This window comes from Puntigrus tetrazona, chromosome 5 (genome assembly GCF_018831695.1).
Source record: "Puntigrus tetrazona isolate hp1 chromosome 5, ASM1883169v1, whole genome shotgun sequence".
In the NCBI taxonomy this organism is placed as follows: Eukaryota; Metazoa; Chordata; class Actinopteri; order Cypriniformes; family Cyprinidae; genus Puntigrus; species Puntigrus tetrazona.
The window spans coordinates 25,773,345-25,845,433 of NC_056703.1; the positions used below are offsets into that span (position 1 = coordinate 25,773,345).

At 44.9% G+C, this 72,089-nt stretch overlaps 8 non-coding genes across 8 annotated transcripts; all 8 read left to right on the forward strand.

Moving 5' to 3' along the window:
* The first annotated feature begins 18,773 nt into the window (after nucleotides 1-18,773).
* Nucleotides 18,774-18,844, forward strand: trnag-gcc. The gene has a single exon. It is a non-coding gene; the product is annotated as a tRNA-Gly (tRNA).
* Nucleotides 18,845-22,435: 3,591 nt separating this feature from the next.
* Nucleotides 22,436-22,506, forward strand: trnag-gcc. Its single transcript has one exon. It is a non-coding gene; the product is annotated as a tRNA-Gly (tRNA).
* Nucleotides 22,507-24,835: 2,329 nt separating this feature from the next.
* trnag-gcc lies at nucleotides 24,836-24,906 on the forward strand. Its single transcript has one exon. It is a non-coding gene; the product is annotated as a tRNA-Gly (tRNA).
* A 1,576-nt stretch (nucleotides 24,907-26,482) lies between these two features.
* trnag-gcc lies at nucleotides 26,483-26,553 on the forward strand. The gene has a single exon. It is a non-coding gene; the product is annotated as a tRNA-Gly (tRNA).
* Nucleotides 26,554-29,953: 3,400 nt separating this feature from the next.
* Nucleotides 29,954-30,024, forward strand: trnag-gcc. The gene has a single exon. It is a non-coding gene; the product is annotated as a tRNA-Gly (tRNA).
* Nucleotides 30,025-32,349: 2,325 nt separating this feature from the next.
* On the forward strand, nucleotides 32,350-32,420 carry trnag-gcc. Its single transcript has one exon. It is a non-coding gene; the product is annotated as a tRNA-Gly (tRNA).
* Nucleotides 32,421-36,209: 3,789 nt separating this feature from the next.
* trnag-gcc lies at nucleotides 36,210-36,280 on the forward strand. Its single transcript has one exon. It is a non-coding gene; the product is annotated as a tRNA-Gly (tRNA).
* Nucleotides 36,281-41,174: 4,894 nt separating this feature from the next.
* Nucleotides 41,175-41,245, forward strand: trnag-gcc. Its single transcript has one exon. It is a non-coding gene; the product is annotated as a tRNA-Gly (tRNA).
* The last annotated feature ends 30,844 nt before the right edge of the window (nucleotides 41,246-72,089 follow it).

Consider the following 72,089-nt stretch of genomic DNA (forward strand, 5'->3'; position numbering starts at 1 on the left):
TAGAAATGGCTTCTTCTTTGCACTGTAGAGTTTCAGCTGGCAACGGCGGATGGCACGGTGGATTGTGTTCACTGACAATGGTTTCTGGAAGTATTCCTGAGCCCATTCTGTGATTTCCTTTACAGTAGCATTCCTGTTTGTGGTGCAGTGTCGTTTAAGGGCCCGGAGATCACGGGCATCCAGTATGGTTTTACGGCCTTGACCCTTTCTCACAGAGATTGTTCCAGATTCTCTGAATCTTTGGATGATGTTATGCACAGTTGATGATGATAGATGCAAAGTCTTTGCAATTTTTCGCTGGGTAACACCTTTCTGATATTGCTCCACTATCTTTCTGCGCAACATTGTGGGAATTGGTGATCCTCTACCCATCTTGGCTTCTGAGAGACACTGCCACTCTGAGAAGCTCTTTTTATACCCAATCATGTTGCCAATTGACCTAATTAGTGTTAATTGGTCTTCCAGCTCCTCGTTATGCTTAAATTTACTTTTTCCAGCCTCTTATTGCTACTTGTCCCAACTTTTTGGGGATTTGTTGACACCATGAAATTCTGAATCAATATATTTTTCCCTTAAAATGGTACATTTTCTCAGTTTAAACTTTTGTTTCGTGATTTATGTTCTATTCTGAATAAAATATTAGAAGTTGGCACCTACACATCATTGCATTCAGTTTTTATTCACGATTTGTATAGTGTCCCAACTTTTTTGGAATCCGGTTTGTACTTTACCTTACCTGAGGATAAACAAAATAAGGTAGAAGTTGCAGGAGATTTGCGCACCATAAAACAAATGACAGGGATATATAATGACGAAAGTGACCAATTTGTTATTAAATGCAGAGACGGTCTCTGTAATCAATTCGACGATAATCACTAGAAGTTACGTGTCCCCAACAAAGCAAGCCAGACGCGACAGCAGCAAGGAAACAAAACCCCATCCATACAAAATGGAGAAAAAAAAACCTTGGGAGAAACCAGACTCAGTTGGGGTCAGTTCTCCTCTGACCGGATGCCCAGCACTTAACTTCCAGTTCAATTTTAAACGCAGCTGTGTCAGATAGTGTAAATGACTTAGAGTGTGTGTGTGTGTGTGTGTGCATCAGGATCTGGTGATCTGTCCACGGGCGCATCTAGGTTTTCTGGTCTCTGATGAACATAATCTCTAGGTGCTGATCCACCATCTAGTCTGGATACAAACTGTGAAAACAGATTGAGAAAGAGACAGGACTAATATTAGCGTACATGCCATTCTTTTTACGATGTCACAAGTACTTCGTATTTTAGGAGTAGTGTTCCCGGTTCCAGCAAATCTAAGAATGCAGCCTAAAAATCCTTTAACGGATTTGAATAATAAAATGTATGTTGGGGTGTTATGTGTAGGCTAAGTTAAAAAGTCTTTAATCTAGATTTATACTGGCATAGTGTGTCTGCTTTCCGAACAGAGTTAGGGAGATTGTTCCAGAGTTTAGGTGCTAGGTAGGAAAATTATCTGCCGCCCGCAATTGATTTTGATATTCTAGGTATTATCAAATGGCCAGAGATTTGAGAACGCAGCGGACGGGCAGGACTATAATGTGATAAGAGCTCGCTCAAATATTGAGGAGCTAAACCATTCAGGGCTTTATAGGTGATTAATAGGATTTTAAAATCTATCCGATGTTTGATAGGAAGCCAGTGCAGTGTTGACAGAACCGGGCTAATACTTCCTAGTTCTAGTAAGGACTCTGGCTGCTGCATTTTGGACTAGCTGAAGTTTGTTTATCAAGCATGCAGAACAACCACCCAATAAAGAATTACAGTAATCTAACCTCGAGGTCATAAACGCATGAATTAATATTTCTGCATTAGAGGTTGAAAGCATAGGTCGTAATTTAGGTATATTTTTAAGATGGAAAAACGCAGTTTTACAGATGCTAGAATCATGGTTTTCGAAGGAAAGATTGCTATCAAACAGCACACCTAGGTTCCTAACTGGCACCTAGGTTCCTAACTGACACCTAGGTTCCTAACTAGGACACACACCACACTACGGGCTGATCTGGCTACAGAATTGTGCCTTGTTGTGTTTTGTCACTTTCCTTATATACTCAGACCAGACTAAGAGATCCCAAATGTAGTTGTAAAAACCTTTTGGTGTTTAGGTTCCCGTGTTCCAGGGTCACACCTGGCTGGAACACTTTCAGAGACCCAAAAGGAGGACACACCTCTTTCTCAACAGAACACAGTTCTACCAATTTTTAATCTTTTCCATAATATAAGTGATTACTGTGAAATTGAGACCAATTTACCAATCACACTGAGACTTTTCAAATAAGATGAAACATGAAAGTGAAGAACAATAGGTTCATAAGACACATGATATATAATGCCTTAATCCAAAGGAACTTTAAACCAACTCTTTTAGGCAGAATGAAGAGAAGCAGGAAGAGCAGAGGTGAGGAGGGTGTTATAAAAGCAACAGGGGGGAGTGTGTTGTTTACTCTCTTTTTGAAGTCCTTTTGTTACATTGAATATACCTTCTCAGATTAGTCTTATTGCATTATGGGTTTTTGATTCAACTCATTAAAAATGATTGTATCTGTGTGTTTTTAGGGTTAGGGTTAGGTTTAGGGTTACAGATAGTGTAGGGATAGAATTAGAGTACATATGTCATACATATAAGATTAATGATTGTTTCTGTATGTGTATGTGTTTATGGTTAGAATTAGGTTTAGGGTTAGGGTTAGGGTTAGGGTTAGGGTTAGGGTTAGGGTTAGGGATACGGATAGGAAAGGTTTAGAGTTAGAGTACATATGTAATACATATAAGATTAATGATTGTTTCTGTGTGTTTTTAGAATTAGGTTTAAGGTTAGGGTTACAGATAATAATAGGGTTAAAGTTAGAGTACATATGCCATAAATATAAGATTATTGATTGTATCTCTATGTGTAAGATTAGAATTAGGTTTACGGTTAGGCTTAGGGTTAGGGTTAGGGTAACGGATAGTATAAGGTTAAAGTTAGAGTACATATGTCCTAAATATAATATTAATGATTGTATCTGTATGTGTTTAGGTTTAGAATTAGAATTAGGTTTAGGGTTAGGGTGAGAATTAGGGTTAGGGTTAGAGTTAGGGTTAAAGATAGAGTACATATGTAATGCATATAAGATTAATTATTGTATCTGTATGTGTTTATGGTTAGGGTTAGGTTTAGGGTTACGGATAATATAGGGTTAAAGTTAGAGTACAAATGTAATGCACATAAGATTAATGATTGTATCTGTATGTGTTTAGGTTTAGAATTAGGTTTAGGGTTAGGGTTAGGGTTACGAATAGTATAGGGTTAGGGTTAGGGTTTGGCTTAGAGTTAGGGTTAGAGTTTGGGTTAGGTTTAGGGTTACGGATAGTACAGGGTTAAAGTTAGAGTACATATGTCATACATATAAGATTAATGATTGTTTCTGTGTGTGTTTAGTGAAAGAATTAGGTTTATGGTTGATTTTATCGTTAGGGTTTGGGTTAGAGTTAAGGTTAGGGTTAGGTTTACAGATAGTATAGGGTTAAAGTTAGAGGACATATGTCATACATATAAGATTAATGATTGTTTCCGTGTGTGTTTAGTGTAAGAGTTAGGTTTAAAGTTAGGGATAAGGGTTAGGGTTAGAGTTAGGGTTACGGATAGTGTAGGGTTAAAGTTAGATTACATATGTCCAACATATAAGATTAATGATTGTTTCTGTGTGTGTTTAGTGTAAGAATTAGGTTTAGAATTAGGGTTAAGGGTTAGGGTTAGGGTTAGTGTTACGGATAGTATAGGGTTAAAGTTAGAGTACATATGTCCTAAATATAAGATTAATGATTTTTTCTGTGTGTGTTTAGTGAAAGAGTTAGGTTTATGGTTGAGGTTATTGTTAGGGTTCGGGTTAGAGTTAAGGTTAGGGTTAGGGTTACGGATAGTATAGGGTTAAAGATAGAGTACATATGTCATACATATAAGATTAATGATTGTTTCTGTGTGTGTTTAGTCTAAGAATTAGGTTTAGAGTTAGGGTTAAGGGTTAGGGTTAGGGTTATGGATAGTATAGGGTTAAAGGTAGAGTTAAAATGTTCTATATATAAGATGGATGCTTGTTTCTGTGTGTGTTTAGTGTAAGAATTAGGTTTAGGGTTAAGGTTCCCTTTAGGGTTGGGGTTAGAGTTAGGGTTAGGGTTAGGGTTAGGGCCTGAGTTGTTGCAGGATGTCGAGAGATACCGGCTAGAGATAGTCGGGCTCACCTCCACGTGCGGCTTGGGCTCTGGAACCCATCTCCTCGAAAGGGGCTGGACTCTTCACTACTCTGGTGTTGCCCGCAGTGAGAGGCGGTAGGCTGGTGTGGGCTTGCTCATAGCTCCCCAGCTTAGCCGCCATGTGTTGGAGTTTAAGCCGGTGGATGGGAGGGTCGCCTCCCTGCGACTTCGGGTTGGGGGGAGGACTCTCACTGTCATTTGTGCCTATGGGCCGAATGGCAGTGTAGAGTACCCGCCCTTCTTGGAGTCCTTGGGAGGGGTGCTGGAAAGTTCTCCAACCGGGGACTCTATCGTCCTGCTGGGGGACTTCAACGCTCACGTTGGTGATGCTAGTGACACCTGGAGGGGCGTGATTGGGAGGAACGGCCCCCCCGATCGAAACCTGAGTGGTGTTCTGTTGTTGGAATTCTGTGCTAGTCACGGTCTGTCCATAACGAACACCATGTTCAAGCATAAGGGTGTCCACCAGTACACGTGGCATCAGGACACCCTAGGGCGGAGGTCGATGATCGACTTTGTGGTTGTATCATCTGATCTCCGGCTGCATGTCTTGGACACTCGGGTGAAGAGAGGGGCGGAGCTGTAAACTGATCACCACCTGGTGGTGAGTTGGATCCGTTGGCGGGGGAGGAGGCCAGACAGACTTGGCAGGCCCAAACGCACTGTGAGGGTCGGTTGGGAACGTTTGGCAGAGACCCCTGTCAGGGAGATCTTCAACTCCCCCCTCCGGCAGAGCTTTGACCGGATCCCAAGGGAGGCTGGAGACATTGAGTCCGAGTGGACTATGTTCTCTACCTCTTTGGTCGACGCAGCCGTCCGGAGCTGTGGCCATAAAGTCTCCGGTGCATGTCGTGGCGGCAACCTCCGAACCCGATGGTGGACATCGGAAGTAAGGGATGCCGTCAAGCTGAAGAAGGAGTCCTATCGGGCCTGATTGGCTCATCGGACTCCTGAGGCAGCTGACAGGTACCGGTGGGCCAAGCGGACCGCTGCCCGGGTGGTTGTGCAGGCAAAAACTCGAGTCTGGGAGGAGTTCGGGGAGGCCATGGAAAATGACTATCGGACGGCCTCAAAGAGGTTCTGGCAAACCGTCCGACGCCTCAGAAGAGGGAAGCAGTGCCCTGCCAACACCGTATACAGTGCTGGTGGGAACCTGCTAACCTCGACCTGCTAACCTGCTAACCTCGTTCCTCGTGGTGTCCTGTGGGGGGTGCTCTGGTAATATGGGGTAAGGGGCCCTTTGCTAAGGGCTGTCCAATCCCTGTATGATCAGAGCAGTAGCTTGGTTCGCATTGCCAGCATTAAGTCAGACTTGTTCCCAGTGCATGTTGGACTCCGACAGGGCTGCCCTTTGTCACCGGTCCTGTTCATTATTTTTATGGACAGGATTTCTAGGCGCAGCTGGGGGCCGGAGGGGGTCTGGTGACCACAGAATAGCTTCTCTGCTTTTTGCTGATGATGTTGTTCTGTTGGCTGCATCTGGTCAACACCTACAGTGTGCGCTGGGGCGGTTTGCAGCTGAGTGTGAAGCGGCTGGGATGAGAATCAGCACCTCCAAGTCTGAGGCCATGGTCCTCAGTCGGACAAGGGTGGCCTGCCCCCTTCAGGTTGGTGGGGAACTCCTGCCCCAGGTGGAGGAGTTTAAGTATCTTGGGGTCTTGTTCACGAGTGAGGGAAGGATGGAACGAGAGATCGACCGACGGATCGGTGCAGCTTCTGCAGTAATGCGGTCGCTGTACTGGTCTGTCATGGTGAAGAAGGAGCTAAGCTGCAAGGCGAAGCTCTCGATTTACCAGTCGATCTTCGTTCCTACTCTCACCTATGGTCATGAGCTTTGGGTCATGACCGAAAGGATGAGATCCCGGATACAAGTGGCCGAAATGAGTTTCCTCCATAGGGTGGTTGGGCGCTCCCTTAGAGATAGGGTGAGGAGTTCAGTCACTCGGGAGGAGCTCGGAGTAGACCCGCTGCTCCTCCACATCGAGAGAGGCCAGCTGAGGTGGCTCGGGCATCTGTTCCAGATGCCTCCAGGACGCCTCCCAAGGGAGGTGTTCCGGGCATGTCCCACCGGGAGGAGGCCCCGGGGAAGACCTAGGACACGCTGGAGGGACTATGTCTCTTGGCTGGCCTGGGAGCGCCTCGGTGTTCCCCCGGAAGAGCTGGAGGAAGTGTCTAGGGAGAGGGGAGTCTGGGCGTCCCTGCTTAGACTGTTGCCCCCGCGACCCGGTCCCGGATAAGCGGAAGAAGAAGAAGAAGAAGAAGAAGAAGAAGAAGAAGAAGAAGGTTTATAGTTAACGTTAGAGTTAGTGTTAGGGTTAGAGTTAGAGTTAGGGTTACGGATAGTATAGGGTTAAAGTTAGAGTACATATGTCATACATATAAGATTAATGATCGTTTCCGTGTGTGTTTAGTATAAGAATTAGGTTTAGGATTAAGGTTAGCGTTAGTGTTAGGGTTAGAGTTAGGGTTAGGGTTAGGGTTATGGATAGTATAGGGTTAAAGTTACAGTACATATGTCATACATACAAGATTAATGATTGTTTCTGTGTGTGTTTAGTGTAAGAATTAGGTTTAGGGTTAAGGTTAGCATTAGTGTTAGGGTTAGAGTTAGGGTTAGGGTTTCAGATAGTATAGGGTTAAAGGTAGAGCACATATGTCATAAATATAAGATTAATGATTGTTTCTGAGTGTGTTTAGTGTAAGAATTAGGTTTAGAATTAGGGTTAAGGGTTAGGGTAAGGGTTAGGGATAGGGTTAGGGTGAGGTTTCGAATAGTATAGGGTTAAAGTTAGAGTAAATATGTCATACATATAAGATTAATGATCGTTTCTGTGTGTGTTTAGTATAAGAATTAGGTTTAGGATTAAGGTTAGCGTTAGTGTTAGGGTTAGAGTTAGGGTTAGGGTTAGGGTTAGGGTTTCAGATAGTATAGGGTTAAAGTTAGAGCACATATGTCATAAATATAAGATTAATGATTGTTTCTGAGTGTGTTTAGTGTAAGAATTAGGTTTAGAGTTAGGGTTAAGGGTTAGGGTTAGGGTTAGGGTTAGGGTTAGGGTTTCGGATAGTATAGGGTTAAAGTTAGAGCACATATGTCCTACATATAAGATTAATGATTGTTTCTGTGTGTGTTTAGTGTAAGAATTAGGTTTAGCGTTAACGTTAGCGTTAGTGTTAGGGTTAGGGTTAGGGTTAGGGTTACGGATAGTATAGGGTTAAAATTAGAGTACATATATCATACATATAAGATTAAAGATTGTTTCTGTGTGTGTTTAGTGTAAGAATTAGGCTTAGGATTAAGGTTATTGTTAGGGTTAGAGTTAGGGTTAGGGTTAGGGTTATGGATAGTATAGGGTTAAAGTTACAGTACATATGTCATACATATAAGATTAATGATTGTTTCTGTGTGTGTTTAGTGTAAGAATTAGGTTTAGAGTTAGGGTTAAGGGTTAGGGTTAGGGTTTCGGATAGTATAGGGTTAAAGTTAGAGCACATATGTCCTACATATAAGATTAATAATTGTTTCTGTGTGTGTTTAGTGTAAGAATTAGGTTTAGGGTTAAGGTTAGCATTAGTGTTAGGGTTAGAGTTAGGGTTAGGGTTTCAGATAGTATAGGGTTACAGATAGAGCACATATGTCCTACATATAAGATTAATAATTGTTTCTGTGTGTGTTTAGTGTAAGAATTAGGTTTAGGGTTAAGGTTAGCATTAGTGTTAGGGTTAGAGTTAGGGTTAGGGTTTCAGATAGTATAGGGTTAAAGGTAGAGCACATATGTCATAAATATAAGATTAATGATTGTTTCTGAGTGTTTTTAGTGTAAGAATTAGGTTTAGAGTTAGGGTTAAGGGTTAGGGTTAAGGTTAGGGATAGGGTTAGGGTGAGGTTTCGAATAGTATAGGGTTAAAGTTAGAGTACATATGTCATAAATATAAGATTAATTATTGTTTCTGTGTGTGTTTAGTGTAAGAATTAGGTTTAGGGTTAAGGTTAGTTTTAGGGTTAGGGTTAGAGTTAGGGTTAGGGTTAGGGTTAGGGTTACGGATAGTATATTATTAAAGTTAGAGTACATATGTCATAAATATAAGATTAATGATTGTTTCTGTGTGTGTTTTGTGTAAGAATTAGGTTTAGGGTTAAGGTTAGTATTAGGGTTAGGGTTAGGGTTAGGGTTACGGATAGTATAGTGTTAAAGTCGAAAATAAAGGCGAAATAAAACACAAGACAAGTTCTTTGGAATTTTTAGCTTGCAAGGATTGCTCTGTTGGTTGCAAGCGGGAGAAAAGCAGGTTTCTCTTTTTTGCCTCCCTTTGCCTCCGAAGCTATAAGATAATAGAGGAAAGGACAGGGCAAGATAAGTAAAAGCAACTGGCAAAACAAAGACTTCAGACATGTTCGTCACATAAGTTATCACTAGCCACATATCTTTTGCACGTCAGAATCTTCATTCCTTCAGATTCTCCCGGTGCCTATACCAGTCTAAGATAATATATAGAGGCCATGTCATGTCATGACCTAGAACAAGAAGTGTTATACCAGATGGAAGCTGAAACTGAAGGGTCAAAGGTGCATAATGTAAAGACACAACTCCAACATCTCCCTCCTGTTTGACATTTAGCATCTATTAAAAATGACATAACAAAGCATATGCATGTTGAACTACTGATTACTTGATTAAATAATCGATGCTTACTTTAAACAGCAAGGTTGGGCTAAAACCTCAGTATCTGAGGAAAAATTCCCAACCGACCCCCAAGATATTACATGGGCGATCACCTGTAAGGCTTGCATCGTAATGTATACAAATTTAAAAATAGAAAATGAGAAAAATAGGAGGAAAATGTGAAAATAAAATGGAAAGAAAAAATGGAATAAAAACAGTGCCTCTTGTTCTTGGCACGGCTACTGTAGCTTGTCAGTGTACCTTTTGTATCACAACATCAGCACTCAGCCATATCACAGCTGTGGTTTAAACTGAGACTTCATACATGATACTAAAGCTCTCCATTTCTCTCTTGGTGGAGAAGCATGGTAAAACTGAAAAACGTCTGCCTAATCATCAATCAATCAATCAATCAATAATTTTTATTTATATAGCGCTTTTAACAACACAGGTTGCATCAAAGCACTGTACAGTATAATGACAGGGATGTATAGTGACGAGAGTGACCAATTTCTTATTAAATGCAGAGACGGTCTCTGTAGTCAATTCAACGATAGTCACTAGAAGTTAAGTGTCCCCAACCAAGCAAGCCAGAGGCGACAGCGGCAAGGAAACAAAACCCCATGCATACAGAATGGAGAAAAAAAAACCTTGGGAGAAACCAGACTCAGTTGGGGTCAGTTCTCTCTGACCGGATGCCCAGCACTTAACTTCCAGTTCAATTTTAAACGCGGCTGTGTCAGGTAGTGTAAATGACTTAGTGTGTGCGTGTGCGTGTGTGTGTGTGTGCATCAGGATCTGGTGATCTGTCGACGGGCGCATCTAGGTGTTCTGGTCTCTGATGAACATAATCTCTGGGTGCTGATCCACCATCTAGTCTGGATACAAACTGTGAAAACAGATTGAGAAAGAAACAGGACTAATATTAGCGTAGATGCCATTCTTTTTACGATGTCACAAGTACATCGTATTGTAGGAGTAGTGTTCCCGGTTCCAGCAAATCTAAGTAATGCAGCCTAAAAATCCTTTAACGGATTTGAATAATAAAAGGTGTGTTGGTGTGTTATGTGTAGGCTAAGTTAAAAAGATGTGTCTTTAATCTAGATTTAAACTGGCAGAGTGTGTCTGCTTCCCGAACAGAGTTAGGGAGATTGTTCCAGAGTTTAGGTGCTAGATAGGAAAAAGATCTGCCGCCCGCAGTTGATTTTGATATTCTAGGTATTATCAAATGGCCAGAGTTTTGAGAACGCAGCGGACGTGCAGGACTATAATGTGATAAGAGCTCGCTCAAGTATTGAGGAGCTAAACCATTAAGGGCTTTATAGGTAATTAATAAGATTTTAAAATCTATTCGATGTTTGATAGGAGCCAGTGCAGTGTTGACAGAACCGGGCTAATATGATCATACTTCCTAGTTCTAGTAAGGACTCTGGCTGCTGCGTTTTGGACTAGCTGAAGTTTGTTTATTAAGCGTGCAGAACAACCACCCAATAAAGCATTGCAATAATCTAACCTTGAGGTCATAAACGCATGAATTAATATTTCTGCATTAGAGGTTGAAAGCATAGGTCGTAATTTAGATATATTTTTAAGATGGAAAAACGCAGTTTTACAGATGCTAGAAACATGATTTTCAAAGGAAAGATTGCGGTCAAACAGCACACCTAGGTTCCTAACTGATGATGAAGAATTAACAGAGCAGCCATCAAGTGATAGGCTGTGTTCTAGATTATTATATGTGGGGTTTTTAGGTCCAATTATTAGCACCTCTGTTTTTTCAGAATTTAACATTAAGAAGTTACTCATCATCCAGCTTTTTATATCGACTATGCATTCTGTTAGATTTTCAATTTGGTGTGTATCACCAGGCTGCGCTGAAATATAGAGCTGAGTATCATCAGCATAGCAGTGAAAGCTAACACCATGACTCCTGATAATATCTCCCAGAGGTAACATGTAAAGGTTGAAAAGTAACGGTCCTAGCACTGAGCCTTGAGGAACTCCATATTTCACTTTTGATCGATATGATACCTCCTCATTTAATGCCACAAACTGATAGCGGTCAGATAGATATGATGTAAACCATGCTAAGGCGCTTCCTCTAATGCCAACATAGTTTTCTAGTCTATCCAAGAGAATGTTGTGATCGATAGTATCGAATGCTGCGCTAAGATCTAATAGCACTAATAACGAGATAAAACCACGATCAGATGATAGAAGCAGGTCATTAGTAACTCTAATGAGAGCAGTCTCAGTACTATGGTACGGTCTAAAACCTGATTGGAAATCCTCACAGACACCATTTTTTCTAAAAAGGAATACAGTTGTGAGGAGGATACTACCTTTTCTAGTATCTTTGACAGAAAAAGGAGATTAGAGATTGGTCTGTAATTTACTAAGTCTTTGGGATCAAGATGTGGTTTCTTAATGAGAGGTTTAACTACAGCCAGTTTAAAGGTTTTGGGAACATAACCTAATGACAATGATGAATTAATAATGTTCAAAATAGGATCTATGACTTCTGGAAGCAGATCTTTTAATAGTTTAGATGGAATAGGGTCTAACATACATGTTGCTGGTTTAGATGATTTAACAAGTTTGTACAAGTCTTCTTCTCCTATAATAGAGAAAGAGTGTAATTTTTCCTTAGGGGATCTAAAGCTCATTATCTGATGTGAAACTGTAGTTGACGGCTGCATAGTTACAATTTTATCTCTGATGGTATCAATCTTAGAAGTAAAGAAATTCATGAACTCATTGCAGCTATACTCTTGGGGCATATTAGCACCTGTTGATGCTTTATTTTTTGTTAATTTAGTCACTGTACTGAATAAATACCGGGGGTTGTGTTTGTTTTCTTCTAAAAGGGATGAAAAATAATCAGATCTTGCTATTTTTAATGCTTTTCTGTATGACAGCATACTCTCCTGCCAGGCAATACGAAATACTTCTAATTTGGTTTTTCTCCACCTGCGCTCCATTTTCCGGGCTGCTCTCTTTAGGGTGCGTGTGTTTTCATTATACCATGGAGTCAGATTGTTTTCTTTTATCTTTTTTAAGTGCAAAAGAGCAACTGTATCTAAAGTGCTAGAAAAAAGAGAGTGCATAGTTTCTGTTACATCATCAAGTTTTTGCATCGTATTGGATGAGCTAAGGAATTGAGATAAGTCAGGAAGGTTATTTAGAAAGCTTTCTTTTGTGGTGGAAGTGATGGTTCTACCATACTTGTAATAAGGTGCAGAGTTTACAGGTTTAACTATACAGAGTTCACACAAGACTAGATAGTGATCTGAAATGTCATCACTTTGCTGCAGTACTTCAACCATTTTAACATCTATTCCATGTGACAGTATTAGATCTAGAGTATGATTTCTACAATGAGTAGGTCCAGAGACGTGTTGTCTAACCCCAATGGAGTTTAAAATGTCTAAGAAAGCTGATCCTAATGAGTCTTTTTCATTATCAACATGGATATTAAAATCGCCAACAATTAAGACATTATCTGCGGCCAGTACTAACTCAGTTAGAAAATCAGCAAATTCTTTGATGAAATCTGTGCTGTGCCCTGGTGGCCTGTATACAGTAGCCAGTACAAACATGACAGAAGATTTATCACTAGCACATGATTCTGTAGATAATGTTATATGCAGCACCAAAACTTCAAATGAGTTATACTTAAAGCCTGCCCTTTGAGAAGTACTAAGAATATTGTTATAAATTGTAGCAACACCTCCCCCTCTACCTTTTAAACGTGGCTCATAAAGTGCTTTTGTGGAAAGTGATCTAATATTTAGCGAGCCAAGTTTTATCGTTTGCTTATTTGAATTATAGGTAGTTTTAATTTGTTGGACATTATTGCTTTTGATTTGGTTTGGACGTTCTCTCCATATTCTAATTCGGGGAACAGACACAGTCTCTATAGTGTGATATCTAGGTGAAAGAGTCTCTATGTGCTGAGAATTAACTGCCTTCTGTGACGTAAGGCAGCTACCAGACGGTCGGTTTAGCCGGTCTGTCTGCTTCCTGACCTGGGCACTAGTTGGTCATGTTGGAGCTATAAGACTATATGCCATATTTCTAGATAGAAGAGCGGCACCACCCCAAGAGGGATGAAGACCATCTCTTTTCAACAGGTCAGGTCTGCCCCAGAAACTCATCCAATTGTCTATAAAGCCTATGTTGTTCTGAGGGCACCACTTAGACATCCAGCCATTGAGACCCAGCAATCTGCTGTAAATCTCATCACCCCGGTAAGCAGGGAGGGGACCAGAGCATATTACATTGTCCGACATTGTGCTTGCAAATTCACACACCTCTTTAATATTATTTTTAGTGATCTCCGACTGGCGAAGTCGAACATCATTAGCGCCGACGTGAATAACAATCTTACGAAATTTACGTTTAGCATTAGCCAGCACTTTTAAATTTGACAAGATGTCAGACGCTCTGGCTCCCGGTAAGCATTGGACTATGGTGGCTGGTGTCTCTATTTTCACGTTCCGTACAATAGAATCGCCAATTACTAGAGCACTTTGATCAGGTTTCTCAGTGGGTGCGTCACTGAGTGGGGAGAACCTGTTTGATGTTCTGATCGGAACGGAAGAGCGGTGTTTTGACTCGCGACAGCCCGCCTCACGGTCACCCAATTGCCCTGCTGCACGGGCTCTGAGGCTGGAACCGAACAATGTACACGATTCATTGTACTAGTCGCATCCAAAGCAGTATCTACAGCCCTCGCATTCTTACTGTCCTCAATTAAAGTTTAGATACGTGTCTCTAATTCTAAAACCTTCTCTGTCAGCCTAGCTATTTCCCTGCATTTATCACACGTGAATCCCTGATCGCTAATAGAGAAGGATAAACTATACATGTGACAGACGGTGCAAGTGACGATGCAGGGAGAAGCCATTTACTCACCGTAAGGATTCACTTACCACTGTTTTGATGAGCTTGTGAAAATGGAGGCGAACGAGCGCGAGGAACAAATGAACAGGAGCGGGGAAAAAAAGCCCACAATCGGCGCGAAAACGCGGGTGGGAGCGAAAGTGAATCGGCTAACGAGTACTAACTCACCGCCGAGTTTTAGATTAAAGCGAACGAACTAACAGCAGTCTAATTAGTTAGATTAATTTAATAGTATCAACGATATGTACACAGTTGAATTATATTTGATCGTTAGAGAAGAGGTGATAAATTGAAAAGCGAAGCTACACGCAGCTACAAACAAACCAACCTCTCAGCAGACAGGAGCAATCGAGCCTCAGACAGGAGCCATTCATTTTGGTAATCATTGCCCTTAAACATGGTAAAACACAGATCATGTATAAACATGTTCAAATCAAAATGAGTTTTTAGTTCTTGTTGTTCTGTGAACCAGTCGAAATTCAATTCAAATTCTTGTTTCCGTTCCCCTTTATCGTCTCTCATATGGCCACCAGTGTGACCGTCACTGCTGCAGTCAGGTTTAGAGCAACTCTCCAGCCCTCACATGCTCCCAATGGGGGCGCTATAGCTGGGAGTAAGGGATTAGTTGATTTCTCCAGCAGCCAAGGGTTTTGATACCGGCCGACTTCCACCCCTACTCAGCGTCCTCCCAAGGTGTTAGCAGTTTGCAATGGCTTTGGTGGATCCACGTAGATCTCTCAGCGATTTTAACTGCAGTGGGTGTGGTCAGGATAACGGTGAATGGTCCTTCCCACCTTGGCGACGACCAGTTCTTTCTCTTGATAACTTTGATCAGGATGCTGTCGCCTGGTTTCACTCTTGAGGCCTGTGGGGACAGAGGTATATCTGGCAGATCATTTGCACTCACAACAGTTTTAAATTTCAACATTTTGTTCATCCATTCTGCTAGTGTATGCTGCTTTTGTGGTTTCTCACACACGTCATCACACAGCGGTAAACTGAACGGTCTGCCATACAATATTTCAAAAGGTGTTAGCCCTTTGTCAGTGGGCGTTATTCACATATACATTTTGACCAAAGTCAAACATTCAACCCGATTTCTGCCTGTCTGTTCCATTGTTTTCCTCAACCTGAGTTTAACTGTGCCATTAGTTCTCTCAACCAATCATGCTCTCTGCGGGTAATAAGAACAATGGTTTTTAAGCTCTATGCCTAAATTAATGGACATCTGAGTGACTACATCATTCACAAAATGTGGTCCATTATCACTGTACAATCTCTGAGGTACTCCATGTTCTGGAATGATTACCTTACACAAAGCTTTAGCCACCGTTAGTGCCTCAGCATGTTTACTTGGCACTATTTCAATCCATTTGGAGAATGGATCTACCAGCACCAAACAGTATTTGCACTGTTGGCAAGGTGTCAGTTCAATAAAATCCATATGGATAAACTGAAAAGGGTAGTCTGGCTTTGGAAATTGACCTCTCTTAGGTCTGCAGTTGCCCTGCAAGTTATGTTTACAGCAGATCAAACAAGATTTACAAACATTTTTTGAGTAGTTATTAAAGCCTGGTGCATAAAAGTACTGTTCTACCCTATGCACCATCCCTCCTGTTGACACATGTGCTTGCTCATGTGTCAAAATTGCTGTTGTTTTGTACAAACTTTGTGGAAGGCACAGTTTGCCTTCAAGTCTGTATGTGTCATCTGACAATTGTTAACCAACTTTTGTTAACCACATCTGCTTCTCAGATGCTGGTGCTTGTTTTTGCATGTCTGATATCACTGACACGTCTAATGTAGTTTCTAATGATGTTACTTTGTGTATTTCACATATATCTAACTTTCCTTGTGCAGCTTGCTTAGCTGCTTCGTCTGCCTTTGCATTGCCAAGTGAAACTGGGTCAGTACCCTTTGTGTGTGCGGCGCATTTACACACTGCAATTGTACGAGGGAGATGAATGGCTTTTAATAAATCTGTGAGAAGGGCGGCATGTTTTACGTTTTGACCACTAGCAGTTTTCATGCCCCTTCGCGCCCATTGTGCTGCAAAATGATGTAAAGTAGAAAATGCATATTGGCTATCTGTGTAGATTGTGACGTCTTTTTCTCACGATACTTGGCACGCTTTTATTAACACTATAACTTCGGCTGCCTGGGCTGAGTAATGTGAGGGGAGTTTCCCTGCAGTCACTATCTCTTTTTCTGACACAACAGCATAACCACATTGACTTTCACCTTGGCTATTTTTAGAGCATGAGCATGAACAGTGTCTCTCCCTTAGTTAATGGAACATCTTTCAAGTCAGACCTAGGTTTGTAATTCTGTTTTGTGCTGGTCAAGCAACAGTGTGGTGTACTGTCATCACAAGTTGGAAACAGAGAAGATGGGTTTAATGCTGTACATCTTTTGATAGTGAGATGTGGCTGTGACATTAAAATAGACATGACAGCTAAATGTCTTGCTGGTGATAGGAATGACATTTTTGTTTCAGTTAATAGTGCGTTGACTGAGTGTGGGACCAATAATGTGAGTTAATGCAACAACACTACTTCAGCTGAGGCCTGGACTGCTAGGGCTCCTGCACATACAGCTCTCATGCAAGGTGGGAGTGCACAAGCCACTGGATCCAGCCTCTTAGAGTAGTAAGCTACTGGTTTGTTCTTGCCCCCTGATTCCTGTGTCAGCACTGACGTCATAAATTTGTCTTTATAGTCTACTGTCTGATTAAATGGTTTGGAATAATCAGGTAAACTTAACACTGTGGATTGAATCAATCCCTCCTTTAGCTGTGTGAAAGCTTTCTGCCCCTCTGGGGTCCAGCTAATCTTATCCTTCATGGCGGTAGGAATGCCATAAATCATGTCTAGCAGGGGCTGTGTTAGGATGGCGTAGTCTGCAATCCATTGTCTGCAGTAGTTACACGAGCCTAGAAATTGCAACATCTGTTGCTTTGTCTCTGGTTTTGGTGCTAGCTGTATAGCCTCTTTTCTGCTATCAGTTAGGGCTCTACCTAGCGGGGTTATTTTGTGACCTAAAAATACTATTTCCTGTCTTGCCCATTGCAGTTTGGCCAAAGAAGCTTTGTTCCCGGTCGCTGCTGAAACACTTTTACAGCAGCTTCTTTGTTGTGTTCTTGTGTGTCTGAGGCAATCAATACCTCATCGACATAAAATAAAACCTGACTGTGGGTTGGAACTGCGAGGGGTGACAGACAGCTCGTTAGTTCTGATGAAAAGATTGTCGGGCTATCAACAAATCCCTGAGGAAGGCGGGTGTAAGTGTATTTTTTACATTTGTAGGTGAAACCAAACCACCCCTGTGAGTCTTTATGCACTGGTATGGAGAAAAATGCATTGCTCAAATCCACTACTGTAAACCATTTCATTTCAGTTTTAACTGATTCAACAATGTGTGGGCAAACAGCATTTCCTTTTCTGTATGTGTATACTGTGCTCAATGTCACATGCTGAGGGCCTAGCCTCGAAAATCTTTCTGAGTAGGCTGGGTCAGGCACTGGGTCTCGCTTGTAATACATAGTCACATGAGGGTCACTTTCAGTTTTAACTTCTATCTTTGTTTTGGTAACAAATCTAGTAGATTTTTGTTATACCTATGCTCAACCTGGCTATACCTTTGTTTAGGACTGTAAAAAATGGACTAACGAAACCGAGAAGTATTTACAAACCTGCTTCTCTCTCACCAATTGGACTGTCTTTGAAGCTGCTGCCACAGAAACGGTAACGTCATATATCAGTTTCTGTGAACAGAGAAGATGGGTTTAATGCTGTACATCTTTTGATAGTGAGATGTGGCTGTGACATTAAAATAGACATGACAGCTAAATGTCTTGCTGGTGATAGGAATGACATTTTTGTTTCAGTTAATAGTGCGTTGACTGAGTGTGGGACCAATAATGTGAGTTAATGAAACAACACTACTTCAGCTGAGGCCTGGACTGCTAGGGCTCCTGCACATACAGCTCTCATGCAAGGTGGGAGCGCACAAGCCACTGGATCCAGCCTCTTAGAGTAGTAAGCTTTAAGTTTCTGTGAGGACATATGCATTCCTACCAGAACTTATTTAATTTATAACAACGACAACCAGATTTAGCTGACCTTAAAATTGAACTAGAGATTAAGTGCTGCTCAAAAAATACCTTTAAATGTCGTTCTGTTGTTTTAATTTCCTTTATTTCAGAATTGTGAGTCTTTAAAACTCTTCTTAACGCTAAAGCATGCTTTGCTTAAGGGACCTTCGTCTTCCTTTTAAGTCATGTGACTCATCAGATCCTTTCTGTTTATCAAAAGCCAGTGAAACCTTTTCAGTTTATCTTTCAGTTACTCAACTTTGGCATTGGTCCATATTGTCCTCTTCGAAGGCAAGATTTGTTTTGTTTTTTATTTCAAAATAAGTGCTTAGTGCTCCCTCTGTTACTGTTATTGTTTGAACAAGGCTAAATGTTTTGCCTGTTTACATCTCTCTGCAAGCGCACGTGAGCCTGGCTTTACAAAAACTCACCGATCTGATCACAGAGACTGAGAAACAAGCCCGGGACTCTGTTTTGGTCATTCTCGAGGATTTTAATAGAGCCAGTCTGTCAGGTGAACTGCCAACATTCAGAAAGCATGTTTCCCGTCCTACCAAAAACAGTAACACACTGAGTCATTGCTAGCCAGCAATAGAGAATGCGTAACACTCTGTCCAACGAGCTGCTTTGGGAGTTTCTGATCACTGTTTGGTCCATCTCAAATCAACAACTGGCAGAAGACCTGAATGAGTTTTACTGCAGGTATGAAAAGAAACCATTCTCACATCCTGTAATCCCCCACACCTGCCCTTCAATTTAGCGAAGAGGACGTGTGACCAGTCAGCAGACGTTAAGGTGTTTGACTCAAGCACAATGGTACACACCCCAGCCAAAAGGTGCGCATTGGTGGTTCAGTGGTAGAATTCTCGCCTGCCGCGCGGGAGGCCCGGGTTCGATTCCCGGCCGTAGCAGGCAGAAGCAGTGGCGGATGAAAACGCAACCTGATTTAGCTGCTCTTAAAATTGAACTGGAAATTAAGTGCTGCTCATAAAATACCTACGGATGTCATTCTGTTGTTTTCATTTAGCATTGGTCAATATTACTTTCCTGAAAGAGACTGGTAGAATTCTCGCCTGCCGCGGGGGAGACCCGTGTGCGATTGCTGGGCAATGTGACATACTAGATAACTGTTAGACAATAATAAAGGATGCATACCACTCTGTCCAAAGAGCCGCCTTGGGAGTTTCTGATCACTGTTTGGTCCATCTCATACCGACCTCCAGGCAAAAGCTGAAACCAGCTATAGTCTTGCCTAGAACTGTAAACAAAGACAGACTAACGAAGCAGAGTGGGATTTACAAACCTGTTTCTCTCTCGCCGTTTGGACTGTCTTTGAAGCTGCTGCCACAGAAACGGTAACCTCATATATCAGTTTCTGATCACTGTTTGGTCCATCATATACCACCATCCAGGCAAGAGCTGAAATCAGCTATAGTCTTGCCTAGGACTGTAAACAAAGACAGACTAAGGAAGCAGAGTGGGATTCACAAACCTGTTTCTCTCCCACCGTTTGGACTGTCTTTGAAGCTGCTGCCACAGAAACGGTAACCTCATATATCAGTTTTTGATCACTGTTTGGTCCATCATATACCGCCATCCAGGCAAGAGCTGAGATCAGCTATAGTCTTGCCTAGGACTGTAAACAAAGACAGACTAACGAAGCAGAGTGGGATTCATAAACCTGTTTCTCTCCCAACGTTTGGACTGTCTTGGAAGCTGCTGCCACAGAAACGGTAACCTCATATATCAGTTTCTGATCACTGTTTGGTCCATTATATACCGCCATCCAGGCAAGAGCTGAAACCCGCTATAGTCTTGCCTAGGACTGTAAACAAAGACAGACTAACGAGGCAGAGCGGGATATACAAACATGTTTCTCTCTCGCCGTTTGGACTGTCTTTGAAGCTGCTGCCACAGAAACGGTAACCTCATACATCAGTTTTTGATCACTGTTTGGTCCATCATATACCGCCATCCAAGCAAGAGCTGAGATCAGCTATAGTCTTGCCTAGGACTGTAAACAAAGACAGACTAACGAAGCAGAGTGGGATTCACAAACCTGTTTCTCTCCCACCGTTTGGACTGTCTTGGAAGCTGCTGCCACAGAAACGGTAACCTCATATATCAGTTTCTGATCACTGTTTGGTCCATTATATACCGCCATCCAGGCAAGAGCTGAAACCCGCTATAGTCTTGCCTAAGACTGTAAACAGAGACAGACTAACGAGGCAGAGCGGGATATACAAACCTGTTTCTCTCTCGCCGTTTGGACTGTCTTTGAAGCTGCTGCCACAGAAACGGTAACCTCATATATCAGTTTCTGATCACTGATTGGTCCATTTCATACCGCCCTCCAGGCAAAAGCTGAAACCAGCTATAGTCTTGCCTAGGACTGTCAACAAAGACAGACTAACGAAGCAGAGTGGGATTCACAATCCTGTTTCTCTCCCACCGTTTGGACTGTCTTTGAAGCTGCTGCCACAGAAACGGTAACCTCATATATCAGTTTCTGTGAGGACATATGCGTTCCTACCAGGACTTATTTAACTTATAACAACGACAAACAATGGTTTACTGCTAAACTCAGTAAACAAAGAGGAATTATTCTGAAAAGCTTCGCACTCAGTTCTCTTCTAGTGGCACAGACTCTGTGTGGAAAGGTCTGAAAGACATGACCAATTACAAGACACCATCCCCCAGCATTGTGGCAAATCAACAACTGGCAGACGACCTGAACGAGTTTTACTGCAGGTATGAAAAGAAACCATTCTCACCTCCTGTAATCCCCCACACCTGCCCTCAGTCAGCAGACGTCCAGGTGTTTGACTCAAGCACAATGGCACACCCCAGCCAAGAGGCGGGCATTGGTGGTTCAGTGGTAGAATTCTCGCCTGCCGCGCGGGAGACCGGGTTCGATTCCCGGCCGTAGCAGGCAGAAGCAGTGGCGGGACGAAAACGCAACCTGATTTAGCTGCTCTTAAAATTGAACTGGAAATTAAGTGCTGCTCATAAAATACCTACGGATGTCATTCTGTTGTTTTAATTTAGCATTGGTCAATATTACTTTCCTGAAAGAGACTGGTAGAATTCTCGCCTGCCGCGGGGAGACCCGTGTGCGATTGCTGGGCAATGTGACATACTAGATCACTGTTAGACAATAATAAAGGATGCATACCACTCTGTCCAAAGAGCCGCCTTGGGAGTTTCTGATAACTGTTTGGTCCATCTCATACCGACCTCCAGGCAAAAGCTGAAACCAGCTATAGTCTTGCCTAGGACTGTAAACAAAGACAGACTAACGAAGCAGAGTGGGATTTACAAACCTGTTTCTCTCTCGCCGTTTGGACTGTCTTTGAAGCTGCTGCCACAGAAACGGTAACCTCATATATCAGTTTTTGATCACTGTTTGGTCCATCATATACCGCCATCCAGGCAAGAGCTGAGATCAGCTATAGTCTTGCCTAGGACTGTAAACAAAGACAGACTAACGAGGCAGAGCGGGATTTACAAACCTGTTTCTCTCTCGCCGTTTGGACTGTCTTTGAAGCTGCTGCCACAGAAACGGTAACCTCATATATCAGTTTCTGATCACTGTTTGGTCCATCATATACCGCCATCCAGGCAAGAGCTGAGATCAGCTATAGTCTTGCCTAGGACTGTAAACAAAGACAGACTAACGAAGCAGAGTGGGATTTACAAACCTGTTTCTCTCTCGCCGTTTGGACTGTCTTTGAAGCTGCTGCCACAGAAACGGTAACCTCATATATCAGTTTCTGATCACTGTTTGGTCCATCATATACCGCCATCCAGGCAAGAGCTGAAATCAGCTATAGTCTTGCCTAGGACTGTAAACAAAGACAGACTAACGAAGCAGAGTGGGATTTACAAACCTGTTTCTCTCTCGCCGTTTGGACTGTCTTTGAAGCTGCTGCCACAGAAACGGTAACCTCATATATCAGTTTTTGATCACTGTTTGGTCCATGATATACCGCCCTCCAGGCAAGAGCTGAGATCAGCTATAGTCTTGCCTAGGACTGTAAACAAAGACAGACTAACGAAGCAGAGTGGGATTCACAAACCTGTTTCTCTCCCACCGTTTGGACTGTCTTTGAAGCTGCTGCCACAGAAACGGTAACCTCATAAATCAGTTTCTGTGAGGACATATGCGTTCCTACCAGGACTTATTTAACTTATAACAACGACAAACAATGGTTCACTGCTAAACTCAGTAAACAAAGAGGAATTATTCTGAAAAGCTTCGCACTCAGTTCTCTTCTAGTGGCACAGACTCTGTGTGGAAAGGTCTGAAAGACAAGACCAATTACAAGACACCATCCCCCAGCATTGTGGCAAATCAACAACTGGCAGACGACCTGAAGAGTTTTACTGCAGGTATGAAAAGAAACCATTCTCACCTCCTGTAATCCCCCACACCTGCCCTCAGTCAGCAGACGTCCAGGTGTTTGACTCAAGCACAATGGCACACCCCAGCCAAGAGGCGGGCATTGGTGGTTCAGTGGTAGAATTCTCGCCTGCCGCGCGGGAGACCCGGGTTCGATTCCCGGCCGTAGCAGGCAGAAGCAGTGGCGATGAAAAACGCAACCTGATTTAGCTGCTCTTAAAATTGAACTGGAAATTAAGTGCTGCTCATAAAATACCTACGGATGTCATTCTGTTGTTTTAATTTAGCATTGGTCAATATTACTTTCCTGAAAGAGACTGGTAGAATTCTCGCCTGCCGCGGGGGAGACCCGTTTGCGATTGCTGGGCAATGTGACATACTACATCACTGTTAGACAATAATAAAGGATGCATACCACTCTGTCCAAAGAGCCGCCTTGGGAGTTTCTGATCACTGTTTGGTCCATCTCATACCGATCTCCAGGCAAAAGCTGAAACCAGCTATAGTCTTGCCTAGAACTGTAAACAAAGACAGACTAACGAAGCAGAGTGGGATTTACAAACCTGTTTCTCTCTCGCCGTTTGGACTGTCTTTGAAGCTGCTGCCACAGAAACGGTAACCTCATATATCAGTTTCTGATCACTGTTTGGTCCATCATATACCGCCATCCAGGCAAGAGCTGAAATCAGCTATAGTCTTGCCTAGGACTGTAAACAAAGACAGACTAACGAGGCAGAGCGGGATTTACAAACCTGTTTCTCTCTCGCCGTTTGGACTGTCTTTGAAGCTGCTGCCACAGAAACGGTAACCTCATATATCAGTTTCTGATCACTGATTGGTCCATTTCATACCGCCATCCAGGCAAGAGCTGAGATCAGCTATAGTCTTGCCTAGGACTGTAAACAAAGACAGACTAACGAAGCAGAGTGGGATTTACAAACCTGTTTCTCTCTCGCCGTTTGGACTGTCTTTGAAGCTGCTGCCACAGAAACGGTAACCTCATATATCAGTTTCTGATCACTGTTTGGTCCATCATATACCGCCATCCAGGCAAGAGCTGAAATCAGCTATAGTCTTGCCTAGGACTGTAAACAAAGACAGACTAACGAAGCAGAGTGGGATTTACAAACCTGTTTCTTTCTCGCCGTTTGGACTGTCTTTGAAGCTGCTGCCACAGAAACGGTAACCTCATATATCAGTTTTTGATCACTGTTTGGTCCATCATATACCGCCATCCAAGCAAGAGCTGAGATCAGCTATAGTCTTGCCTAGGACTGTAAACAAAGACAGACTAACGAGGCAGAGCGGGATTTACAAACCTGTTTCTCTCTGGCCGTTTGGACTGTCTTTGAAGCTGCTGCCACAGAAACGGTAACCTCATATATCAGTTTCTGATCACTGATTGGGCCATTTCATACCGCTCTCCAAGCAAAAGCTTAAACCAGCTATAGTCTTGCCTAGGACTGTCAACAAAGACAGACTAACGAAGCAGAGTGGGATTTACAAACCTGTTTCTCTCTCGCCGTTTGGACTGTCTTTGAAGCTGCTGCCACAGAAACGGTAACCTCATATATCAGTTTCTGATCACTGTTTGGTCCATCATATACCGCCATCCAGGCAAGAGCTGAAATCAGCTATAGTCTTGCCTAGGACTGTAAACAAAGACAGACTAACGAAGCAGAGTGGGATTTACAAACCTGTTTCTTTCTCGCCGTTTGGACTGTCTTTGAAGCTGCTGCCACAGAAACGGTAACCTCATATATCAGTTTTTGATCACTGTTTGGTCCATCATATACCGCCATCCAGGCAAGAGCTGAGATCAGCTATAGTCTTGCCTAGGACTGTAAACAAAGACAGACTAACGAGGCAGAGCGGGATTTACAAACCTGTTTCTCTCTGGCCGTTTGGACTGTCTTTGAAGCTGCTGCCACAGAAACGGTAACCTCATATATCAGTTTCTGATCACTGATTGGTCCATTTCATACCGCCCTCCAGGCAAAAGCTGAAACCAGCTATAGTCTTGCCTAGGACTGTCAACAAAGACAGACTAACGAAGCAGAGTGGGATTCACAATCCTGTTTCTCTCCCACCGTTTGGACTGTCTTTGAAGCTGCTGCCACAGAAACGGTAACCTCATAAATCAGTTTCTGTGAGGACATATGCGTTCCTACCAGGACTTATTTAACTTATAACAACGACAAACAATGGTTCACTGCTAAACTCAGTAAACAAAGAGGAATTATTCTGAAAAGCTTCGCACTCAGTTCTCTTCTAGTGGCACAGACTCTGTGTGGAAAGGTCTGAAAGACAAGACCAATTACAAGACACCATCCCCCAGCATTGTGGCAAATCAACAACTGGCAGACGACCTGAAGAGTTTTACTGCAGGTATGAAAAGAAACCATTCTCACCTCCTGTGTAATCCCCCACACCTGCCCTCAGTCAGCAGACGTCCAGGTGTTTGACTCAAGCACAATGGCACACCCCAGCCAAGAGGCGGGCATTGGTGGTTCAGTGGTAGAATTCTCGCCTGCCGCGCGGGAGACCCGGGTTCGATTCCCGGCCGTAGCAGGCAGAAGCAGTGGCGGATGAAAACGCAACCTGATTTAGCTGCTCTTAAAATTGAACTGGAAATTAAGTGCTGCTCATAAAATACCTACGGATGTCATTCTGTTGTTTTAATTTAGCATTGGTCAATATTACTTTCCTGAAAGAGACTGGTAGAATTCTCGCCTGCCGCGGGGGAGACCCGTGTGCGATTGCTGGGCAATGTGACATACTACATCACTGTTAGACAATAATAAAGGATGCATACCACTCTGTCCAAAGAGCCGCCTTGGGAGTTTCTGATCACTGTTTGGTCCATCTCATACCGACCTCCAGGCAAAAGCTGAAACCAGCTATAGTCTTGCCTAGAACTGTAAACAAAGACAGACTAACGAAGCAGAGTGGGATTTACAAACCTGTTTCTCTCTCGCCGTTTGGACTGTCTTTGAAGCTGCTGCCACAGAAACGGTAACCTCATATATCAGTTTCTGATCACTGTTTGGTCCATCATATACCGCCATCCAGGCAAGAGCTGAAATCAGCTATAGTCTTGCCTAGGACTGTAAACAAAGACAGACTAAGGAAGCAGAGTGGGATTCACAAACCTGTTTCTCTCCCACCGTTTGGACTGTCTTTGAAGCTGCTGCCACAGAAACGGTAACCTCATATATCAGTTTTTGATCACTGTTTGGTCCATCATATACCGCCATCCAGGCAAGAGCTGAGATCAGCTATAGTCTTGCCTAGGACTGTAAACAAAGACAGACTAACGAAGCAGAGTGGGATTCACAAACCTGTTTCTCTCCCACCGTTTGGACTGTCTTGGAAGCTGCTGCCACAGAAACGGTAACCTCATATATCAGTTTCTGATCACTGTTTGGTCCATTATATACCGCCATCCAGGCAAGAGCTGAGATCAGCTATAGTCTTGCCTAGGACTGTAAACAAAGACAGACTAACGAGGCAGAGCGGGATATACAAACCTGTTTCTCTCTCGCCGTTTGGACTGTCTTTGAAGCTGCTGCCACAGAAACGGTAACCTCATATATCAGTTTCTGATCACTGATTGGTCCATTTCATACCGCTCTCCAAGCAAAAAAAGCTTAAACCAGCTATAGTCTTGCCTAGGACTGTCAACAAAGACAGACTAACGAAGCAGAGTGGGATTCACAATCCTGTTTCTCTCCCACCGTTTGGACTGTCTTTGAAGCTGCTGCCACAGAAACGGTAACCTCATAAATCAGTTTCTGTGAGGACATATGCGTTCCTACCAGGACTTATTTAACTTATAACAACGACAAACAATGGTTTACTGCTAAACTCAGTAAACAAAGAGGAATTATTCTGAAAAGCTTCGCACTCAGTTCTCTTCTAGTGGCACAGACTCTGTGTGGAAAGGTCTGAAAGACAAGACCAATTACAAGACACCATCCCCCAGCATTGTGGCAAATCAACAACTGGCAGACGACCTGAACGAGTTTTACTGCAGGTATGAAAAGAAACCATTCTCACCTCCTTTTAATCCCCCACACCTGCCCTCAGTCAGCAGACGTCCAGGTGTTTGACTCAAGCACAATGGCACACCCCAGCCAAGAGGCGGGCATTGGTGGTTCAGTGGTAGAATTCTCGCCTGCCGCGCGGGAGACCCGGGTTCGATTCCCGGCCGTAGCAGGCAGAAGCAGTGGCGGATGAAAACGCAACCTGATTTAGCTGCTCTTAAAATTGAACTGGAAATTAAGTCTGCTCATAAAATACCTACGGATGTCATTCTGTTGTTTTAATTTAGCATTGGTCAATATTACTTTCCTGAAAGAGACTGGTAGAATTCTCGCCTGCGCGGGGAGACCCGTGTGCGATTGCTGGGCAATGTGACATACTACATCACTGTTAGACAATAATAAAGGATGCATACCACTCTGTCCAAAGAGCCGCCTTGGGAGTTTCTGATCACTGTTTGGTCCATCTCATACCGATCTCCAGGCAAAAGCTGAAACCAGCTATAGTCTTGCCTAGAACTGTAAACAAAGACAGACTAACGAAGCAGAGTGGGATTTACAAACCTGTTTCTCTCTCGCCGTTTGGACTGTCTTTGAAGCTGCTGCCACAGAAACGGTAACCTCATATATCAGTTTCTGATCACTGTTTGGTCCATCATATACCGCCATCCAGGCAAGAGCTGAAATCAGCTATAGTCTTGCCTAGGACTGTAAACAAAGACAGACTAAGGAAGCAGAGTGGGATTCACAAACCTGTTTCTCTCCCACCGTTTGGACTGTCTTTGAAGCTGCTGCCACAGAAACGGTAACCTCATATATCAGTTTTTGATCACTGTTTGGTCCATCATATACCGCCATCCAGGCAAGAGCTGAGATCAGCTATAGTCTTGCCTAGGACTGTAAACAAAGACAGACTAACGAAGCAGAGTGGGATTCACAAACCTGTTTCTCTCCCACCGTTTGGACTGTCTTGGAAGCTGCTGCCACAGAAACGGTAACCTCATATATCAGTTTCTGATCACTGTTTGGTCCATTATATACCGCCATCCAGGCAAGAGCTGAAACCCGCTATAGTCTTGCCTAGGACTGTAAACAAAGACAGACTAACGAGGCAGAGCGGGATATACAAACCTGTTTCTCTCTCGCCGTTTGGACTGTCTTTGAAGCTGCTGCCACAGAAACGGTAACCTCATATATCAGTTTCTGATCACTGTTTGGTCCATTATATACCGCCATCCAGGCAAGAGCTGAAACCCGCTATAGTCTTGCCTAGGACTGTAAACAAAGACAGACTAACGAGGCAGAGCGGGATATACAAACCTGTTTCTCTCTCGCCGTTTGGACTGTCTTTGAAGCTGCTGCCACAGAAACGGTAACCTCATATATCAGTTTCTGATCACTGATTGGTCCATTTCATACCGCCCTCCAGGCAAAAGCTGAAACCAGCTATAGTCTTGCCTAGGACTGTCAACAAAGACAGACTAACGAAGCAGAGTGGGATTCACAATCCTGTTTCTCTCCCACCGCGTTTGGACTGTCTTTGAAGCTGCTGCCAAAACGGTAACCTCATATATCAGTTTCTGTGAGGACATATGCGTTCCTACCAGGACTTATTTAACTTATAACAACGACAAACAATGGTTTACTGCTAAACTCAGTAAACAAAGAGGAATTATTCTGAAAAGCTTCGCACTCAGTTCTCTTCTAGTGGCACAGACTCTGTGTGGAAAGGTCTGAAAGACATGACCAATTACAAGACACCATCCCCCAGCATTGTGGCAAATCAACAACTGGCAGACGACCTGAACGAGTTTTACTGCAGGTATGAAAAGAAACCATTCTCACCTCCTGTAATCCCCCACACCTGCCCTCAGTCAGCAGACGTCCAGGTGTTTGACTCAAGCACAATGGCACACCCCAGCCAAGAGGCGGGCATTGGTGGTTCAGTGGTAGAATTCTCGCCTGCGCGCGGGAGACCCGGGTTCGATTCCCGGCCGTAGCAGGCAGAAGCAGTGGCGGATGAAAACGCAACCTGATTTAGCTGCTCTTAAAATTGAACTGGAAATTAAGTGCTGCTCATAAAATACCTACGGATGTCATTCTGTTGTTTTAATTTAGCATTGGTCAATATTACTTTCCTGAAAGAGACTGGTAGAATTCTCGCCTGCCGCGGGGGAGACCTGTGTGCGATTGCTGGGCAATGTGACATACTACATTACTGTTAGACAATAATAAAGGATGCATACCACTCTGTCCAAAGAGCCGCCTTGGGAGTTTCTGATCACTGTTTGGTCCATCTCATACCGACCTCCAGGCAAAAGCTGAAACCAGCTATAGTCTTGCCTAGGACTGTAAACAAAGACAGACTAACGAAGCAGAGTGGGATTTACAAACCTGTTTTCTCTCGCCGTTTGGACTGTCTTTGAAGCTGCTGCCACAGAAACGGTAACCTCATATATCAGTTTTTGATCACTGTTTGGTCCATCATATACCGCCATCCAGGCAAGAGCTGAGATCAGCTATAGTCTTGCCTAGGACTGTAAACAAAGACAGACTAACGAAGCAGAGTGGGATTTTACAAACCTGTTTCTCTCTCGCCGTTTGGACTGTCTTTGAAGCTGCTGCCACAGAAACGGTAACCTCATATATCAGTTTCTGATCACTGATTGGTCCATTTCATACCGCCATCCAGGCAAGAGCTGAGATCAGCTATAGTCTTGCCTAGGACTGTAAACAAAGACAGACTAACGAAGCAGAGTGGGATTTACAAACCTGTTTCTCTCTCGCCGTTTGGACTGTCTTTGAAGCTGCTGCCACAGAAACGGTAACCTCATATATCAGTTTCTGATCACTGTTTGGTCCATCATATATACCGCCATCCAGGCAAGAGCTGAAATCAGCTATAGTCTTGCCTAGGACTGTAAACAAAGACAGACTAACGAAGCAGAGTGGGATTTACAAACCTGTTTCTCTCTCGCCGTTTGGACTGTCTTTGAAGCTGCTGCCACAGAAACGGTAACCTCATATATCAGTTTCTGATCACTGTTTGGTCCATCATATACCGCCATCCAGGCAAGAGCTGAAATCAGCTATAGTCTTGCCTAGGACTGTAAACAAAGACAGACTAACGAAGCAGAGTGGGATTCACAATCCTGTTTTCTCTCCCACCGTTTGGACTGTCTTTGAAGCTGCTGCCACAGAAACGGTAACCTCATATATCAGTTTCTGTGAGGGATATGCGTTCCTACCAGGACTTATTTAACTTATAACAACGACAAACAATGGTTTACTGCTAAACTCAGTAAACAAAGAGGAATTATTCTGAAAAGCTTCGCACTCAGTTCTCTTCTAGTGGCACAGACTCTGTGTGGAAAGGTCTGAAAGACATGACCAATTACAAGACACCATCCCCCAGCATTGTGGCAAATCAACAACTGGCAGACGACCTGAAGAGTTTTACTGCAGGTATGAAAAGAAACCATTCTCACCTCCTGTAATCCCCCACACCTGCCCTCAGTCAGCAGACGTCCAGGTGTTTGACTCAAGCACAATGGCACACCCCAGCCAAGAGGCGGGCATTGGTGGTTCAGTGGTAGAATTCTCGCCTGCCGCGCGGGAGACCCGGGTTCGATTCCCGGCCGTAGCAGGCAGAAGCAGTGGCGGATGAAAACGCAACCTGATTTAGCTGCTCTTAAAATTGAACTGGAAATTAAGTGCTGCTCATAAAATACCTACGGATGTCATTCTGTTGTTTTAATTTAGCATTGGTCAATATTACTTTCCTGAAAGAGACTGGTAGAATTCTCGCCTGCCGCGGGGGAGACCCGTTTGCGATTGCTGGGCAATGTGACATACTACATCACTGTTAGACAATAATAAAGGATGCATACCACTCTGTCCAAAGAGCCGCCTTGGGAGTTTCTGATCACTGTTTGGTCCATCTCATACCGATCTCCAGGCAAAAGCTGAAACCAGCTATAGTCTTGCCTAGAACTGTAAACAAAGACAGACTAACGAAGCAGAGTGGGATTTACAAACCTGTTTCTCTCTCGCCGTTTGGACTGTCTTTGAAGCTGCTGCCACAGAAACGGTAACCTCATATATCAGTTTCTGATCACTGTTTGGTCCATCATATACCGCCATCCAGGCAAGAGCTGAAATCAGCTATAGTCTTGCCTAGGACTGTAAACAAAGACAGACTAAGGAAGCAGAGTGGGATTCACAAACCTGTTTTCTCTCGCCGTTTGGACTGTCTTTGAAGCTGCTGCCACAGAAACGGTAACCTCATATATCAGTTTCTGATCACTGTTTGGTCCATCATATACCGCCATCCAGGCAAGAGCTGAGATCAGCTATAGTCTTGCCTAGGACTGTAAACAAAGACAGACTAACGAAGCAGAGTGGGATTTACAAACCTGTTTCTCTCTCGCCGTTTGGACTGTCTTTGAAGCTGCTGCCACAGAAACGGTAACCTCATATATCAGTTTCTGATCACTGTTTGGTCCATCATATACCGCCATCCAGGCAAGAGCTGAAATCAGCTATAGTCTTGCCTAGGACTGTAAACAAAGACAGACTAACGAAGCAGAGTGGGATTTACAAACCTGTTTCTTTCTCGCCGTTTGGACTGTCTTTGAAGCTGCTGCCACAGAAACGGTAACCTCATATATCAGTTTTTGATCACTGTTTGGTCCATCATATACCGCCATCCAGGCAAGAGCTGAGATCAGCTATAGTCTGCCTAGGACTGTAAACAAAGACAGACTAACGAGGCAGAGCGGGATTTACAAACCTGTTTCTCTCTCGCCGTTTGGACTGTCTTTGAAGCTGCTGCCACAGAAACGGTAACCTCATATATCAGTTTCTGATCACTGATTGGTCCATTTCATACCCGCCTCCAGGCAAAAGCTGAAACCAGCTATAGTCTTGCCTAGGACTGTCAACAAAGACAGACTAACGAAGCAGAGTGGGATTTACAAACCTGTTTCTCTCTCGCCGTTTGGACTGTCTTTGAAGCTGCTGCCACAGAAACGGTAACCTCATATATCAGTTTCTGATCACTGTTTGGTCCATCATATACCGCCATCCAGGCAAGAGCTGAAATCAGCTATAGTCTTGCCTAGGACTGTAAACAAAGACAGACTAACGAAGCAGAGTGGGATTTACAAACCTGTTTCTTTCTCGCCGTTTGGACTGTCTTTGAAGCTGCTGCCACAGAAACGGTAACCTCATATATCAGTTTTTGATCACTGTTTGGTCCATCATATACCGCCATCCAAGCAAGAGCTGAGATCAGCTATAGTCTTGCCTAGGACTGTAAACAAAGACAGACTAACGAGGCAGAGCGGGATTTACAAACCTGTTTCTCTCTGGCCGTTTGGACTGTCTTTGAAGCTGCTGCCACAGAAACGGTAACCTCATATATCAGTTTCTGATCACTGATTGGGCCATTTCATACCGCTCTCCAAGCAAAAGCTTAAACCAGCTATAGTCTTGCCTAGGACTGTCAACAAAGACAGACTAACGAAGCAGAGTGGGATTCACAATCCTGTTTCTCTCCCACCGTTTGGACTGTCTTTGAAGCTGCTGCCACAGAAACGGTAACCTCATAAATCAGTTTCTGTGAGGACATATGCGTTCCTACCAGGACTTATTTAACTTATAACAACGACAAACAATGGTTCACTGCTAAACTCAGTAAACAAAGAGGAATTATTCTGAAAAGCTTCGCACTCAGTTCTCTTCTAGTGGCACAGACTCTGTGTGGAAAGGTCTGAAAGACATGACCAATTACAAGACACCATCCCCCAGCATTGTGGCAAATCAACAACTGGCAGACGACCTGAAGAGTTTTACTGCAGGTATGAAAAGAAACCATTCTCACCTCCTGTAATCCCCCACACCTGCCCTCAGTCAGCAGACGTCCAGGTGTTTGACTCAAGCACAATGGCACACCCCAGCCAAGAGGCGGGCATTGGTGGTTCAGTGGTAGAATTCTCGCCTGCCGCGCGGGAGACCCGGGTTCGATTCCCGGCCGTAGCAGGCAGAAGCAGTGGCGGACGAAAACGCAACCTGATTTAGCTGCTCTTAAAATTGAACTGGAAATTAAGTGCTGCTCATAAAATACCTACGGATGTCATTCTGTTGTTTTAATTTAGCATTGGTCAATATTACTTTCCTGAAAGAGACTGGTAGAATTCGCCTGCCGCTGGGGAGACCCGTGTGTGCGATTGCTGGGCAAATTGACATACTACATCACTGTTAGACAATAATAAAGGATGCATACCACTCTGTCCAAAGAGCCGCCTTGGGAGTTTCTGATCACTGTTTGGTCCATCTCATACCGACCTCCAGGCAAAAGCTGAAACCAGCTATAGTCTTGCCTAGGACTGTAAACAAAGACAGACTAACGAAGCAGAGTGGGATTTACAAACCTGTTTCTCTCTCGCCGTTTGGACTGTCTTTGAAGCTGCTGCCACAGAAACGGTAACCTCATATATCAGTTTCTGATCACTGTTTGGTCCATCATATACCGCCATCCAGGCAAGAGCTGAAATCAGCTATAGTCTTGCCTAGGACTGTAAACAAAGACAGACTAACGAAGCAGAGTGGGATTTACAAACCTGTTTCTCTCTCGCCGTTTGGACTGTCTTTGAAGCTGCTGCCACAGAAACGGTAACCTCATATATCAGTTTCTGATCACTGTTTGGTCCATGATATACGCCCTCCAGGCAAGAGCTGAGATCAGCTATAGTCTTGCCTAGGACTGTAAACAAAGACAGACTAACGAAGCAGAGTGGGATTCACAAACCTGTTTCTCTCCCACCGTTTGGACTGTCTTTGAAGCTGCTGCCACAGAAACGGTAACCTCATATATCAGTTTCTGTGAGGACATATGCGTTCCTACCAGGACTTATTTAACTTATAACAACGACAAACAATGGTTTCACTGCTAAACTCAGTAAACAAAGAGGAATTATTCTGAAAAGCTTCGCACTCAGTTCTCTTCTAGTGGCACAGACTCTGTGTGGAAAGGTCTGAAAGACAAGACCAATTACAAGACACCATCCCCCAGCATTGTGGCAAATCAACAACTGGCAGACGACCTGAAGAGTTTTACTGCAGGTATGAAAAGAAACCATTCTCACCTCCTGTAATCCCCCACACCTGCCCTCAGTCAGCAGACGTCCAGGTGTTTGACTCAAGCACAATGGCACACCCCAGCCAAGAGGCGGGCATTGGTGGTTCAGTGGTAGAATTCTCGCCTGCCGCGCGGGAGACCCAGGGTTCGATTCCGGCCGTAGCAGGCAGAAGCAGTGGCGGACGAAAACGCAACCTGATTTAGCTGCTCTTAAAATTGAACTGGAAATTAAGTGCTGCTCATAAAATACCTACGGATGTCATTCTGTTGTTTTAATTTAGCATTGGTCAATATTACTTTCCTGAAAGAGACTGGTAGAATTCTCGCCTGCCGCGGGGGAGACCCGTTTGCGATTGCTGGGCAATGTGACATACTACATCACTGTTAGACAATAATAAAGGATGCATACCACTCTGTCCAAAGAGCCGCCTTGGGAGTTTCTGATCACTGTTTGGTCCATCTCATACCGATCTCCAGGCAAAAGCTGAAACCAGCTATAGTCTTGCCTAGAACTGTAAACAAAGACAGACTAACGAAGCAGAGTGGGATTTACAAACCTGTTTCTCTCTCGCCGTTTGGACTGTCTTTGAAGCTGCTGCCACAGAAACGGTAACCTCATATATCAGTTTCTGATCACTGTTTGGTCCATCATATACGCCATCCAGGCAAGAGCTGAAATCAGCTATAGTCTTGCCTAGGACTGTAAACAAAGACAGACTAACGAGGCAGAGCGGGATTTACAAACCTGTTTCTCTCTCGCCGTTTGGACTGTCTTTGAAGCTGCTGCCACAGAAGCGGTAACCTCATATATCAGTTTCTGATCACTGATTGGTCCATTTCATACCGCCATCCAGGCAAGAGCTGAGATCAGCTATAGTCTTGCCTAGGACTGTAAACAAAGACAGACTAACGAAGCAGAGTGGGATTTACAAACATGTTTCTCTCTCGCCGTTTGGACTGTCTTTGAAGCTGCTGCCACAGAAACGGTAACCTCATATATCAGTTTTTGATCACTGTTTGGTCCATCATATATCGCCATCCAGGCAAGAGCTGAAATCAGCTATAGTCTTGCCTAGGACTGTAAACAAAGACAGACTAACTAACGAAGCAGAGGGGATTTACAAACCTGTTTTCTCTCTCGCCGTTTGGACTGTCTTTGAAGCTGCTGCCACAGAAGCGGTAACCCTCATATCAGTTTTTGATCACTGTTTGGTCCATCATATACCGCCATCCAGGCAAGAGCTGAGATCAGCTATAGTCTTGCCTAGGACTGTAAACAAAGACAGACTAACGAGGCAGAGCGGGATTTACAAACCTTTTTCTTTCTCGCCGTTTGGACTGTCTTTGAAGCTGCTGCCACAGAAACGGTAACCTCATATATCAGTTTCTGATCACTGATTGGTCCATTTCATACCGCCCTCCAGGCTAAAGCTGAAACCAGCTATAGTCTTGCCTAGGACTGTCAACAAAGACAGACTAACGAGGCAGAGCGGGATTTACAAACCTTTTTCTTTCTCGCCGTTTGGACTGTCTTTGAAGCTGCTGCCACAGAAACGGTAACCTCATATATCAGTTTCTGATCACTGTTTCAGTCCATCATATACCGCCATCCAGGGCAAGAGCTGAAATCAGCTATAGTCTTGCCTAGGACTGTAAACAAAGACAGACTAACGAAGCAGAGTGGGATTTACAAACCTGTTTCTCTCTCGCCGTTTGGACTGTCTTTGAAGCTGCTGCCACAGAAAGCGGTAACCTCATATATCAGTTTTTGATCACTGTTTGGTCCATCATATACCGCCATCCAGGCAAGAGCTGAGATCAGCTATAGTCTTGCCTAGGACTGTAAACAAAGACAGACTAACGAGGCAGAGCGGGATTTACAAACCTGTTTCTCTCTGGCCGTTTGGACTGTCTTTGAAGCTGCTGCCACAGAAGCGGTAACCTCATATATCAGTTTCTGATCACTGTTTGGTCCATTATATACCGCCATCCAGGCAAGAGCTGAAACCCGCTATAGTCTTGCCTAGGACTGTAAACAAAGACAGACTAACGAGGCAGAGCGGGATTTACAAACCTGTTTCTCTCTCGCCGTTTGGACTGTCTTTGAAGCTGCTGCCACAGAAACGGTAACCTCATATATCAGTTTTTGATCACTGTTTGGTCCATGATATACCGCCCTCCAGGCAAGAGCTGAAACCAGCTATAGTCTTGCCTAGGACTGTCAACAAAGACAGACTAACGAAGCAGAGTGGGATTCACAAACCTGTTTCTCTCCCACCGTTTGGACTGTCTTGGAAGCTGCTGCCACAGAAACGGTAACCTCATAAATCAGTTTCTGTGAGGACATATGCGTTCCTACCAGGACTTATTTAACTTATAACAACGACAAACAATGGTTCACTGCTAAACTCAGTAAACAAAGAGGAATTATTCTGAAAAGCTTCGCACTCAGTTCTCTTCTAGTGGCACAGACTCTGTGTGGAAAGGTCTGAAAGACAAGACCAATTACAAGACACCATCCCCCAGCATTGTGGCAAATCAACAACTGGCAGACGACCTGAAGAGTTTTACTGCAGGTATATGAAAAGAAACCATTCTCACCTCCTGTAATCCCCACACACCTGCCCCTCAGTCAGCAGACGTCCAGGTGTTTGACTCAAGCACAATGGCACACCCCAGCCAAGAGGCGGGCATTGGTGGTTCAGTGGTAGAATTCTCGCCTGCCGCGCGGGAGACCCGGGTTCGATTCCCGGCCGTAGCAGGCAGAAGCAGTGGCGGACGAAAACGCAACCTGATTTAGCTGCTCTTAAAATTGAACTGGAAATTAAGTGCTGCTCATAAAATACCTACGGATGTCATTCTGTTGTTTTAATTTAGCATTGGTCAATATTACTTTCCTGAAAGAGACTGGTAGAATTCTCGCCTGCCGCGGGGGAGACCCGTTTGCGATTGCTGGGCAATGTGACATACTACATCACTGTTAGACAATAATAAAGGATGCATACCACTCTGTCCAAAGAGCCGCCTTGGGAGTTTCTGATCACTGTTTGGTCCATCTCATACCGATCTCCAGGCAAAAGCTGAAACCAGCTATAGTCTTGCCTAGAACTGTAAACAAAGACAGACTAACGAAGCAGAGTGGGATTTACAAACCTGTTTCTCTCTCGCCGTTTGGACTGTCTTTGAAGCTGCTGCCACAGAAACGGTAACCTCATATATCAGTTTCTGATCACTGTTTGGTCCATCATATACCGCCATCCAGGCAAGAGCTGAAATCAGCTATAGTCTTGCCTAGGACTGTAAACAAAGACAGACTAACGAAGCAGAGTGGGATTTACAAACCTGTTTCTCTCTCGCCGTTTGGACTGTCTTTGAAGCTGCTGCCACAGAAACGGTAACCTCATATATCAGTTTCTGATCACTGTTTGGTCCATCATATACCGCCATCCAGGCAAGAGCTGAGATCAGCTATAGTCTTGCCTAGGACTGTAAACAAAGACAGACTAACGAAGCAGAGTGGGATTTACAAACCTGTTTCTCTCTCGCCGTTTGGACTGTCTTTGAAGCTGCTGCCACAGAAACGGTAACCTCATATATCAGTTTCTGATCACTGTTTGGTCCATCCATCATATACCGCCATCCAGGCAAGAGCTGAAATCAGCTATAGTCTTGCCTAGGACTGTAAACAAAGACAGACTAACGAAGCAGAGTGGGATTTACAAACCTGTTTCTCTCTCGCCGTTTGGACTGTCTTTGAAGCTGCTGCCACAGAAACGGTAACCTCATATATCAGTTTTTGATCACTGTTTGGTCCATCATATACCGCCATCCAGGCAAGAGCAGAATCAGCTATAGTCTTGCCTAGGACTGTAAACAAAGACAGACTAACGAGGCAGAGCGGGATTTACAAACCTGTTTCTCTCTGGCCGTTTGGACTGTCTTTGAAGCTGCTGCCACAGAAACGGTAACCTCATATATCAGTTTCTGATCACTGATTGGTCCATTTCATACCGCCCTCCAGGCAAAAGCTGAAACCAGCTATAGTCTTGCCTAGGACTGTCAACAAAGACAGACTAACGAAGCAGAGTGGGATTCACAATCCTGTTTCTCTCCCACCGTTTGGACTGTCTTTGAAGCTGCTGCCACAGAAAGCGGTAACCTCATATATCAGTTTCTGTGAGGACATATGCGTTCCTACCAGGACTTATTTAACTTATAACAACGACAAACAATGGTTTACTGCTAAACTCAGTAAACAAGAGGAATTATTCTGAAAAGCTTCGCACTCAGTTCTCTTCTAGTGGCACAGACTCTGTGTGGAAAGGTCTGAAAGACATGACCAATTACAAGACACCATCCCCAGCATTGTGGCAAATCAACAACTGGCAGACGACCTGAAGAGTTTTACTGCAGGTATGAAAAGAAACCATTCTCACCTCCTGTAATCCCCCCACACCTGCCCTCAGTCAGCAGACGTCCAGGTGTTTGACTCAAGCACAATGGCACACCCCAGCCAAGAGGCGGGCATTGGTGGTTCAGTGGTAGAATTCTCGCCTGCGCGCGGGAGACCGGGTTCGATTCGGCCGTAGCAGCAGCAGAAGCAGTGGCGGCGGATGAAACGCAACCTGATTTAGCTGCTCTTAAAATTGAACTGGAAATTAAGTGCTGCTCATAAAAAATACCTACGGATGTCATTCTGTTGTTTTAATTTAGCATTGGTCAATATTACTTTCCTGAAAGAGACTGGTAGAATTCTCGCCTGCGCTGGGAGAGACCCGTGTGCGATTGCTGGGCAATGTGACATACTAGATCACTGTTAGACAATAATAAAGGATGCATACCACTCTGTCCAAAGAGCCGCCTTGGGAGTTTCTGATAACTGTTTGGTCCATCTCATACCGACCTCCAGGCAAAAGCTGAAACCAGCTATAGTCTTGCCTAGGACTGTAAACAAAGACAGACTAACGAAGCAGAGTGGGATTTACAAACCTGTTTCTCTCTCGCCGTTTGGACTGTCTTTGAAGCTGCTGCCACAGAAACGGTAACCTCATATATCAGTTTTTGATCACTGTTTGGTCCATCATATACCGCCATCCAGGCAAGAGCTGAGATCAGCTATAGTCTTGCCTAGGACTGTAAACAAAGACAGACTAACGAAGCAGAGTGGGATTTACAAACCTGTTTCTCTCCCACCGTTTGGACTGTCTTTGAAGCTGCTGCCACAGAAGCGGTAACCTCATATATCAGTTTCTGATCACTGTTTGGTCCATCATATACCGCCATCCAGGCAAGAGCTGAGATCAGCTATAGTCTTGCCTAGGACTGTAAACAAAGACAGACTAACGAAGCAGAGTGGGATTTACAAACCTGTTTTCTCTCTCGCCGTTTGGACTGTCTTTGAAGCTGCTGCCACAGAAACGGTAACCTCATATATCAGTTTCTGATCACTGTTTGGTCCATTATATACCGCCATCCAGGCAAGAGCTGAAATCAGCTATAGTCTTGCCTAGGACTGTAAACAAAGACAGACTAACGAAGCAGAGTGGGATTTACAAACCTGTTTCTCTCTCGCCCGTTTGGACTGTCTTTGAAGCTGCTGCCACAGAAAGCGGTAACCTCATATATCAGTTTTTGATCACTGTTTGGTCCATGATATACCGCCCTCCAGGCAAGAGCTGAGATCAGCTATAGTCTTGCCTAGGACTGTAAACAAAGACAGACTAACAAAGCAGAGTGGGATTCACAAACCTGTTTCTCTCCCACCGTTTGGACTGTCTTGGAAGCTGCTGCCACAGAAACGGTAACCTCATAAATCAGTTTCTGTGAGGACATATGCGTTCCTACCAGGACTTATTTAACTTATAACAACGACAAACAATGGTTCACTGCTAAACTCAGTAAACAAAGAGGAATTATTCTGAAAAGCTTCGCACTCAGTTCTCTTCTAGTGGCACAGACTCTGTGTGGAAAGGTCTGAAAGACAAGACCAATTACAAGACACCATCCCCCAGCATTGTGGCAAATCAACAACTGGCAGACGACCTGAAGAGTTTTACTGCAGGTATGAAAAGAAACCATTCTCACCTCCTGTAATCCCCACACCTGCCCTCAGTCAGCAGACGTCCAGGTGTTTGACTCAAGCACAATGGCACACAGCCAGCCAAGAGGCGGGCATTGGTGGTTCAGTGGTAGAATTCTCGCCTACCCGCGCGGGAGACCGGGTTCGATTCCCGGCCGTAGCAGGCAGAAGCAGTGGCGGATGAAAACGCAACCTGATTTAGCTGCTCTTAAAATTGAACTGGAAATTAAGTGCTGCTCATAAAATACCTACGGATGTAACCTCATATATCAGTTTCTGATCACTGATTGTTCCATTTCATACCGCCCTCCAGGCAAAAGCTGAAACCAGCTATCAGTCTTGCCTAGGACTGTCAGCAAAGACAACTGTAAACGAGACTAAGAGTGGGATTCACAAACCTTTTTCTCTCCCACCGTTTGGACTGTCTTTGAAGCTGCTGCCACAGAAACGGTAACCTCATATATCAGTTTCTGATCACTGATTGGTCCATTTCATACCGCCATCCAGGCAAGAGCTGAGATCAGCTATAGTCTTGCCTAGGACTGTAAACAAAGACAGACTAACGAAGCAGAGTGGGATTTACAAACCTGTTTTCTCTCTCGCCGTTTGGACTGTCTTTGAAGCTGCTGCCACAGAAGCGGTAACCTCATATATCAGTTTCTGATCACTGTTTGGTCCATCATATACCGCCATCCAGGCAAGAGCTGAAATCAGCTATAGTCTTGCCTAGGACTGTAAACAAAGACAGACTAACGAAGCAGAGTGGGATTTACAAACCTGTTTCTCTTCCACCGTTTGGACTGTCTTTGAAGCTGCTGCCACAGAAAGCGGTAACCTCATATATCAGTTTTTGATCACTGTTTGGTCCATCATATACCGCCATCCAGGCAAGAGCTGAGATCAGCTATAGTCTTGCCTAGGACTGTAAACAAAGACAGACTAACGAGGCAGAGCGGGATTTACAAACCTGTTTCTCTCGCCGTTTGGACTGTCTTTGAAGCTGCTGCCACAGAAACGGTAACCTCATATATCAGTTTCTGATCACTGTTTGGTCCATTATATACCGCCCTCCAGGCAAGAGCTGAAACCAGCTATAGTCTTGCCTAGGACTGTAAACAAAGACAGACTAACGAAGCAGAGTGGGATTCACAATCCTGTTTCTCTCCCACCGTTTGGACTGTCTTTGAAGCTGCTGCCACAGAAACGGTAACCTCATAAATCAGTTTCTGTGAGGACATATGCGTTCCTACCAGGACTTATTTAACTTATAACAACGACAAACAATGGTTTACTGCTAAACTCAGTAAACAAAGAGGAATTATTCTGAAAAGCTTCGCACTCAGTTCTCTTCTAGTGGCACAGACTCTGTGTGGAAAGGTCTGAAAGACAAGACCAATTACAAGACACCATCCCCCAGCATTGTGGCAAATCAACAACTGGCAGACGACCTGAAGAGTTTTACTGCAGGTATGAAAAGAAACCATTCTCACCTCCTGTAATCCCCCACACCTGCCCTCAGTCAGCAGACGTCCAGGTGTTTGACTCAAGCACAATGGCACACCCCAGCAAGAGGCGGGCATTGGTGGTTCAGTGGTAGAATTCTCGCCTGCCGCGCGGGAGACCCGGGTTCGATTCCCGGCCGTAGCAGGCAGAAGCAGTGGCGGATGAAAACGCAACCTGATTTAGCTGCTCTTAAAATTGAACTGGAAATTAAGTGCTGCTCATAAAATACCTACGGATGTCATTCTGTTGTTTTAATTTAGCATTGGTCAATATTACTTTCCTGAAAGAGACTGGTAGAATTCTCGCCTGCCGCTGGGAGACCCGTTTGCGATTGCTGGGCAATGTGACATACTACATCACTGTTAGACAATAATAAAGGATGCATACCACTCTGTCCAAAGAGCCGCCTTGGGAGTTTCTGATCACTGTTTGGTCCATCTCATACCGATCTCCAGGCAAAAGCTGAAACCAGCTATAGTCTTGCCTAGAACTGTAAACAAAGACAGACTAACAAAGCAGAGTGGGATTTACAAACCTGTTTCTCTCTCGCCGTTTGGACTGTCTTTGAAGCTGCTGCCACAGAAACGGTAATCTCATATATCAGTTTCTGATCACTGTTTGGTCCATCATATACCGCCATCCAGGCAAGAGCTGAAATCAGCTATAGTCTTGCCTAGGACTGTAAACAAAGACAGACTAAGGAAGCAGAGTGGGATTCACAAACCTGTTTCTCTCCCACCGTTTGGACTGTCTTTGAAGCTGCTGCCACAGAAACGGTAACCTCATATATCAGTTTTTGATCACTGTTTGGTCCATCATATACCGCCATCCAGGCAAGAGCTGAGATCAGCTATAGTCTTGCCTAGGACTGTAAACAAAGACAGACTAACGAAGCAGAGTGGGATTCACAAACCTGTTTCTCTCCCACCGTTTGGACTGTCTTGGAAGCTGCTGCCACAGAAACGGTAACCTCATATATCAGTTTCTGATCACTGTTTGGTCCATTATATACCGCCATCCAGGCAAGAGCTGAAACCCGCTATAGTCTTGCCTAGGACTGTAAACAAAGACAGACTAACGAGGCAGAGCGGGATATACAAACCTGTTTCTCTCTCGCCGTTTGGACTGTCTTTGAAGCTGCTGCCACAGAAACGGTAACCTCATATATCAGTTTCTGATCACTGATTGGTCCATTTCATACCGCCCTCCAGGCAAAAGCTGAAACCAGCTATAGTCTTGCCTAGGACTGTCAACAAAGACAGACTAACGAAGCAGAGTGGGATTCACAATCCTGTTTCTCTCCCACCGTTTGTTTGGACTGTCTTTGAAGCTGCTGCCACAGAAACGGTAACCTCATATATCAGTTTCTGTGAGGACATATGCGTTCCTACCAGGACTTATTTAACTTATAACAACGACAAACAATGGTTTACTGCTAAACTCAGTAAACAAAGAGGAATTATTCTGAAAAGCTTCGCACTCAGTTCTCTTCTAGTGGCACAGACTCTGTGTGGAAAGGTCTGAAAGACATGACCAATTACAAGACACCATCCCCCAGCATTGTGGCAAATCAACAACTGGCAGACGACCTGAACGAGTTTTACTGCAGGTATGAAAAGAAACCATTCTCACCTCCTGTAATCCCCCACACCTGCCCTCAGTCAGCAGACGTCCAGGTGTTTGACTCAAGCACAATGGCACACCCCAGCCAAGAGGCGGGCATTGGTGGTTCAGTGGTAGAATTCTCGCCTGCGCGGAGAGACCGGGTTCGATTCGGCGGCCGTAGCAGGCAGAAGCAGTGGCGGATGAAAACGCAACCTGATTTAGCTGCTCTTAAAATTGAACTGGAAATTAAGTGCTGCTCATAAAATACCTACGGATGTCATTCTGTTGTTTTAATTTAGCATTGGTCAATATTACTTTCCTGAAAGAGACTGGTAGAATTCTCGCCTGCGCGGGGAGACCCGTGTGCGATTGCTGGGCAATGTGACATACTACATCACTGTTAGACAATAATAAAGGATGCATACCACTCTGTCCAAAGAGCCGCCTTGGGAGTTTCTGATCACTGTTTGGTCCATCTCATACCGACCTCCAGGCAAAAGCTGAAACCAGCTATAGTCTTGCCTAGGACTGTATACAAAGACAGACTAACGAAGCAGAGTGGGATTTACAAACCTGTTTCTCTCTCGCCGTTTGGACTGTCTTTGAAACTGCTGCCACAGAAACGGTAACCTCATATATCAGTTTTTGATCACTGTTTGGTCCATCATATACCGCCATCCAGGCAAGAGCTGAGATCAGCTATAGTCTTGCCTAGGACTGTAAACAAAGACAGACTAACGAAGCAGAGTGGGATTCACAAACCTGTTTCTCTCCCACCGTTTGGACTGTCTTGGAAGCTGCTGCCACAGAAACGGTAACCTCATATATCAGTTTCTGATCACTGTTTGGTCCATTATATACCGCCATCCAGGAAAGAGGTGAAACACGCTATAGTCTTGCCTAGGACTATAAACAAAGACAGACTAACGAGGCAGAGCGGGATATACAAACCTGTTTCTCTCTCGCCGTTTGGACTGTCTTTGAAGCTGCTGCCACAGAAACGGTAACCTCATATATCAGTTTCTGATCACTGATTGGTCCATTTCATACCGCCCTCCAGGCAAAAGCTGAAACCAGCTATAGTCTTGCCTAGGACTGTCAACAAAGACAGACTAACGAGGCAGAGTGGGATTCACAATCCTGTTTCTCTCCCACCGTTTGGACTGTCTTTGAAGCTGCTGCCACAGAAACGGTAACCTCATATATCAGTTTCTGATCACTGATTGTTCCATTTCATACCGCCCTCCAGGCAAAAGCTGAAACCAGCTATAGTCTTGCCTAGGACTGTCAACAAAGACAGACTAACGAAGCAGAGTGGGATTCACAATCCTGTTTCTCTCCCACCGTTTGGACTGTCTTTGAAGCTGCTGCCACAAAAACGGTAACCTCATATATCAGTTTCTGATCACTGTTTGGTCCATTTCATACCGCCATCCAGGCAAGAGCTGAGATCAGCTATAGTCTTGCCTAGGACTGTAAACAAAGACAGACTAACGAAGCAGAGTGGGATTTACAAACCTGTTTCTCTCTCGCCGTTTGGACTGTCTTTGAAGCTGCTGCCACAGAAACGGTAACCTCATATATCAGTTTCTGATCACTGTTTGGTCCATCATATACCGCCATCCAGGCAAGAGCTGAAATCAGCTATAGTCTTGCCTAGGACTGTAAACAAAGACAGACTACTTGAAGCAGAGTGGGATTTACAAACCTGTTTCTCTCTCGCCGTTTGGACTGTCTTTGAAGCTGCTGCCACAGAAACGGTAACCTCATATATCAGTTTCTGATCACTGTTTGGTCCATCATATACCGCCATCCAGGCAAGAGCTGAAATCAGCTATAGTCTTGCCTAGGACTGTAAACAAAGACAGACTAACGAAGCAGAGTGGGATTTACAAACCTGTTTCTTTCTCGCCGTTTGGACTGTCTTTGAAGCTGCTGCCACAGAAAGAGTAACGGTAACCTATATATCAGTTTTTGATCACTGTTTGGTCCATCATATACCGCCATCCAGGCAAGAGCTGAGATCAGCTATAGTCTTGCCTAGGACTGTAAACAAAGACAGACTAACGAAGCAGAGTGGGATTCACAAACCTGTTTCTCTCCCACCGTTTGGACTGTCTTGGAAGCTGCTGCCACAGAAACGGTAACCTCATATATCAGTTTCTGATCACTGTTTGGTCCATTATATACCGCCATCCAGGCAAGAGCTGAAACCCGCTATAGTCTTGCCTAGGACTGTAAACAAAGACAGACTAACGAGGCAGAGCGGGATATACAAACCTGTTTCTCTCTCGCCGTTTGGACTGTCTTTGAAGCTGCTGCCACAGAAACGGTAACCTCATATATCAGTTTCTGATCACTGATTGGTCCATTTCATACCGCCATCCAGGCAAGAGCTGAGATCAGCTATAGTCTTGCCTAGGACTGTCAACAAAGACAGACTAACGAAGCAGAGTGGGATTCACAATCCTTTTTCTCTCCCACCGTTTGGACTGTCTTTGAAGCTGCTGCCACAGAAACGGTAACCTCATATATCAGTTTCTGATCACTGATTGGTCCATTTCATACCGCCATCCAGGCAAGAGCTGAAATCAGCTATAGTCTTGCCTAGGACTGTAAACAAAGACAGACTAACGAAGCAGAGTGGGATTTACAAACCTGTTTCTCTCTCGCCGTTTGGACTGTCTTTGAAGCTGCTGCCACAGAAACGGTAACCTCATATATCAGTTTCTGATCACTGTTTGGTCCATCATATACCGCCATCCAGGCAAGAGCTGAAATCAGCTATAGTCTTGCCTAGGACTGTAAACAAAGACAGACTAACGAAGCAGAGTGGGATTTACAAACCTGTTTCTTTCTCGCCGTTTGGACTGTCTTTGAAGCTGCTGCCACAGAAACGGTAACCTCATATATCAGTTTTTGATCACTGTTTGGTCCATCATATACCGCCATCCAGGCAAGAGCTGAGATCAGCTATAGTCTTGCCTAGGACTGTAAACAAAGACAGACTAACGAAGCAGAGTGGGATTCACAAACCTGTTTCTCTCCCACCGTTTGGACTGTCTTTGAAGCTGCTGCCACAGAAACAGTAACCTCATATATCAGTTTCTGATCACTGTTTGGTCCATTATATACCGCCATCCAGGCAAGAGCTGAAACCCGCTATAGTCTTGCCTAGGACTGTAAACAAAGACAGACTAACGAGGCAGAGCGGGATTTACAAACCTGTTTCTCTCTCGCCGTTTGGACTGTCTTTGAAGCTGCTGCCACAGAAACGGTAACCTCATATATCAGTTTCTGATCACTGTTTGGTCCATTGATCATACCGCCCTCCAGGCAAAAGCTGAAACCAGCTATAGTCTTGCCTAGGACTGTAAACAAAGACAGACTAACAAAGCAGAGTGGGATTCACAAACCTGTTTCTCTCCCACCGTTTGGACTGTCTTGGAAGCTGCTGCCACAGAAACGGTAACCTCATAAATCAGTTTCTGTGAGGACATATGCGTTCCTACCAGGACTTATTTAACTTATAACAACGACAAACAATGGTTCACTGCTAAACTCAGTAAACAAAGAGGAATTATTCTGAAAAGCTTCGCACTCAGTTCTCTTCTAGTGGCACAGACTCTGTGTGGAAAGGTCTGAAAGACAAGACCAATTACAAGACACCATCCCCCAGCATTGTGGCAAATCAACAACTGGCAGACGACCTGAACGAGTTTTACTGCAGGTATGAAAAGAAACCATTCTCACCTCCTGTAATCCCCACACCTGCCCTCAGTCAGCAGACGTCCAGGTGTTTGACTCAAGCACAATGGCACACCCCAGCCAAGAGGCGGGCATTGGTGGTTCAGTGGTAGAATTCTCGCCTGCCGCGGGAGACCCGGGTTCGATTCGGCCGTAGCAGGCAGAAGCAGTGGCGGACAAAACGCAACCTGATTTAGCTGCTCTTAAAATTGAACTGGAAATTAAGTGCTGCTCATAAAATACCTACGGATGTCATTCTGTTGTTTTAATTTAGCATTGGTCAATATTACTTTCCTGAAAGAGACTGGTAGAATTCTCGCCTGCCGCTGGGAGACCCGTTTGCGATTGCTGGGCAATGTGACATACTACATCACTGTTAGACAATAATAAAGGATGCATACCACTCTGTCCAAAGAGCCGCCTTGGGAGTTTCTGATCACTGTTTGGTCCATCTCATCATACCGATCTCCAGGCAAAAGCTGAAACCAGCTATAGTCTTGCCTAGGACTGTAAACAAAGACAGACTAAAGGAAGCAGAGTGGGATTTACAAACCTGTTTCTCTCTCGCCGTTTGGACTGTCTTTGAAGCTGCTGCCACAGAAACGGTAACCTCATATATCAGTTTTTGATCACTGTTTGGTCCATCATATACCGCCATCCAGGCAAGAGCTGAGATCAGCTATAGTCTTGCCTAGGACTGTAAACAAAGACAGACTAACGAAGCAGAGTGGGATTCACAAACCTGTTTCTCTCCCACCGTTTGGACTGTCTTGGAAGCTGCTGCCACAGAAAGCGGTAACCTCATATATCAGTTTCTGATCACTGTTTGGTCCATTATATACCGCCATCCAGGCAAGAGCTGAAACCCGCTATAGTCTTGCCTAGGACTGTAAACAAAGACAGACTAACGAGGCAGGAGCGGGATATACAAACCTGTTTCTCTCTCGCCGTTTGGACTGTCTTTGAAGCTGCTGCCACAGAAAGCGGTAACCTCATATATCAGTTTCTGATCACTGATTGGTCCATTTCATACCGCCCTCCAGGCAAAAGCTGAAACCAGCTATAGTCTTGCCTAGGACTGTCAACAAAGACAGACTAACGAAGCAGAGTGGGATTCACAATCCTGTTTCTCTCCCACCGTTTGGACTGTCTTTGAAGCTGCTGCCACAGAAACGGTAACCTCATATATCAGTTTCTGTGAGGACATATGCGTTCCTACCAGGACTTATTTAACTTATAACAACGACAAACAATGGTTTACTGCTAAACTCAGTAAACAAAGAGGAATTATTCTGAAAAGCTTCGCACTCAGTTCTCTTCTAGTGGCACAGACTCTGTGTGGAAAGGTCTGAAAGACATGACCAATTACAAGACACCATCCCCCAGCATTGTGGCAAATCAACAACTGGCAGACGACCTGAACGAGTTTTACTGCAGGTATGAAAAGAAACCATTCTCACCTCCTGTAATCCCCACACCTGCCCTCAGTCAGCAGACGTCCAGGTGTTTGACTCAAGCACAATGGCACACCCCAGCCAAGAGGCGGGCATTGGTGGTTCAGTGGTAGAATTCTCGCCTGCGCGCGGGAGACCGGGTTCGATTCCGCCGTAGCAGAGCAGAAGCAGTGGCGGACGAAAGCGCAACCTGATTTAGCTGCTCTTAAAATTGAACTGGAAATTAAGTGCTGCTCATAAACCTACCTACGGATGTCATTCTGTTTTTTAATTTAGCATTTGGTCAATATTACTTTCCTGAAAGAGACTGGTAGAATTCTCGCCTGCCGCGGGGGAGACCCGTGTGCGATTGCTGGGCAATGTGACATACTACATCACTGTTAGACAATAATAAAGGATGCATACCACTCTGTCCAAAGAGCCGCCTTGGGAGTTTCTGATCACTGTTTGGTCCATCTCATACCGACCTCCAGGCAAAAGCTGAAACCAGCTATAGTCTTGCCTAGGACTGTATACAAAGACAGACTAACGAAGCAGAGTGGGATTTACAAACCTGTTTCTCTCTCGCCGTTTGGACTGTCTTTGAAGCTGCTGCCACAGAAACGGTAACCTCATATATCAGTTTTTGATCACTGTTTGGTCCATCATATACCGCCATCCAGGCAAGAGCTGAGATCAGCTATAGTCTTGCCTAGGACTGTAAACAAAGACAGACTAACGAAGCAGAGTGGGATTCACAAACCTGTTTCTCTCCCACCGTTTGGACTGTCTTGAAGAAGCTGCTGCCACAGAAAGCGGTAACCTCATATATCAGTTTCTGATCACTGTTTGGTCCATTATATACCGCCATCCAGGCAAGAGGTGAAACACGCTATAGTCTTGCCTAGGACTATAAACAAAGACAGACTAACGAGGCAGAGCGGGATATACAAACCTGTTTCTCTCTCGCCGTTTGGACTGTCTTTGAAGCTGCTGCCACAGAAACGGTAACCTCATATATCAGTTTCTGATCACTGATTGGTCCATTTCATACCGCCCTCCAGGCAAAAGCTGAAACCAGCTATAGTCTTGCCTAGGACTGTCAACAAAGACAGACTAACGAAGCAGAGTGGGATTCACAATCCTGTTTCTCTCCCACCGTTTGGACTGTCTTTGAAGCTGCTGCCACAGAAACGGTAACCTCATATATCAGTTTTTGATCACTGTTTGGTCCATTTCATACCGCCCTCCAGGCAAAAGCTGAAACCAGCTATAGTCTTGCCTAGGACTGTCAACAAAGACAGACTAACGAAGCAGAGTGGGATTCACAATCCTGTTTCTCTCCCACCGTTTGGACTGTCTTTGAAGCTGCTGCCACAGAAACGGTAACCTCATATATCAGTTTCTGATCACTGTTTGGTCCATTTCATACCGCCATCCAGGCAAGAGCTGAGATCAGCTATAGTCTTGCCTAGGACTGTAAACAAAGACAGACTAACGAAGCAGAGTGGGATTTACAAACCTGTTTCTCTCTCGCCGTTTGGACTGTCTTTGAAGCTGCTGCCACAGAAGCGGTAACCTCATATATCAGTTTCTGATCACATTTGGTCCCATACCGCCATTCATACCGCCCTCCAGGCAAAGAGCTGAGATCAGCTATAGTCTTGCCTAGGACTGTAAACAAAGACAGACTAACGAAGCAGAGTGGGATTCACAAACCTGTTTCTCTCCCACCGTTTGGACTGTCTTTGAAGCTGCTGCCCACAAAACGGTAACCTCATATATCAGTTTCTGTGAGGACATATTTGTTCCTACCAGGACTTATTTAACTTATAACAACGACAAACAATGGTTCACTGCTAAACTCAGTAAACAAAGAGGAATTATTCTGAAAAGCTTAGCACTCAGTTCTCTTCTAGTGGCACAGACTCTGTGTGGAAGGTCTGAAAGACAAGACCAATTACAAGACACCATCCCCCAGCATTGTGGCAAATCAACAACTGGCAGGCGACCTGAGCGAGTTTTACTGCAGGTATGAAAAGAAACCATTCTCACCTCCTGTAAACCCCCACACCTGCCCTGTAAGCAGACCACCAGGTGTTTGACTCAAGCACAATGGCACACTCAGCCAAGAGGCGGGCATTGGTGGTTCAGTGGTAGAATTCGACTGGCGCGAGACCCCGGGTTCGATTCCGGCCGTAGCAGGCAGAAGCAGTGAAGCGGATGAAAAAGCGCAACCTGATTTAGCTGCTCTTAAAATTGAACTGGAAATTAAGTGCTGCTCATAAAATACCTACGGATGTCATTCTGTTGTTTTAATTTAGCATTGGTCAATATTACTTTCCTGAAAGAGACTGGTAGAATTCTCGCCTGCTTGAGGGAGACCCGTTTGCGATTGCTGGGCAATGTGACATACTACATCACTGTTAGACAATAATAAAGGATGCATACCACTCTGTCCAAGAGCCGCCTTATCAGTTTCTGATCACTGTTTGGTCCATCTCATATACCGACCTCCAGGCAAAAGCTGAAACCAGCTATAGTCTTGCCTAGGACTGTAAAAAAAAGACAGACTAACGAAGCAGAGTGGGATTTACAAACCTGTTTCTCTCTCGCCGTTTGGACTGTCTTTGAAGCTGCTGCCACAGAAACGGTAACCTCATATATCAGTTTTTGATCACTGTTTGGTCCATTTCATACCGCCATCCAGGCAAGAGCTGAAATCAGCTATAGTCTTGCCTAGGACTGTAAACAAAGACAGACTAACGAAGCAGAGTGGGATTCACAATCCTGTTTCTCTCCCACCGTTTGGACTGTCTTTGAAGCTGCTGCCACAGAAACGGTAACCTCATATATCAGTTTCTGATCACTGATTGTTCCATTTCATACCGCCCTCCAGGCAAAAGCTGAAACCAGCTATAGTCTTGCCTAGGACTGTCAACAAAGACAGACTAACGAAGCAGAGTGGGATTCACAATCCTTTTTCTCTCCCACCGTTTGGACTGTCTTTGAAGCTGCTGCCACAGAAACGGTAACCTCATATATCAGTTTCTGATCACTGATTGGTCCATTTCATACCGCCATCCAGGCAAGAGCTGAGATCAGCTATAGTCTTGCCTAGGACTGTAAACAAAGACAGACTAACGAAGCAGAGTGGGATTTACAAACCTGTTTCTCTCTCGCCGTTTGGACTGTCTTTGAAGCTGCTGCCACAGAAACGGTAACCTCATATATCAGTTTCTGATCACTGTTTGGTCCATCATATACCGCCATCCAGGCAAGAGCTGAAATCAGCTATAGTCTTGCCTAGGACTGTAAACAAAGACAGACTAACGAAGCAGAGTGGGATTTACAAACCTGTTTCTCTCTCGCCGTTTGGACTGTCTTTGAAGCTGCTGCCACAGAAACGGTAACCTCATATATCAGTTTTTGATCACTGTTTGGTCCATCATATACCGCCATCCAGGCAAGAGCTGAGATCAGCTATAGTCTTGCCTAGGACTGTAAACAAAGACAGACTAACGAAGCAGAGTGGGATTCACAAACCTGTTTCTCTCCCACCGTTTGGACTGTCTTGGAAGCTGCTGCCACAGAAGCAGTAACCTCATATATCAGTTTCTGATCACTGTTTGGTCCATTATATACCGCCATCCAGGCAAGAGCTGAAACCCGCTATAGTCTTGCCTAGGACTGTAAACAAAGACAGACTAACGAGGCAGGCGGGATTTACAAACCTGTTTCTCTCTCTCGCCGTTTGGACTGTCTTTGAAGCTGCTGCCACAGAAGCGGTAACCTCATATATCAGTTTTTGATCACTGTTTGGTCCATGATCATACCGCCCTCCAGGCAAGAGCTGAAACCCGCTATAGTCTTGCCTAGGACTGTAAACAAAGACAGACTAACAAAGCAGAGTGGGATTCACAAACCTGTTTCTCTCCCACCGTTTGGACTGTCTTGGAAGCTGCTGCCACAGAAACGGTAACCTCATAAATCAGTTTCTGTGAGGACATATGCGTTCCTACCAGGACTTATTTAACTTATAACAACGACAAACAATGGTTTCACTGCTAAACTCAGTAAACAAAGAGAATTATTCTGAAAAGCTTCGCACTCAGTTCTCTTCTAGTGGCACAGACTCTGTGTGGAAAGGTCTGAAAGACATGACCAATTACAAGACACCATCCCCCAGCATTGTGGCAAATCAACAACTGGCAGACGACCTGAACGAGTTTTACTGCAGGTATGAAAAGAAACCATTCTCACCTCCTGTAATCCCCCACACCTGCCCTCAGTCAGCAGACGTCCAGGTGTTTGACTCAAGCACAATGGCACACCCCAGCCAAGAGGCGGGCATTGGTGGTTCAGTGGTAGAATTCTCGCCGCGCGGGAGACCCGGGTTCGATTCGGCCGTAGCAGGCAGAAGCAGTGGCGATGAAAACGCAACCTGATTTAGCTGCTCTTAAAATTGAACTGGAAATTAAGTGCTGCTCATAAAATACCTACGGATGTCATTCTGTTGTTTTAATTTAGCATTGGTCAATATTACTTTCCTGAAAGAGACTGGTAGAATTCTCGCCTGCGCGGGAGACCCGTTTGCGATTGCTGGGCAATGTGACATACTACATCACTGTTAGACAATAATAAAGGATGCATACCACTCTGTCCAAAGAGCGCCTGGGAGTTTCTGATCACTGTTTGGTCCATCTCATACCGATCTCCAGGCAAAAGCTGAAACCAGCTATAGTCTTGCCTAGGACTGTAAACAAAAAGACAGACTAACGAAGCAGAGTGGGATTTACAAACCTGTTTCTCTCTCGCCGTTTGGACTGTCTTTTGAAGCTGCTGCCACAGAAGCGGTAACCTCATATATCAGTTTCTGATCACTGTTTGGTCCATCATATATACGCCATCCAGGCAAGAGCTGAAATCAGCTATAGTCTTGCCTAGGACTGTAAACAAAGACAGACTAAGGAAGCAGAGTGGGATTCACAAACCTGTTTCTCTCTCCACCGTTTGGACTGTCTTTGAAGCTGCTGCCACAGAAGCGGTAACCTCATATATCAGTTTTTGATCACTGTTTGGTCCATCATATACCGCCATCCAGGCAAGAGCTGAGATCAGCTATAGTCTTGCCTAGGACTGTAAACAAAGACAGACTAACGAAGCAGAGTGGGATTCACAAACCTGTTTCTCTCCACCGTTTGGACTGTCTTGGAAGCTGCTGCCACAGAAGCGGTAACCTCATATATCAGTTTCTGATCCTGTTTTGGTCCATTATATACCGCCATCCAGGCAAGAGCTGAAACCCGCTATAGTCTTGCCTAGGACTGTAAACAAAGACAGACTAACGAGGCAGAGCGGGATATACAAACCTGTTTCTCTCTCGCCGTTTGGACTGTCTTTGAAGCTGCTGCCACAGAAACGGTAACCTCATATATCAGTTTCTGATCACTGATTGGTCCATTTCATACCGCCCTCCAGGCAAAAGCTGAAACCAGCTATAGTCTTGCCTAGGACTGTCAACAAAGACAGACTAACGAAGCAGAGTGGGATTCACAATCCTGTTTCTCTCCCACCGTTTGGACTGTCTTTGAAGCTGCTGCCACAGAAACGGTAACCTCATATATCAGTTTCTGTGAGGACATATGCGTTCCTACCAGGACTTATTTAACTTATAACAACGACAAACAATGGTTTACTGCTAAACTCAGTAAACAAAGAGGAATTATTCTGAAAAGCTTCGCACTCAGTTCTCTTCTAGTGGCACAGACTCTGTGTGGAAAGGTCTGAAAGACATGACCAATTACAAGACACCATCCCCCAGCATTGTGGCAAATCAACAACTGGCAGGCGACCTGAGCGAGTTTTACTGCAGGTATGAAAAGAAACCATTCTCACCTCCTGTAATCCCCACACCTGCCCTCAGTCAGCAGAGGCGTCCAGGTGTTTGACTCAAGCACAATGGCACACCCCAGCCAAGAGGCGGGCATTGGTGGTTCAGTGGTAGAATTCTCGCCTGCCGCGCGGGGAGACCGGGTTCGATTCGGCCGTAGCAGGCAGAAGCAGTGGCGGATGAAAGCGCAACCTGATTTAGCTGCTCTTAAAATTGAACTGGAAATTAAGTGCTGCTCATAAAATACCTACGGATGTCATTCTGTTGTTTTAATTTAGCATTGGTCAATATTACTTTCCTGAAAGAGACTGGTAGAATTCTCGCCTGCCGCGGGGGAGACCCGTGTGCGATTGCTGGGCAATGTGACATACTACATCACTGTTAGACAATAATAAAGGATGCATACCACTCTGTCCAAAGAGCCGCCTTGGGAGTTTCTGATCACTGTTTGGTCCATCTCATACCGACCTCCAGGCAAAAGCTGAAACCAGCTATAGTCTTGCCTAGGACTGTAAACAAAGACAGACTAACGAAGCAGAGTGGGATTTACAAACCTGTTTCTCTCTCGCCGTTTGGACTGTCTTTGAAGCTGCTGCCACAGAAAGCGGTAACCTCATATATCAGTTTTTGATCACTGTTTGGTCCATCATATACCGCCATCCAGGCAAGAGCTGAGATCAGCTATAGTCTTGCCTAGGACTGTAAACAAAGACAGACTAACGAAGCAGAGTGGGATTCACAAACCTGTTTCTCTCCCACCGTTTGGACTGTCTTGGAAGCTGCTGCCACAGAAAGCGGTAACCTCATATATCAGTTTCTGATCACTGTTTAGTCCATTATATACACGCCATCCAGGCAAGAGCTGAAACCCGCTATAGTCTTGCCTAGGACTGTAAACAAAGACAGACTAACGAGGCAGAGCGGGATATACAAACCTGTTTTTCTCTCTCGCCGTTTGGACTGTCTTTGAAGCTGCTGCCACAGAAACGGTAACCTCATATATCAGTTTCTGATCACTGATTGGTCCATTTCATACCGCCCTCCAGGCTAAAGCTGAAACCAGCTATAGTCTTGCCTAGGACTGTCAACAAAGACAGACTAACGAAGCAGAGTGGGATTCACAATCCTGTTTCTCTCCCACCGTTTGGACTGTCTTTGAAGCTGCTGCCACAGAAGCGGTAACCTCATATATCAGTTTCTGTGAGGACATATACACGTTCCTACCAGGACTTATTTAACTTATAACAACGACAAACAATGGTTTACTGCTAAACTCAGTAAAAAAAAAAGGAATTATTCTGAAAAGCTTCGCACTCAGTTCTCTTCTAGTGGCACAGACTCTGTGTGGAAAGGTCTGAAAGACATGACCAATTACAAGACACCATCCCCCAGCATTGTGGCAAATCAACAACTGGCAGGCGACCTGAGCAGGTTTTACTGCAGGTATGAAAAGAAACCATTCTCACCTCCTGTAATCCCCACACCTGCCCTCAGTCAGCAGGCGTCCAGGTGTTTGACTCAAGCACAATGGCACACCCCAGCCAAGAGGCGGGCATTGGTGGAGTTCAGTGGTAGAATTCTCGCCTGCCGCGCTGAGAGACCGGGTTCGATTCGGCCGTAGCAGGCAGAAGCAGTGGTGGGACAAAAAGCGCAACCTGATTTAGCTGCTCTTAAAATTGAACTGGAAATTAAGTGCTGCTCATAAAATACCTACGGATGTCATTCTGTTGTTTTAATTTAGCATTGGTCAATATTACTTTCCTGAAAGAGACTGGTAGAATTCTCGCCTGCATGAGAGACCCGTGTGCGATTGCTGGGCAATGTGACATACTACATCACTGTTAGACAATAATAAAGGATGCATACCACTCTGTCCAAGAGCCGCCTTAGGAGTTTCTGATCACTGTTTGGTCCATCTCATACCGACCTCCAGGCAAAGCTGAAACCAGCTATAGTCTTGCCTAGGACTGTAAACAAAGACAGACTAACGAAGCAGAGTGGGATTTACAAACCTGTTTCTCTCTCGCCGTTTGGACTGTCTTTGAAGCTGCTGCCACAGAAACGGTAACCTCATATATCAGTTTTTGATCACTGTTTGGTCCATCATATACCGCCATCCAGGCAAGAGCTGAGATCAGCTATAGTCTTGCCTAGGACTGTAAACAAAGACAGACTAACGAAGCAGAGTGGGATTCACAAACCTGTTTCTCTCCACCGTTTGGACTGTCTTTGAAGAAGCTGCCACAGAAGCGGTAACCTCATATATCAGTTTCTGATCACTGTTTAGTCCATTATATACCGCCATCCAGGCAAGAGCTGAAATCAGCTATAGTCTTGCCTAGGACTGTAAACAAAGACAGACTAACGAGGCAGAGCGGGATATACAAACCTGTTTCTCTCTCGCCGTTTGGACTGTCTTTGAAGCTGCTGCCACAGAAACGGTAACCTCATATATCAGTTTCTGATCACTGATTGGTCCATTTCATACCGCCCTCCAGGCAAAAGCTGAAACCAGCTATAGTCTTGCCTAGGACTGTCAACAAAGACAGACTAACGAAGCAGAGTGGGATTCACAATCCTGTTTCTCTCCCACCGTTTGGACTGTCTTTGAAGCTGCTGCCACAGAAACGGTAACCTCATATATCAGTTTCTGTGAGGACATATGCGTTCCTACCAGGACTTATTTAACTTATAACAACGACAAACAATGGTTTACTGCTAAACTCAGTAAACAAAGAGAATTATTCTGAAAAGCTTCGCACTCAGTTCTCTTCTAGTGGCACAGACTCTGTGTGGAAGGTCTGAAAGACATGACCAATTACAAGACACCATCCCCCAGCATTGTGGCAAATCAACAACTGGCAGACGACCTGACCGAGTTTTACTGGAGGTATGAAAAGAAACCATTCTCACCTCCTGTAATCCCCACACCTGCCCTCAGTCAGCAGGCGTCCAGGTGTTTGACTCAAGCACAATGGCACACCCCAGCCAAGAGGCGGGCATTGGTGGTTCAGTGGTAAATTCTCGCCTGCGCGCGGGAGACCGGGTTCGATTCGGCCGTAGCAGGCAGAAGCAGTGGCGGATGAAAAGCGCAACCTGATTTAGCTGCTCTTAAAATTGAACTGGAAATTAAGTGCTGCTCATAAAATACCTACGGATGTCATTCTGTTGTTTTAATTTAGCATTGGTCAATATTACTTTCCTGAAAGAGACTGGTAGAATTCTCGCCTGCCGCGGGAGACCCGTGTGCGATTGCTGGGCAATGTGACATACTACATCACTGTTAGACAATAATAAAGGATGCATACCACTCTGTCCAAAAAGAGCCGCATTGGGAGTTTCTGATCACTGTTTGGGTCCATCTCATACCGCCATCCAGGCAAAAGCTGAAACCAGCTATAGTCTTGCCTAGGACTGTAAACAAAGACAGACTAACGAAGCAGAGTGGGATTTACAAACCTGTTTCTCTCTCGCCGTTTGGACTGTCTTTGAAGCTGCTGCCACAGAAAGCGGTAACCTCATATATCAGTTTTTGATCACTGTTTGGTCCATCATATACCGCCATCCAGGCAAGAGCTGAGATCAGCTATAGTCTTGCCTAGGACTGTAAACAAAGACAGACTAACGAAGCAGAGTGGGATTCACAAACCTGTTTCTCTCCCACCGTTTGGACTGTCTTGGAAGCTGCTGCCACAGAAAGCGGTAACCTCATATATCAGTTTCTGATCACTGTTTCAGTCCATTATATACCGCCATCCAGGCAAGAGCTGAAACCCGCTATAGTCTTGCCTAGGACTGTAAACAAAGACAGACTAACGAGGCAGGCGGGATATACAAACCTGTTTCTCTCTCCGTTTGGACTGTCTTTGAAGCTGCTGCCACAGAAGCGGTAACCTCATATATCAGTTTCTGATCACTGATTGGTCCATTTCATACCGCCCTCCAGGCAAAAGCTGAAACCAGCTATAGTCTTGCCTAGGACTGTCAACAAAGACAGACTAACGAAGCAGAGTGGGATTCACAATCCTGTTTCTCTCCCACCGTTTGGACTGTCTTTGAAGCTGCTGCCACAGAAAGCGGTAACCTCATATATCAGTTTCTGTGAGGACATATGCGTTCCTACCAGGACTTATTTAACTTATAACAACGACAAACAATGGTTTACTGCTAAACTCAGTAAACAAAAGAGAATTATTCTGAAAAGCTTAGCACTCAGTTCTCTTCTAGTGGCACAGACTCTGTGTGGGAAGGTCTGAAAGACATGACCAATTACAAGACACCATCCCCCAGCATTGTGGCAAATCAACAACTGGCAGACGACCTGAGCGAGTTTTACTGCAGGTATGAAAAAACCATTCTCACCTCCTGTAATCCCCACACCTGCCCTCAGTCAGCAGGCGTCCAGGTGTTTGACTCAAGCACAATGGCACACCCCAGCCAAGAGGCGGGCATTGGTGGTTCAGTGGTAAATTCTCGCCTGCGCGCGGAGACCGGGTTCGATTCGGCCGTAGCAGGCAGAAGCAGTGGTGGATGAAAACGCAACCTGATTTAGCTGCTCTTAAAATTGAACTGGAAATTAAGTGCTGCTCATAAAATACCCTACGGATGTCATTCTGTTGTTTTAATTTAGCATTGGTCAATATTACTTTCCTGAAAGAGACTGGTAGAATTCTCGCCTGCGCGGGAGACCCGTGTGCGATTGCTGGGCAATGTGACATACTACATCACTGTTAGACAATAATAAAGGATGCATACCACTCTGTCCAAAGAGCCGCCTTGGGAGTTTCTGATCACTGTTTGGTCCATCTCATACCGACCTCCAGGCAAAAGCTGAAACCAGCTATAGTCTTGCCTAGGACTGTAAACAAAGACAGACTAACGAAGCAGAGTGGGATTTACAAACCTGTTTTCTCTCTCGCCGTTTGGACTGTCTTTGAAGCTGCTGCCACAAGCGGTAACCTCATATATCAGTTTTTGATCACTGTTTGGTCCATCATATACCGCCATCCAGGCAAGAGCTGAGATCAGCTATAGTCTTGCCTAGGACTGTAAACAAAGACAGACTAACGAAGCAGAGTGGGATTCACAAACCTGTTTTTCTCTCCCACCGTTTGGACTGTCTTGGAAGCTGCTGCCACAGAAGCGGTAACCTCATATATCAGTTTCTGATCACTGTTTAGTCCATTATATACCGCCATCCAGGCAAGAGCTGAAACCCGCTATAGTCTTGCCTAGGACTGTAAACAAAGACAGACTAACGAGGCAGGCGGGATATACAAACCTGTTTCTCTCTCGCCGTTTGGACTGTCTTTGAAGCTGCTGCCACAGAAGCGGTAACCTCATCATATATCAGTTTCTGATCACTGATTGGTCCATTTCATACCGCCCTCCAGGCAAAAGCTGAAACCAGCTATAGTCTTGCCTAGGACTGTCAGCAAAGACAGACTAACGAAGCAGAGTGGGATTCACAATCCTGTTTCTCTCCCACCGTTTGGACTGTCTTTGAAGCTGCTGCACACAGAAGCGGTAACCTCATATATCAGTTTCTGTGAGGACATATGCGTTCCTACCAGGACTTATTTAACTTATAACAACGACAAACAATGGTTTACTGCTAAACTCAGTAAACAAAGAGGAATTATTCTGAAAAGCCGCACTCAGTTCTCTTCTAGTGGCACAGACTCTGTGTGGGAAGGTCTGAAAGACATGACCAATTACAAGACACCATCCCCCAGCATTGTGGCAAATCAACAACTGGCAGACGACCTGAGCGAGTTTTACTGCAGGTATGAAAGAAACCATTCTCACCTCCTGTAATCCCCCACCTGCCCTCAGTAGCAGGCGTCCAGGTGTTTGACTCAACACAATGGCACACCCCAGCCAAGAGGCGGGCATTGGTGGTTCAGTGGTAGAATTCTCGCCTGCCTGCGCGGGGACCCGGGTTCGATTCGGCCGTAGCAGGCAGAAGCAGTGGTGGATGAAAACGCAACCTGATTTAGCTGCTCTTAAAATTGAACTGGAAATTAAGTGCTGCTCATAAAATACCTACGGATGTCATTCTGTTGTTTTAATTTAGCATTGGTCAATATTACTTTCCTGAAAGAGACTGGTAGAATTCTCGCCTGCAGCGGGAGACCGTGTGCGATTGCTGGGCAATGTGACATACTACATCACTGTTAGACAATAATAAAGGATGCATACCACTCTGTCAAGAGCCGCCTTGGGAGTTTCTGATCACTGTTTGGTCCATCTCATACCGATCTCAGGCAAAAGCTGAAACCAGCTATAGTCTTGCCTAGGACTGTAAACAAAGACAGACTAACGAAGCAGAGTGGGATTTACACAAACCTGTTTCTCTCTCGCCGTTTGGACTGTCTTTGAAGCTGCTGCCACAGAAGCGGTAACCTCATATATCAGTTTTTGATCACTGTTTGGTCCATCATATACGCCATCCAGGCAAGAGCTGAGATCAGCTATAGTCTTGCCTAGGACTGTAAACAAAGACAGACTACTTGAAGCAGAGTGGGATTCACAAACCTGTTTCTCTCCCACCGTTTGGACTGTCTTTGGAAGCTGCTGCCACAGAAGCGGTAACCTCATATATCAGTTTCTGATCACTGTTTTAGTCCATTATATACGCCATCCAGGCAAGAGCTGAACCCGCTATAGTCTTGCCTAGGACTGTAAACAAAGACAGACTAAGACAGACTAACGAGGCAGAGCGGGATATACAAACCTGTTTCTCTCTCACCGATCGCCGTTTGGACTGTCTTTGAAGCTGCTGCCACAGAAAGCGGTAACCTCATATATCAGTTTCTGATCACTGATTGGTCCATTTCATACCGCCCTCCAGGCAAAAGCTGAAACCAGCTATAGTCTTGCCTAGGACTGTCAACAAAGACAGACTAACGAAGCAGAGTGGGATTCACAATCCTGTTTCTCTCCACCGTTTGGACTGTCTTTGAAGCTGCTGCCACAGAAAGCGGTAACCTCATATATCAGTTTCTGTGAGGACATATGCGTTCCTACCAGGACTTATTTAACTTATAACAACGACAAACAATGGTTTACTGCTAAACTCAGTAAACAAAGAATTATTCTGAAAAGCTTCGCACTCAGTTCTCTTCTAGTGGCACAGACTCTGTGTGGAAAGGTCTGAAAGACATGACCAATTACAAGACACCATCCCCCAGCATTTGTGGCAAATCAACAACTGGCAGGCGACCTGAGCAGAGTTTTACTGCAGGTATGAAAGAAACCATTCTCACCTCCTGTAATCCCCCACCTGCCCTCAGTCAGCAGACGTCCAGGTGTTTGACTCAAGCACAATGGCACACCCCAGCCAAGAGGCGGGCATTGTGTGGTTCAGTGGTAGAATTCTCGCCTGCGCGCGGGGACCGGGTTCGATTCGGCCGTAGCAGGCAGAAGCAGTGGCGGATGAAAGCGCAACCTGATTTAGCTGCTCTTAAAATTGAACTGGAAATTAAGTGCTGCTCATAAAATACCTACGGATGTCATTCTGTTGTTTTTAATTTAGCATTGGTCAATATTACTTTCCTGAAAGAGACTGGTAGAATTCTGCCTGCGCGAGGAGACCCGTGTGCGATTGCTGGGCAATGTGACATACTACATCACTGTTAGACAATAATAAAGGATGCATACCACTCTGTCAAAGAGCCGCCTGGGAGTTTCTGATCACTGTTTGGTCCATCTCATACCGACCTCCAGGCAAAAGCTGAAACCAGCTATAGTCTTGCCTAGGACTGTAAACAAAGACAGACTAACGAAGCAGAGTGGGATTTACAAACCTGTTTCTCTCTCGCCGTTTGGACTGTCTTTGAAGCTGCTGCCACAGAAACGGTAACCTCATATATCAGTTTTTGATCACTGTTTGGTCCATCATATACCGCCATCCAGGCAGAGCTGAAATCAGCTATAGTCTTGCCTAGGACTGTAAACAAAGACAGACTAACGAAGCAGAGTGGGATTCACAAACCTGTTTCTCTCCCACCGTTTGGACTGTCTTGGAAGCTGCTGCCACAGAAGCGGTAACCTCATATATCAGTTTCTGATCACTGTTTTAGTCCATTATATACCGCCATCCAGGCAAGAGCTGAAACCCGCTATAGTCTTGCCTAGGACTGTAAACAAAGACAGACTAACGAGGCAGAGCGGGATATACAAACCTGTTTCTCTCTCGCCGTTTGGACTGTCTTTGAAGCTGCTGCCACAGAAAGCGGTAACCTCATATATCAGTTTCTGATCACTGATTGGTCCATTTCATACCGCCCTCCAGGCAAAGCTGAAACCAGCTATAGTCTTGCCTAGGACTGTCAACAAAGACAGACTAACGAAGCAGAGTGGGATTCACAATCCTGTTTCTCTCCACCGTTTGGACTGTCTTTGAAGCTGCTGCCACAGAAACGGTAACCTCATATATCAGTTTCTGTGAGGACATATGCGTTCCTACCAGGACTTATTTAACTTATAACAACGACAAACAATGGTTTACTGCTAAACTCAGTAAACAAAAAGAATTATTCTGAAAAGCTTCGCACTCAGTTCTCTTCTAGTGGCACAGACTCTGTGTGGAAAGGTCTGAAAGACATGACCAATTACAAGACACCATCCCCCAGCATTGTGGCAAATCAACAACTGGCAGACGACCTGAGCAGAGTTTTACTGCAGGTATGAAAAGAAACCATTCTCACCTCCTGTAATCCCCACACCTGCCCTCAGTCAGCAGACGTCAGGTGTTTGACTCAAGCACAATGGCACACCCCAGCCAAGAGGCGGGCATTGGTGGTTCAGTGGTAGAATTCTCGCCTGCGCGCGGGAGACCGGGTTCGATTCGGCCGTAGCAGGCAGAAGCAGTGGTGGACAGAAAGCGCAACCTGATTTAGCTGCTCTTAAAATTGAACTGGAAATTAAGTGCTGCTCATAAAATACCTACGGATGTCATTCTGTTGTTTTAATTTAGCATTGGTCAATATTACTTTCCTGAAAGAGACTGGTAGAATTCTGCGCCTGCGCGGGGAGACCCGTGTCACGATTGCTGGGCAATGTGACATACTACATCACTGTTAGACAATAATAAAGGATGCATACCACTCTGTCCAAGAGCCGCCTTAGGAGTTTCTGATCACTGTTTGGTCCATCTCATACCGACCTCCAGGCAAAAGCTGAAACCAGCTATAGTCTTGCCTAGGACTGTAAACAAAGACAGACTAACGAAGCAGAGTGGGATTTACAAACCTGTTTCTCTCTCGCCGTTTGGACTGTCTTTGAAGCTGCTGCCACAGAAGCGGTAACCTCATATATCAGTTTTTGATCACTGTTTGGTCCATCATATACGCCATCCAGGCAAGAGCTGAGATCAGCTATAGTCTTGCCTAGGACTGTAAACAAAGACAGACTAACGAAGCAGAGTGGGATTCACAAACCTGTTTCTCTCCCACCGTTTGGACTGTCTTTGAAGCTGCTGCCACAGAAGCGGTAACCTCATATATCAGTTTTTCTGATCACTGTTTGAGTCCATTATATACACGCCATCCAGGCAAGAGCTGAAACCCGCTATAGTCTTGCCTAGGACTGTAAACAAAGACAGACTAACTTGAGGCAGAGCGGGATATACAAACCTGTTTCTCTCTCGCCGTTTGGACTGTCTTTGAAGCTGCTGCCACAGAAGCGGTAACCTCATATATCAGTTTCTGATCACTGAGTTGGTCCATTTCATACCGCCCTCCAGGCAAAAGCTGAAACCAGCTATAGTCTTGCCTAGGACTGTCAGCAAAGACAGACTAACGAAGCAGAGTGGGATTCACAATCCTGTTTCTCTCCACCGTTTGGACTGTCTTTGAAGCTGCTGCCACAGAAGCGGTAACCTCATATATCAGTTTCTGTGAGGACATATGCGTTCCTACCAGGACTTATTTAACTTATAACAACGACAAACAATGGTTTACTGCTAAACTCAGTAAACAAAGAGAATTATTCTGAAAAGCTTGCACTCAGTTCTCTTCTAGTGGCACAGACTCTGTGTGGAAGGTCTGAAAGACATGACCAATTACAAGACACCATCCCCAGCATTGTGGCAAATCAACAACTGGCAGGCGACCTGAGCAGGTTTTACTGCAGGTATGAAAAGAAACCATTCTCACCTCCTGTAATCCCCCACACCTGCCCTCAGTCAGCAGGCGTCCAGGTGTTTGACTCAACACAATGGCACACCCCAGCCAAGAGGCGGGCATTGGTGGTTCAGTGGTAGAATTCTCGCCTGCCGCGCGGGAGACCGGGTTCGATTCGGCCGTAGCAGGCAGAAGCAGTGGCGGATGAAAAGCGCAACCTGATTTAGCTGCTCTTAAAATTGAACTGGAAATTAAGTGCTGCTCATAAAATACCTACAGATGTCATTCTGTTTTTTTAATTTAGCATTGGTCAATATTACTTTCCTGAAAGAGACTGGTAGAATTCTCGCCTGCGCGGGAGACCCGTGTGCGATTGCTGGGCAATGTGACATACTACATCACTGTTAGACAATAATAAAGGATGCATACCACTCTGTCAAAGAGCCGCCTTGGGAGTTTCTGATCACTGTTTGGTCCATCTCATACCGATCTCCAGGCAAAAGCTGAAACCAGCTATAGTCTTGCCTAGGACTGTAAACAAAGACAGACTAACGAAGCAGAGTGGGATTTACAAACCTGTTTCTCTCTCGCCGTTTGGACTGTCTTTGAAGCTGCTGCCACAGAAGCGGTAACCTCATATATCAGTTTCTGATCACTGTTTGGTCCATCATATATACGCCATCCAGGCAAGAGCTGAGATCAGCTATAGTCTTGCCTAGGACTGTAAACAAAAGACAGACTAACGAAGCAGAGTGGGATTCACAAACCTGTTTCTCTCCACCGTTTGGACTGTCTTGGAAGCTGCTGCCACAGAAGCGGTAACCTCATATATCAGTTTCTGATCACTGTTTAGTCCATTATATACCGCCATCCAGGCAAGAGCTGAAATCAGCTATAGTCTTGCCTAGGACTGTAAACAAAGACAGACTAACTTGAGGCAGAGCGGGATTTACAAACCTGTTTCTCTCGCCGTTTGGACTGTCTTTGAAGCTGCTGCCACAGAAGCGGTAACCTCATATATCAGTTTCTGATCACTGATTGGTCCATTTCATACCGCGCCTCCAGGCAAAGCTGAAACCAGCTATAGTCTTGCCTAGGACTGTCAGCAAAGACAGACTAACGAAGCAGAGTGGGATTCACAATCCTGTTTCTCTCCACCGTTTGGACTGTCTTTGAAGCTGCTGCCACAGAAGCGGTAACCTCATATATCAGTTTCTGTGAGGACATATGCGTTCCTACCAGGACTTATTTAACCATAACAGCGACAAACAATGGTTTACTGCTAAACTCAGTAAACAAAGAGGAATTATTCTGAAAAGCTTCGCACTCAGTTCTCTTCTAGTGGCACAGACTCTGTGTGAAAGGTCTGAAAGACATGACCAATTACAAGACACCATCCCCCAGCATTGTGGCAAATCAACAACTGGCAGGCGACCTGAGCGAGTTTTACTGCAGGTATGAAAAGAAACCATTCTCACCTCCTGTAATCCCCACACCTGCCCTCAGTCAGCAGGCGTCCAGGTGTTTGACTCAAGCACAATGGCACACCCCAGCCAAGAGGCGGGCATTGGTGGTTCAGTGGTAGAATTCTCGCCTGCGCGCGAGAGAGACCAGGTTCGATTCGGCCGTAGGCAGAAGCAGTAGCGGATGAAAGCGCAACCTGATTTAGCTGCTCTTAAATTGAACTGGAAATTAAGTGCTGCTCATAAAATACCTACGGATGTCATTCTGTTGTTTTAATTTAGCATTGGTCAATATTACTTTCCTGAAAGAGACTGGTAGAATTCTCGCCTGCAGCAGAGAGACCCGTGTGCGATTGCTGGGCAATGTGACATACTACATCACTGTTAGACAATAATAAAGGATGCATACCACTCTGTCAAAGAGCCGCAGTGGGAGTTTCTGATCACTGTTTGGTCCATCTCATACCGATCTCAGGCAAAGCTGAAACCAGCTATAGTCTTGCCTAGGACTGTAAGCAAAGACAGACTAACAGAAGCAGAGTGGGATTTACAAACCTGTTTCTCTCTCGCCGTTTGGACTGTCTTTGAAGCTGCTGCCACAGAAGCGGTAACCTCATATATCAGTTTCTGATCACTGTTTGGTCCATCATATACCGCCATCCAGGCAAGAGCTGAAATCAGCTATAGTCTTGCCTAGGACTGTAAACAAAGACAGACTAACGAAGCAGAGTGGGATTTACAAACCTGTTTCTCTCTCACCGTTTGGACTGTCTTTGAAGCTGCTGCCACAGAAACGGTAACCTCATATATCAGTTTTTGATCACTGTTTGGTCCATCATATACGCCATCCAGGCAAGAGCTGAGATCAGCTATAGTCTTGCCTAGGACTGTAAACAAAGACAGACTAACAGAAGCAGAGTGGGATTCACAAACCTGTTTCTCTCCACCGTTTGGACTGTCTTGGAAGCTGCTGCCACAGAAGCGGTAACCTCATATATCAGTTTCTGATCACTGTTTAGTCCATTATATATACCGCCATCCAGGCAAGAGCTGAAACCCGCTATAGTCTTGCCTAGGACTGTAAACAAAGACAGACTAACGAGGCAGAGCGGGATATACAAACCTGTTTTTCTCTCGCCGTTTGGACTGTCTTTGAAGCTGCTGCCACAGAAACGGTAACCTCATATATCAGTTTCTGATCACTGATTGGTCCATTTCATACCGCCCTCCAGGCTAAAGCTGAAACCAGCTATAGTCTTGCCTAGGACTGTCAACAAAGACAGACTAACGAAGCAGAGTGGGATTCACAATCCTGTTTCTCTCCCACCGTTTGGACTGTCTTTGAAGCTGCTGCCACAGAAACGGTAACCTCATATATCAGTTTCTGTGAGGACATATGCGTTCCTACCAGGACTTATTTAACTTATAACAACGACAAACAATGGTTTACTGCTAAACTCAGTAAAAAAAAAGGAATTATTCTGAAAAGCTTCGCACTCAGTTCTCTTCTAGTGGCACAGACTCTGTGTGGAAAGGTCTGAAAGACATGACCAATTACAAGACACCATCCCCCAGCATTGTGGCAAATCAACAACTGGCAGGCGACCTGAGCGAGTTTTACTGCAGGTATGAAAAGAAACCATTCTCACCTCCTGTAATCCCCACACCTGCCCTCAGTCAGCAGGCGTCCAGGTGTTTGACTCAAGCACAATGGCACACCCCAGCCAAGAGGCGGGCATATTGGTGGTTCAGTGGTAGAATTCTCGCCTGCCGCGCGGAGAGACCCGGGTTCGATTCGGCCGTAGCAGGCAGAAGCAGTGGCGGCGGAAAGCGCAACCTGATTTAGCTGCTCTTAAAATTGAACTGGAAATTAAGTGCTGCTCATAAAAATACCTACGGATGTCATTCTGTTGTTTTAATTTAGCATTGGTCAATATTACTTTCCTGAAAGAGACTGGTAGAATTCTCGCCTGCGCGAGGGAGACCCGTGTGCGATTGCTGGGCAATGTGACATACTACATCACTGTTAGACAATAATAAAGGATGCATACCACTCTGTCAAAGAGCCGCCTTGGGAGTTTCTGATCACTGTTTGGTCCATCTCATACCGACCTCCAGGCAAAAGCTGAAACCAGCTATAGTCTTGCCTAGGACTGTAAACAAAGACAGACTACTTGAAGCAGAGTGGGATTTACAAACCTGTTTCTCTCTCGCCGTTTGGACTGTCTTTGAAGCTGCTGCCACAGAAGCGGTAACCTCATATATCAGTTTTTGATCACTGTTTGGTCCATCATATACGCCATCCAGGCAAGAGCTGAGATCAGCTATAGTCTTGCCTAGGACTGTAAACAAAGACAGACTAACGAAGCAGAGTGGGATTCACAAACCTGTTTCTCTCCACACGTTTGGACTGTCTTGGAAGCTGCTGCCACAGAAGCGGTAACCTCATATATCAGTTTCTGATCACTGTTTAGTCCATATATACCGCCATCCAGGCAGAGAGGCAAGAGCTGAAACCAGCTATAGTCTTGCCTAGGACTGTAAACAAAGACAGACTAACGAGGCAGAGCGGGATATACAAACCTGTTTCTCTCTCGCCGTTTGGACTGTCTTTTGAAGCTGCTGCCACAGAAGCGGTAACCTCATATATCAGTTTCTGATCACTGATTGGTCCATTTCATACCGCCCTCCAGGCAAAAGCTGAAACCAGCTATAGTCTTGCCTAGGACTGTCAGCAAAGACAGACTAACGAAGCAGAGTGGGATTCACAATCCTGTTTCTCTCCCACCGTTTGGACTGTCTTTGAAGCTGCTGCCACAGAAGCGGTAACCTCATATATCAGTTTCTGTGAGGACATATGCGTTCCTACCAGGACTTATTTAACTTATAACAACGACAAACAATGGTTTACTGCTAAACTCAGTAAACAAAAGGAATTATTCTGAAAAGCCGCACTCAGTTCTCTTCTAGTGGCACAGACTCTGTGTGGAAGGTCTGAAAGACATGACCAATTACAAGACACCATCCCCAGCATTGTGGCAAATCAACAACTGGCAGGCGACCTGAGCGAGTTTTACTGCAGGTATGAAAAGAAACCATTCTCACCTCCTGTAATCCCCCCACACCTGCCCTCAGTCAGCAGGCGTCCAGGTGTTTGACTCAAGCACAATGGCACACCCCAGCCAAGAGGCGGGCATTGGTGGTTCAGTGGTAAATTCTCGCCTGCGCGCGCGGGGAGCCGGGTTCGATTCGGCCGTAGCAGGCAGAAGCAGTGGCGGATGAAAGCGCAACCTGATTTAGCTGCTCTTAAATTGAACTGGAAATTAAGTGCTGCTCATAAAATACCTACGGATGTCATTCTGTTGTTTTAATTTAGCATTGGTCAATATTACTTTCCTGAAAGAGACTGGTAGAATTCTCGCCTGCGCATGGGAGACCCGTGTGCGATTGCTGGGCAATGTGACATACTACATCACTGTTAGACAATAATAAAGGATGCATACCACTCTGTCAAAGAGCCGCCTTAGGAGTTTCTGATCACTGTTTGGTCCATCTCATACCGATCTCCAGGCAAAGCTGAAACCAGCTATAGTCTTGCCTAGGACTGTAAACAAAGACAGACTAACGAAGCAGAGTGGGATTTACAAACCTGTTTCTCTCTCGCCGTTTGGACTGTCTTTGAAGCTGCTGCCACAGAAGCGGTAACCTCATATATCAGTTTCTGATCACTGTTTGGTCCATCATATACCGCCATCCAGGCAAGAGCTGAAATCAGCTATAGTCTTGCCTAGGACTGTAAACAAAGACAGACTAAGGAAGCAGAGTGGGATTTACAAACCTGTTTCTCTCCCACCGTTTGGACTGTCTTTGAAGCTGCTGCCACCAGAAGCGGTAACCCTCATATATCAGTTTTTGATCACTGTTTGGTCCATCATATACCGCCATCCAGGCAAGAGCTGAGATCAGCTATAGTCTTGCCTAGGACTGTAAACAAAGACAGACTAACGAAGCAGAGTGGGATTCACAAACCTGTTTCTCTCCACCGTTTGGACTGTCTTGGAAGCTGCTGCCACAGAAAGCGGTAACCTCATATATCAGTTTCTGATCACTGTTTAGTCCATTATATACCGCCATCCAGGCAAGAGCTGAAACCAGCTATAGTCTTGCCTAGGACTGTAAACAAAGACAGACTAACGAGGCAGGCGGGATATACAAACCTGTTTCTCTCTCGCCGTTTGGACTGTCTTTGAAGCTGCTGCCACAGAAGCGGTAACCTCATATATCAGTTTCTGATCACTGATTGGTCCATTTCATACCGCCCTCCAGGCAAAAGCTGAAACCAGCTATAGTCTTGCCTAGGACTGTCAGCAAAGACAGACTAACGAAGCAGAGTGGGATTCACAATCCTGTTTCTCTCCCACCGTTTGGACTGTCTTTGAAGCTGCTGCCACAGAAGCGGTAACCTCATATATCAGTTTCTGTGAGGACATATCGTTCCTACCAGGACTTATTTAACCTTATAACAACGACAAACAATGGTTTACTGCTAAACTCAGTAAACAAAGAGAATTATTCTGAAAAGCTACGCACTCAGTTCTCTTCTAGTGGCACAGACTCTGTGTGGAAGGTCTGAAAGACATGACCAATTACAAGACACCATCCCCCAGCATTGTGGCAAATCAACAACTGGCAGGCGACCTGAGCGAGTTTTACTGCAGGTATGAAAGAAACCATTCTCACCTCCTGTAATCCCACACCTGCCCTCAGTCAGCAGGCGTCAGGTGTTTGACTCAAGCACAATGGCACACCCCAGCCAAGAGGCGGGCATTGGTGGTTCAGTGGTAGAATTCTCGCCTGCGCGCGGGGACCAGGTTCGATTCGGCCGTAGCAGGCAGAAGCAGTGGCGGGAAGCGCAACCTGATTTAGCTGCTCTTAAAATTGAACTGGAAATTAAGTGCTGCTCATAAAATACCTACGGATGTCATTCTGTTGTTTTAATTTAGCATTGGTCAATATTACTTTCCTGAAAGAGACTGGTAGAATTCTCGCCTGCATGGGGAGACCCGTGTCACGATTGCTGGGCAATGTGACATACTACATCACTGTTAGACAATAATAAAGGATGCATACCACTCTGTCAAAGAGCCGCCTTAGGAGTTTCTGATCACTGTTTGGTCCATCTCATACCGACCTCAGGCAAAAGCTGAAACCAGCTATAGTCTTGCCTAGGACTGTAAACAAAGACAGACTAACGAAGCAGAGTGGGATTTACAAACCTGTTTCTCTCGCCACCGTTTGGACTGTCTTTGAAGCTGCTGCCACAGAAGCGGTAACCTCATATATCAGTTTTTGATCACTGTTTTGGTCCATCATATACCGCCATCCAGGCAAGAGCTGAAATCAGCTATAGTCTTGCCTAGGACTGTAAACAAAGACAGACTAACAGAAGCAGAGTGGGATTCACAAACCTGTTTCTCTCCACCGTTTGGACTGTCTTGGAAGCTGCTGCCACAGAAGCAGTAACCTCATATATCAGTTTCTGATCACTGTTTAGTCCATTATATACGCCATCCAGGCAAGAGCTGAAACCAGCTATAGTCTTGCCTAGGACTGTAAACAAAGACAGACTACTTGAGGCAGAGCGGGATATACAAACCTGTTTCTCTCTCGCCGTTTGGACTGTCTTTGAAGCTGCTGCCACAGAAGCGGTAACCTCATATATCAGTTTCTGATCACTGATTGGTCCATTTCATACCGCCCTCCAGGCAAAAGCTGAAACCAGCTATAGTCTTGCCTAGGACTGTCAACAAAGACAGACTAACGAAGCAGAGTGGGATTCACAATCCTGTTTCTCTCCCACCGTTTGGACTGTCTTTGAAGCTGCTACCACAGAAGCGGTAACCTCATATATCAGTTTCTGTGAGGACATATCGTTCCTACCAGGACTTATTTAACTTATAACAACGACAAACAATGGTTTACTGCTAAACTCAGTAAACAAAAGAGAGATTATTCTGAAAAGCTTAGCACTCAGTTTCTCTTCTAGTGGCACAGACTCTGTGCTGGAAGGTCTGAAAGACATGACCAATTACAAGACACCATCCCCCAGCATTGTGGCAAATCAACAACTGGCAGGCGACCTAGAGTTTACTGCAGGTATGAAAGAAACCATTCTCACCTCCTGTAATCCCCACACCTGCCCTCAGTCAGCAGGCGTCCAGGTGTTTGACTCAAGCACAATGGCACACCCCAGCCAAGGCGGGCATTGGTGGTTCAGTGGTAAATTCGCCTGCGCGCGGGGACCGGGTTCGATTCCCGGCCGTAGCAGGCAGAAGCAGTGCAGATGAAAGCGCAACCTGATTTAGCTGCTCTTAAAATTGAACTGGAAATTAAGTGCTGCTCATAAAATACTCTACGGATGTCATTCTGTTGTTTTAATTTAGCATTAGTCAATATTACTTTCCTGAAAGAGACTGGTAGAATTCTCGCCTGCCATCTGTCCAGAGACCGTGTGCGATTGCTGGGCAATGTGACATACTACATCACTGTTAGACAATAATAAAGGATACAAACCTGTTTCATACCACTCTGTGCCACAAGAAGCAGTAACCTCATATATCAGTTTCTGATCACTGTTTGAGTCCATCATATACCGCCATCTCAGGCAAAAGCTGAAACCAGCTATAGTCTTGCCTAGGACTGTAAACAAAGACAGACTAA